Here is a 72,089-nt window from a genome sequence, read left to right on the forward strand (position 1 = left end):
GTGCTTGCCTGCCTCCCCCAGTCACCCACTCTTTCCTAGTGCTTCTACCCAGTACCTGCTTGAGCATGTCATACACTGCATAGGACCCTGTATCCATGCAATGCTTGAGAATCCTGAGAGCTGGTTTTAGTCATTTTCACTGCACTCTTGTAGAGATCAATTCCCTGCACATTGTGTCTAGACAGAGAACAAACTGCAAACCACTTGTCTTGGTCTCCCATTCCTGCATGGGGAACTTCTGGGAGGAGGATACCAAGTTCAAGGCTACTCTGACCTAGGCAAGAGATACTGTCTCAAATCCATGCAAGCCAACTATGAACAAAACAAAAAGGAAAAACAAGACCTGAGCTCTATATGGGGATGAGAATTTCACAAGTGCACACATAGATGAGGTCTTCTCTATTTGGAAGCCTACCCATGACAGAGTCCCTTGTGAAACACACACGGGGACACACATTCATCCACACAGACAGTGGCACACATCTGTATTCCTGCATATGGCTCCTCACATGCACGCATTGAAGTGAGATGCTGAATTCAGCTCTGCCTACCACAAGGTCTGTGTGCTAAAGAGAGGGTAGGTGAGAGGTGGGGTGTTTGCTCAGTGTCCTGTATCCTCAGCTCTCCACTCTTCTGGAGAATCAGAAAGGTTAGCAGCCTGGGATCCAAAAGAATTTGAGGCTAATATCTGGGCTCACTTGGTGGATTCATGGAGTGACCAGTGAGGGCATGGACAGCCAGTGATTTCTGCACCATGTTCACTGACGTAGAGGTGCAAAGGGCACAAAATTATCGGGCTACTGGAATGGAATGAACACAACTCAGCTCTTAGGGCTGAGAATTTTCTGCTGCCACTGTGCATGGGGAGAGGAGTTACAGTGAGAGCAGCCTGGACGTGGAGTTTGTTGATGTGGAGAAAAGTGGAGATGGGAGGCCTTCACTTTTCAAGGAACAGGGAAGTGGACAGGTGCCTCCACCATGGGGATCCTGGCAGGGAAAGGAGAACCTTGGCATCCTTTGCCTCTAGATTCCTAGGTGTGCCCTTCCCTGTCTGCTCCTTCCCTAGGTCCACATCTCCCTTGCTCAAGAAGTCACAGTCAGGGCTGGGAAGGTGCCTCAGTGGGAGAGTGCTTGCCTTGCATGTGTGAGGCCCTGGGTTCCATTCCTCTGCACCGCCTAATCAGAGAAAGCCAGAAATAGCATTTTGGCTCAAATGGTAGAGCACTAGCCTTTAGCTGAAGAACTGAGGAGCAGCGCCCTGGCCCTGAGTTCAGGCCCCAAGACTGATTAAAAAAAAAAAAAAGATGTCACAGTCAGTGCCCAAGACTCTGATGATGGCAACTTATACTCACTGGCATTGTTCGTGCATGTAGGGCCAAGAAGGTCTATGCATTCAGCTCGACTTGGAGCCATGGCGGGGGCTTTTTCATGGGAATCAGAGGCCAGGGTATCCTTCTCTAAAGCTACCCAACAGAAGTCCATGAGGCAACACTCTGACATGGTTTCTGCTACCAAAACCAGGACCATGTTACTGGTCCTGCTGACCATGGCGCTGATCCTGCCATCTATCCTGATGACAAAGTCCCTGACTCCTCCTGCCTGCTCTGAGGAAGTGACCACTGCATGAGGGCTGCAGGCAGAATCCAGGCCTATGACATATGATTTGATGCACCTGTTCTCATTATTTTATATCATTATAGACTTTATCTTTTTAATTTCCAAAAGCTAATATACCAATGACAACTGTCCACCTCCCTGGATGGTGGGGAAAAACCAATGGAGCCAGAGGTATGGCAAAAGCCATGGTACTTCTTTGTACCCACCTCCAGGGTCCCATTCCCAAATCTCACTCCCACGGTTGGTAGCAGCATACTCATCCTCTTTCTCCAACATGTTTAATGGTAAGAATGGAAGCAAACAGCCGAGAACATCCAACTGTGATCCGGTGCTGATGGTACCCACCGCTTCTTCTCCTACTTCTCCAAGCAGCAGCACCTCTGCACCACCTCTGCCAGCACCAGGCAGTGCAGGATGAGCTTCCTTTCTGCAGCCAGTTCCTTCTAAAGACCTGGCCCCAGAGCTTCTGCACAAACAGATTTGACTCTTTCTGGAAACTGTTCTTGGTGACACCTCCGTTTGGTACATTCTCCAGGGATCCAGATTTCAAATGGAACCTTCAATGTCTGTTTCTTTGAAGACAGGCCATTTCTCCTCAAGCCAGATTAGCAGATTGTAAAAAGACAGGAGAAGCCTCACTTTAACAGTGCATGGTGGGGAGCAGGTGGGGAGGCTTGCCCACCTTCTTCAGACATGGCCTCACTGTGCACTCAGCCTCCTTGCAGCTGTGGCTCAATGTGGCAGCTCAGTGACAGCAGATGTCCATCACGCCACAGGCCATCAGAATTCTTAGTGCTCTTCTCATCACATTCTCCTGACTCTCTCAACCTAAACATGCCAGAAAATACCAACAATTGGGTCCAAAGCAGACAGGGTCCTCTGTTTCCCTTCAGTTTCCCACTGAAGCTCCCATCAGAGCTCCTGAAAACCTACAAAGTAGGAAAAATATCACTTCTCCAGATTGTGACCCCTTTCTCTGGGTTGTTTCTTTCTGGATAGCAGGGAAGAGTTCTGGTGTCTGCCTGTGCAATAGTGAGAACATTTTCCTGGGTAAATTCTGTCCTAAAGGAAGGGTCTTGTCCATTCATGATCTGGGTGTTTATGGCAACTGAAGCCACCCAGTCCATTGGAGCCAGGCCTGGGCTCACTGAGGGGGCTCATCTTTGATATCACTCATGAATATTTACAAATGCAACTACTCACCAACCAGGGCACTGGCAATTCATTCTTCTCTTTGTAGGAAGCTGTCTAGCCATAGCCACACATGTGTCAGCATGTCAGCACCTGTCTGTAGGCATAGCTGAGAGGTGATTTTCGAGCAAGTCCTGAAGAACCAGACAGGGCACAGACCTGCGATCCTCCATCCACAACATCCCGAGGACCTGGATACAGATGTTCTATCACTACTTCTAAATTGGATATCTGCATGAGTTTGTCGAACAAACGGAATGCATACTGTTACAAAATTTAAACACAGCCAATAAATTAATAGGGACTGTGGTATGTGAGGACTGTGAGAAGATGCAGACAGTACCATGTGTGGTCTATACTTGTTTCTGTGTGCTTCCCGCATGGCTGGGGAGAATGCACACAGTGTGAGGACCGCAGAAAGGCAACTGGAGTGAGGACTGAAAATCCCTGGATCAGTTACTAGTTGAATAGGAAATGTTGCCTTGGTCCTTTGCTTGTGGACCTAGCGGGGGCAGTGCTGGAAACTCAGCAGTTGGGACCTAGTGTAATAGGTCACTGGGGTCATGTGTGTACCTGTACTGTGCAGCCTGCTTTGGCAGCATGAGGGAAGCAGCCTCTGCCATTGCTCACTGCTGATGAGATGATGTCTGCCTCACCACAAGCCTCTCACAACCAAGCCTGGACTGAAGAGGCCGGAAGCAAGCCAAAACACTCCTTTCCTCCTTGAAACAGTTTCTCTCGGCCACTTGTTGTAGACAAGGAAAGTCTAACAGCATCCTTGCAAAGTTTCTTAAACTTTTGTGCCTCAGTTGCCCCTTCAGGGAGTCAGTATACAGATTGAGTCAGAAAACATTTGTAAAAGGCCAGACCATTCTGGAGCAGGGTAATATATAAGGATTCCACTTCTGAGCATTTACCCAAACAAGGCCATACTAAAGCTACCAGCACAACTATGTCTATCGCAGCATTATTTACCATAGCTGAGATATGGAACCAACCCAGATATCCCTCAGTAGATGAATGGATCAAGAAAATGTGATGTGATATGTTTGTGTGTGTGTCTGTGTGTGTGTATATATAATGGAATTCTATGGTTCCATCGGAAAGAATGAAACCGCCCCATTAGTTAGGAAATGGCAAGACTTAGAAAAATTATATTAACTGAAATAAGCCAGACCCAAAGAAATATAGCTCCCATGGTTTCCCTCATTTGCAGTACTTAGTATATATCTAGGATAATTTCGTCAGATGAGCAGTTCTATAGCTATATACATGACCATAGAAGATGATGCTAGGTGAAATGAAGCCCAAGATATGGACCCAAGAGGTCTTTCTTTGTTGTAGTTTTTAATGTACTATGTGAATTTTTTGGTTTCCTTTGTATGTTCTTCCCTCTATGGTATAAACCCTGTTGTCATTGTACTTGATTTTGGTACCCTGCATCTTGTATATACATTTGTCTAATTTGGGGAGGGAAAGGGGAATAACAAAACTCTGAACCAAGGACACAGGATGACCTATTGCAACAATGATACCCAAAAGACAGTGTATTGGAAATGAACTTTACAACTGTGCTGCGGGAGAGGAGTGAGGGAAATGTGGGAGGGAAGGGACAGTAGGAGAACAACAAGGGAGTGGGTAACAATGCTTGACAAGAAATGTACTCATTCCTTACTCAAGTAACTGTAAGCCCTCTGTACAGCAGCTTTACAATAAAATAAAATTGAAAAAATTTGGAAAAGGCCAAGCCGTGCTACTCACAAGACATTGCTCCTACTGCATTTGTATAGCAGGGATTGGAGGGACAACCTCTTCTTTTTTAGACAATTTGTGTGTGTGTGTGTGTGTGTGTGTGATGGGGCTTGAACTTGGAGTGGGCACTATCCCTCAGTAATTTAGCTCAAGGTGAGCACTCTACCACTTGAGCCACAATGCCACTTCAGTTTTTCTGAGTCTCACAGAGTGTCCTGCCAGGGTTGCCTTTGAACCGCGATCCTCAGATCTCTGCCTCCTGGGTAGCTAGTATTGTAGGCGTGAGCCACCGATGCTCAGCTTTTTCTAGGAATTTTATGGGCAACCTTCATAATCACCCTGTGTCCTCATTCACTCAACTCTACTGTCCAAAGGTAAGCTAAGGAATTTTGTCCTAAGCAACAGTCATCAGTAGCTCTTAATGTGTGATGATACGCTCCAGACACATGCCATGTTTGAGCTGAGGTGTCTCATTCTAGCTTACAAAATGGGATAAACTGGAGGGAGAGAGAAAACAACTGGAAACATGCCAAAGCATTCCTCCAAGGCACCATCAGAAGCCAGGAGTGCAGTCACAGGTTAAGACAGCTCAAAGACATTGGATATAAATACACTTTAGGTAATATAAACAGTCTGATCTATCTCAAAATGTTTATCATGTCTTCAGATATGAGGCATTGCAGAATGGCAAGATGTTTCTCACACCTCCATTTCCTCATCAGTAAAGCTGGGCGCAGGGGTGCAGGCCTAGAGTCCTAGCTATTGGGGAGTTGAGGCATGAGGATCACTTGAGCCAAATAGATCAGCATCCTCCTGAGAAAACCAGTGAGAAGCCCATCTCTAAAATGAGTATACAGTCACAGTATCAGCTCCCGAGCCTGTGCTGTGGCCTTGTCTGGTCAGTGTAGGAACCTTCTCAATAAAGTTGCTTCTTTGAAAAAATAAATAAATAAAATAAAATGAGTAGGGGCTAGCTGGGAAGGTGGCTCAGTGGTAGAGCGCTTGCCTTGCATGCCTGAGGCCCTGGGTTCGATTCCCCAGCACCACATAAGCAAAAAGAAAAAAGCCGGAAGTAGCGCTGTGGCTCAAGTGGTAGAGCGCTAGCCTTGAGCTGAAGAACTGAGGGACAGCGCCCAGGCCCAGAGTTCAGGCCCCACAACCGGACCCAAAAAAAAAAAGAAAAAAAGTAAAATGATTATACAAATAAATAGATAGATACTAAAGATTCTATTATTTGCCTTGGGAAACATGCTTCAATTCTGTAAGCAACAATTCACTTACTGGACAATGGAGGCCACACAAGCAGGACTGATTTCTAGCTCTGCTGCAGTGGGACAACTGGCCGTGTCCCTTGGGTTTTCTCTGTTGTCACCCTTGTGAAGAATGGACAAAGCCCAAAGTCTCCTTCTGTGCAGGTTTCTCACCACTTACCATGTGTCCTTGGTCTCCAGATGCACAGTCATTTGCATATACTGCTCCTCTTCTTGCTCTTCCGAAGTGGCAGACACCAGAGAAAGCTCACCCAACAAGGATACCAGCCTGGTCAGATGAAAGATGCCACCAAAGCTAGAAAGCCATACTGCTCTTCTTCCAGTGGGCCAGCGGTGGGGAATCACAAACTCTGTGAGGACTAGGAAGAAGAGAATGCCTGACAAAGAGCAGGACCCAGGTACATGGGAGAGCGCATGGACACAGGGACCTTGCATTACCAGGCGGCCAAATGTAGCCTCAAATAAGCAAGTCTCTTGTAGGTTTGAACTTCAATTTTGCTAGTAAAATGAGGCATGCTACTGGCAATAGCACACAATTCAGCTAAACAGTATGATGAAAAGATCTAGGCTTTAAATATAGGAAGTTTACATGTACTTAGGTAGACACACACATACAAACACATACATTTCACACGTGCACACGCATATACACACACACCTCTTCAATAAATGATTTAAAGTCACCCGGCAGCCAGGCACAGTGGAGCAAACCCGTAATATAAGCTACTTGGGACATGGAGACTGGAGGAGTATGCTTCAAGACCAGCAGTCTGGGAAAAAGTCAGTGAGGTTCTATATAAAAAAATAAGGACCTGGGGTCCCAGTACTTGCAGCCAGGAGTAGGAAGGTCACTGACTGAATCTGGCACCAGGTAAATGTTCAAGACCCTTTGAAAAACTAAATTAAAAGGTGTTGAGGCATAGCTCATGTGTAGCAGGTAGAAAGTCCTGAGTTATTTTCCTCTGCCACCAAAATTGTTAAAGTCTTCTGCAAGAGGAGAACAACGTTGGTTTGCTAGCTCCTAAAACCCAGAATCTTATCAATGGCACACATGAAAACGGAAACAGAGAAACAGCAACACCTTTCAGCTAGTTCAAGAGCATCAAGTTGATGGAGTGCTAAATGTTTCCTTATATCTTCACAAAAGCACACTCTGAAGCGTGTATGAATTAGAATTTCTGCTTGATCATGAAACTGACAGCCCACTCTTGTCCTTAGCCCAAATCTTAAACAGAACTAGACTTAACACTTCATATATGTTGCATTAAATTTGTCAATCAAGTCTTATGATTCTGACATTAACACTTAAATCAATGAGCATGTTCTTGAGAAATACAAAAAGAAGTTGTAGCTGAGTGCTGGTAGCTCATGTCTAGAATCTTAGCTACTTGGGACTGAGATCTGAGAACCACAGTGTGAAGTCCTTTGGGTCAGGAAAGTCTGTGACACTCCTATCTTCAGAAACCACCATAAAGCCAGAAGTGGAACTGTGGTACATGGTGGAGTGCTAGCCCTGAGAGAAAAAGCTAAGAGAGCACCAGACCCTGAGTTCAAGCCCCAGCCTAGATACACAGAAAAATTCTAAGCAAACACACAAAAAGATTCATGGAGGCACTAGGACCTAAACGAGTATCAACCTTAGAAGCAAAATCAGCTCCCTCCAGGCTTCTCACCATCTCCTATAGTTCATCTCCTCTGAACACCTTACAGAACAGCTCCTACCACCTCCTGCCACAAACTGAATCTAACCTGGTTCTGTCACATGACTGGTGTGTGAGCTCAATGCCTGTGAGCTTCTATTGCTTTACCTGTTCTGAGGGTGGTAATTACCAATTTTACATAACCATTATGTGAGTTTCTGACACTTTCAATTGTTATCCTTCTTGTCATAAGTCTCCTACATCATTTTCAAGCATCAGGACAACGAGGCTCCATTGTTTTGAAACTCATGAGGAGATAAAGCATCTTATCACCCATTGAGGTTAAGGATCCTAAAGATCTTCTTTCTCTAATAAAAGACACTCAGGTGGTCCTGATAACCACAAGAACATCCATCCAAACACAAGAGCAGGAATTTTCTAACAGGGTCCTCTTCTACTGTTCAGGCTCAAAGAATGATTACCAAACAATAAATGATCTAATGTACAATACATGAAATACTGTGCACCCGACCAATGTTCCTCTAACTTCCGGGACAAGGAAAGGAACAGCAGACTAAAACTGACCTGTGAAGACAAGGGACCCCTTGAGCTGTTCTTTCCCCATGACTTCTTTTTTCAGGAATGCAAATTCCTCCATCAAGAGTTCTCTGTGGTCTTCCTGCAGGACTTTTCCTATCATGACAAAAAATGGGTTACATAAGCCAATTAGCAGTACTGGGTACAGCTGCACATCTTGAGAGGCTGTGTCAGCCTCAGGACAGGACAGGACTCATGTCCCTTACAAATATTTCTCTTAGTCAGGTCCCACTGTCTCACTACGGTAATCCAAGCTACTCAGTTGGCTGAGATTTGAGGCCTGTGCTCCAAAGCCAGCCTGGGCAGGAAAGTCAGTGAGACTCTCCTCTCCAATTAACTGACAAAAAGATGGAAATGGAGCTGTGGTAGAGCAGTAGACTTGAGACACAAAAGCTCAAAGACAACATTCAGGGACTGGGTTCAATCCCCAGGACCAGCACAGAAACATATACTATCCTAGTCAGGTGTCTAAGCTGACCTAGACCACACCTGAACACACCTCCTTCTACGTGCCAGCTGAAGCAGACTCCAGGTCAAAGCTGAAAACAAATAAAACTCTTAAGAAAGCAGGATGGTAGCCACCTGTCTCCACAGACACCAGGAAACTGCAGAGTTGCCTGAGAGCCCACAAGTGATTAATTTGTGTTTTAGAAAGGATTCAGTGCCTGCCACACACACACACACACACACACACACACACACACACACACACACACACACACACACACACATGACTTGAAGGAAGGCGTTAGACAGACTAGAGGAAGAGATAATGTATGACTCTATTAAAACTCAAGGAACAAATAAAATAAAATAAAATAAAATAAAACTGAAGGAACAATGATTCACCAATGATCGTGTCTTCAGGGTCACTGAGGAGAACATTATTTATAACTCAAATCTTCAGTTGTACCAGTAAGATGTTAACAGTTTTTGATGTATGGTGGCATTTTCATATCTAGGTATGATGCTTTCCTGTATGTAAAACAAACAGGCTCACAGGTTGCCTAGACTTACATGAATATCTAGAATAAAATAGAACACACAGATTTGAGGATCATGTTTCAAAAGCCAGCTGGGGCATGAAAAGCTGTGAGACTCTTATCTCCAATTAACCACCAGAAAACCAAAAGTAGAGTGCTATCCTTGAGCTCAGTGACAGCACCAAGGCCTTGAGTTCAAGCCACACGACTGACAAAAAATAATAAAATAAAAATTGTATCCAGTCGAAGAATGGCAATGCCTCTGATTTACATGCCAGGTTTCTCACAACTCCTTGGTTAAGGCATCTGGGTGGGCTTGGGGGGGATTCCCGGCCAACACACCAAATGTAAAGCTGAATTTGGAAATCCTTACCCAAAAGACCACCGGAGACCGTCACCAATGTAAAAGCAAAGGAGTCTTTATTGCAAGCTCGAGCTTGGTCCCCCCACGCACATGGCAGCAGCCCATGATGCTAAGAGGCCCCGAGCCCAGGGTTACAACACTTTTTATACATTTTTTAGGGAAGGCAGGGGCTTTGCATACATCATAACTTCTTGTAACAAATGACTACAAACCGCGGGAAAATCATAAAACAACTCTATAGTATGATTGGCGCACTACAAAGCGGGAAAGGACCAGAAACAAATTGTCGGTTAGATCCAGGGGGCTGACGTACTTTAAACTGTGTTGGCTTGCACCACAGGGGAGTCTCAAGAGGATAGGTGCTCAACTGCAGGGTGTCTGGTTTAGATAATGGTCACCAGACCCTAGGAGGAGCTGCTCTGGAGTTGCAGATATCGTAATTCCAGGCAATGGGGCTGAAGTGGGTCAAGGGTTAAGTTGCAGAACTGAGATGGGGGTCTTAGTGAAATGGAGTTGCTTAGGTTCCTCAATGCAAGAAGGCCCAGACCTGCTTTTTCACAACTTTTATAATACACAGTGAGCAAACTTGGGAATTTCATTTAGGCCTACACTTGATTGGTTGACAATACCCTCACACATGATTGTTTAACACTTGATACTGTAGACATAGCAACTGCAGACATAGCACTTTGTTGGTGCAATCTGGCTGATCTTGCTTCCAGTTTGAAATGCAAGGGATCTTTGTTCTGCTTATCCTAGGTTCTTTCCACCTATTCCCTTTTCCATGGTGATTGGCTGACTTGTCCTGTGGTTATCAGCAAGCTCTAGCCTTTTCTGAGACTCAAGGACTACCTTAAGATTAGAGTTACTGTCTGGCTCTTCAATACCAAAGGAAAATAGTAATTTCTTCCTAAAAAAAAAAATTGTATCCGGTCTATTCATAGTGAAGCTGTCTTGGGTGAAGAACACTGACTACCCATTCAACACTGCTAGCTGCAGCAGATCCCAACGTGTCATGTTCCCCTCCTTTCTTAGCTATCCTGCAACAGGGTAAAATAAAACTGCTCCAAAGCATTATGAAGGCCCGCATGTAGATGCCCAGGTCCCGTCCTTCCCAGATCATACCTGAGATGTACTTAAGGAAGCTGAACATCCAGGAGGATGTGGAGGTTCTGGAGCAGTTTGGCAACCTTAGTATGTGAGCAATCTCTAAGACATGTTCAAGCAAAGATAACCATGACCTCCACTGACACTACTATTTTTCCAATACATGCCAGGCATTCTGCTTCAGGTGAAAAGTGGCAGGGAGGGAAAAATATGGAGGGAAAATATAATGCCTGGTCAATATTTGCACAATGATGTTCATTGTGGCATTGTTCATAATCACCGAGAGATAGAAACAAACGCTCCTCACTATGTGAATGCCTAAACAAAACTATGATGTATACACAGAATGGGATAGTACTCAACAAGAAGGAAGTCTCAACATTTGCCACAACATGAGTGATTACAGAGGAGGAAAAGCTAGTCCCAAGAGACAAGCAGTGTAATGACAATAAATATGATTAAAGTAGTCAAACTCTTAGAAAGAAAAAGGTGAATGCTGGTGACCAGGGGCTGGGCAGAGTGAATGGTGGGAGTTGTTCAATGGCAAGTTTCAGTCAGGCAGAATGAAAAAAGTTCTACAGGTCTGTTGCAGAACTGTACAAAGATGGCCAATATCACCAAATACCATACTTTAAAATGTTCATCGTGATACATTTCATGTTCTTCTTTTTAGATGTCATGGTTTGAATTCAGAGCCTCATGCTCACTCAGCATGCTCAAGTCTTGCTCTTGGTGGTTCTTTTAGAAATGAAGTCTCATAGATATTTTTACCTGGGTTGACTTGGAACTATAATACTCTGTATTTTGGCTTCCTGAGTAGGCAGGATTATAGGCATGAGCCACTGGCACCCCAGCTATGTTGCTTTAAAATACATGCATGCACACACACAGACACACACAAACACATACACACGCTAAAGAATTTTAAGCTGGGCTGCTGTGGCTCATACCCGTAATGCTAGCTACTAAGGAGCTGAGATCTGTGGATCCCAGTTCGAAGCCAGCCCGGGAAGGAAAGTCAGTGAGACTTTTGTCTTCAATCAAATCACAGAAAAAGCCAGAAGTGGTGAGGTAACTCAAGTGGTAGACTGATAGGCTTGAGAAAATGGAGCTCAGGGACAGCACCTAGGCCCAGAGTTCAAGAGTTCAGGACTGGCAAAAAGAAAAAAAAAGAAAGAAAAAAGAAAGAAAACAGGGAGAAAAAAAGAATTTAAAAACCAAATAATTTTCTGACCCAGTGAAGGACATAGCCCTCAGCAGAATTCAGCAGAAAGCACCTCCAGGAAGCTCACACACAGTAGGGTTTTGCAAATAAAACATAAAGTTGCCTAAAACCTACTGGATACTATTGATCATTTCTATTAAAATTTTAATTAGTAAGTAATTTTTTAAAGCTATCATTACTGGAAAGTTACTTTTGTGCTGATTTTTGGGCCTTTTTTCATGGACTCTTCTTAGTGACTTTCTTTGATAAGCACCTCATCACAGTTATATATTGCTGCATGAAAACAATCCTAAAAGGCAGCAGTTCAAACAATACCAATAGTTTTAGTCGACTTATGAAAGGGCCAGGATTGGTCTGTGTTCAAGCAGAGTCAACTGAACAAGGGCTTACTGGATGATTCACTTGCAAGACTGTCATTCACATGGCCAGGAATGGTCCCAGGCATTTACCAAGAGCTCAGCCAGGCCTGCAGGCCCCAGGCCTCAATGACTCCCACATGAGTGTGGGCTTCCTCAAGCATGGATGCTGGATTCTAAGAGAAATACATGTAGATGCTTAGCATTTTGATCATGTAACTTTGCAAGGAATATAGTAATCAATTCCACTATAGTCTGTCAGTCAGTCAAGGCTGTCATAACATATCCCTGGAAGACCAAAGAGAAGACACATAAACCCTACACCTCGAGTGAGAGGAGTAAAATGGGAGCAGTGTGTCTATCTTTGGAAAAATTCAATATGCTACAGAATTCTTGATGTCATCTCCATTTGGAAGATGGGGAAGCTGAACCTAGACAGACACAGTTTTCTAGAGACCCTGAGTTTAGGACTGTTGAGAAAAAGATTCATATGATCGGTGAGCATATTTTTTTCCTTGTCTGGTCTGTAAAAATTTGACTTGCTTTTTGATAATTATCAAAGGCACTTCAACAAGCACCTTCACAGTCTGCACGTCTCAGCATGGAGGAGAACAAATTCTGTGCATGGCTGCAGCCGTGTAAATACTGAGGAGGGAGTTTGAGTCTTCTTCCACTGTGATCACTACCTGAGGATTCTGGCCCTGGCACCTTATCAGCTGCCTGGCAACACCTCAGTTAAGAGACAGGTGCCAGTGGCTCACACCTATAATTCTAGCTAATAAAGAGACTAAGATCTGAGGATCCCAATTTGAAGCCAGTCCACACAGGAAAATCTGAGTCTTATCTCCAGTCAGTCACAATATAGCTAGAAGTGAAGGCATGACTCGAGGGGTAGAGCAACAGCCATGAACAAAAAAGCTAAGGGACAGCATCCAGGCTCTGACTTCAAACCTCAATATTGCCACAACATCAAAATCTCAAGACAAAACTAGGTTAATGGAGAAGAGAGAAGTACTGAGTACTTACAAGCAGCACTTTCAAGTCAGGGAAGTGTTAGAAGAGTGCTGTGACTGTGCTGTGCGAGGTGTCAATAATTTCCAGGGCTTTAATTTACTGTTGGGGTGGATTGTTTTGTTTTAATTGATTTCTAATAAAAGGAAAATTGTGTTGTTGTTGTTTTTATCCATTACTAGTTGTTGCAAGGAAGAAATCTGATAGTGTGTGACCACACTGAGAAACAATTCAGCAAACTTAAGATTTCCTTGTGTATTAAAATGTAGGGGTTAGGGGCTGGGAAGTTGGCTCAGTGGTAGAGTGCTTGCCTTGCATGCATGACGCCCTGGGTTTGATTGCTCAGCACCACATAAACAGAAAAAGCTGGAAGTGGCGCTATCGCTCAAGAGGTAGAGCACTAGCCTTGAACTGAAGAGCTGAGGGACAGTGCCCAGGCCCAGAGTTCAGGCCCCACAACCGACCAAAACAATAAATATATAAAAAAAGGTAGGGGTCAGTATCATTACTTCATATCATTAATAATTGCACACTGTTGGCTAGATGCAGGAAAGACCGTCTGTCATCCACATATGAGTATGCTAAAATCTTCATATCATGTATTTCGCTCATCATTTATGGAATTTAGACCAAAGTCTCTCAAACTATGTGGCTTGTCCTTATAGGCATCTACCCTTGCACAAAATGTTTCAGTCATTGCTCTAAAACTGAATGCAGGAAGACAATCACATTTCCATTTACTTCTCACTGGAAAACTAGGCTGTTTCCATTTCCTCCCGCACAGCTAAAGCAGAGTGAACCTTTTCAAACAAAATTCTTGTGCAGAGTGCAAGATAAAACCCTTGAAACTTTTACCAAGTTCCAGGCACTACATTATGTCCTGGAACTTTCTGCACCTTGCTCCCAGTCATCTTACCAGCAGCCCTGAGGCATGCGCTCTGGTTTCATCCATTAAATAGGAGGAAGGAGAGCATTCAGGTCAGGGAGGGCAAAGCACATGGACCGGCACACTGGCTGGGTCCCCATCAGGCTAGGATCTGTCATCTAGACAGATCACAGAGGAAACCACATAGGCCAAGTTCACAGTCACAAGATGGACAAACTGCCTCCTAGAAAAGCCGGAGCGATTTTACCCAGCAGAGCTGTCCTGGCATGGCCAACAGCAGGACAGCAGTTTTATTAGGCTTTGAGCCAGGGACAAACACATTTTATATATGATCATCTAGGCACAGGGGTGCATTTGCCATCCAGCTTATAAAACCCTTCCCATGATTGAGCCCTTGCTATTCTCCTTGCAAATAAAGGTTTTTTTTTTTCCTTTTGTCACTAGTTTGGTGTTATTTTATTAATGCAAGCCCTACAACCCTACATCCATTGTCTAGCAAGACCACTGGGGGCTGTGGCAAACATAATGCTAAGTGCACTATGCCAAAGGTACTTTCCATAGCCACACATTTCCCAGGCACCTTGGCACTTGCCACTACTTCAAGGAACACAAGTAGAATGTAGGCCCCAGGTTGGCAATGCCCCTGAACTGCCCCATTCGCACTACATCAATATTTTGGGGTCACTTATATTGGATAAAACTCATAAGAGGACACTGATTGGATCAAACCAGTGATGGATTCATTCATGTTAATAAATAAGCTATTAAATCCAAGAAGGAACTCTTAGTCTGTCCTGGTAGCCCTGACTTCAGTTAATGGCAGAAGGACAGACAGTTCATTAGAATAAGGTAAAACATAACTAATTAGAAAATTGCTGTCACCAACTAGAACCTGTCAATATCTAATTTTGACTTGTGTCTAATCTGGCAGGCCCCAAGTTCTCCTAACTTGTTTGTGTCTCTGAGCTAACAATGCTGTTTTCTTTTGTTTTGTTTTGTTTTTAACTGCTCTGTAGTATACTCTGCTGAATTTGATTAGTCTAAGAGGATATTGTTTTCCTCTTAACATTTTGAAACAGCATTTATCCTTAACTAGGTAACTAAAGACAGCAATGTCTTCCAAGAATGAACCACTCAAGTCCCACTAGTCTCTTGGCATGTCTGAGTCCAAATTACCTAGCTAATTTGGCATCTTTTGTTCCTGTTTCCAACCAAGCCATCCAGTCTGCCCACTGGGCTGTGACAGTCTTAGAATTTCAGAGCTGGAATCTCCTAATATCAGGGCATAAGCAGGACCCAGAATTCCTAGCCACTGTCTTCCTTAGGCCTAAATATACACTCTGCACCAGGCTTAGCTGTCTACTGAGGAGGCAGAGTGAGAGGCTGAGTTGAACAATTCCTCCAAACAGTTTAAAATCCAGAGTTGTCTGCAAAGGAGCACAGATGTTCTGATCTCTGACAACAGCCAGAATTTGTTGCCAACAAATCAGCCCATTGGAAGAAAAAAACAAACACAAAATACCAGATCTATGTTACTCTGTTTCTGCCTGACCTAGCATCAATTTTGTGATCTCCTAGGACACACACACTTGGCGATTACCAGCTAGAAAGGCTCAATGTCACTAGCACCCTTCAGAAACCTCTGTACTCCAGCCAACAACCTTATCAAAATATCACGGTTCATTTGGGTCACCCGCCAGATACGATAAATCTTTCCCTACGAGGATTCTCTCCACATATCAAAGCAGAGAACACTTGAGCCTGGAGAGTCTCCATCAGAATCAAGACTTCTGAACTCTAGGCTGATTGGAAGCTGACCTCAATTCACCACCTGGCTTCTTCGGGATTTGAATCTGAAGCCAATGAATGAAGCAGCACCAACGGTAGGAGGAGAAAGTTTAAGTCTGTCTCAAAACCGGGCACTGTGATGGATCTTCTGAATATTCTCCCAACAGGCAGTGATGGAAATGGCCAGGTATCACAACTTCTGCAGGAGAGAGCTAGCCAGGGGATTAAGTCACTTTCATTGGCCAAAACTGACCTAGTGCTTGGAGTTTGCAAATATACTATGGGGTTTAACTACAAGGAGCAGGACCAGAAGTGATGGGTGGGTGGGTCAGTCCTGAGTGAGACCAGAAAGCCATTGTACCCTCCCCAAATACAGACAAGGAGTGCCTCTGTCCCCATCCAAGTGGTAACCTTTAAAATATGCAGTTTGCAACCCGAGTGCATTGTACAACTAAGATATGTGTGGCCTTGTCAGACTGGTAAGCTCTGATGCTTAGGACATCTGACCAATGAGGTGAAAGCCAGGTGTAGCCAGAGTAGAGCAGCCCACCTTGATGCCAGCATCAGATTCATCTTCAGCCCCAACCACCATCACCATGCAAGCAAAACAGGATTTACTGATTATTGATGACACTGGTAATGTCCAGAGAAATAAATGCAATGAAGAAACATGGCTGTCTTATTCATCAACGTCTTATTCAGCCCTGAAAGAACCTTATTTCTAAATCTCCACAGGGAATTTATTCAACACGCTGGATATTATTGGCTTAATTCATCAGGTTGGTTTTTAATTTTACATGTGCTTTACTTTGGCCTGGGGGGTCTAACACAAGTCAGAACACATGTGTGGCATCAATGTGGAAGCTCATGTGGCTCTTGGCAAGAACAGACAACACTTTTAGGGAATCTGGTTTTGTTAGGAAGCAGTTGCTTTTCACTGGCTTGCCACATTCCTGTGGCTGTTCTAACAGTTGAACAGGCACATAAGCAAAAGAGGCAAGCGACAGTCACCTTCCTACTCAGGAGAGGGTCTTAGAACATGTCAAGTAGTGTGTTCTGTACTGCAAGATGTCCCATTGAAAGAACTTGCCAAATCCAAGGATGCTTTGAGTTCCTTCGTGGGCTTGCTATGAACACTTGGAAATTTGTACACTTTTCTACTTATAATTCATAGGAAAGGGAGGCTACAGGTATGTGTTGAATGTTCCTATCTTGTGGAGGAAGAACAGGAGATTTTCAAGCACTACCTACTTTAGAGTCTCAATCCTATGACACTGAAAAAGGATCCAGGTCTGACTCTTCCTGACTCCAGGCTCTCTGCCCCACACTGATGTCTTTCGCCATGACAGGACATTTCCTAAGAATATGCAAGAGGAAAACCCTCAAGACTTCCCTTCAGTAACATATGACATGATTTCATCTGCCATTCCCTTAAGACACCAGTGGTTCATGCCAGTAATCCCAACCACTCAGGATGCTGAGATAAGAGGATCACGATTCAAAGCCAGGCTGAGACAAAAAGTTCATGAAACTCTTACCTCCACTTAGCCAGCAAAAGATCAAAAGTAGAGCTGTAGTTCAAGTGGTAGAGAACCAGTCTTGAGCGAAAAAACTAAGCAAGAGCAGGAGGCCCGGAGTTCAAACCCCAGTAATGGCACACAGACATACACACACACAAAAAGACATTCCTCTGGGGCTGGGAAGGTGGCTCAGTGGTAGAGCGTTTGCCTTGCATGTCTGAGGCCCTAGGTTTGATTCCTCAGCACCACATAAGAAAAAAGAAAAAAGCCAGAAGTGTCACTGTAGCTCAAGTGGTAGAGTGTTACCCTTGAGTTGAAGAGCTGAGGGACAACGCCCAGGCCCAGAGTTCAGGCCCCATGACCCGACCCAAGGAAAAAAAAAAAAAAAGACATTCCTCTTACAACCCATGGCAAACTGCACATATGACTAATCTATGACATACCTAACCTGTAAAGGCTCACCTTCCCCTCTGAAACTAAAGAAACTCACAGCTATTAATTTGTCAAACCTCTCTTCTTAATCTTCCTATGTATTTCATTGTAGCTCTTTCCTCAGATATAAAGGTCTGCTATTGCTACAATCCATAAAGCCATGTAGAGGGGAATCATTCTTTCCTGGAAGTGCCCTCCTTGGGATTTACCCCAAGAATCCTGCAAATGAAGCTGAAAGATGGGGATCAGATTGCCTTCCCTTCCTCTTCCTAAAGGTGTGAGGGCCTGTACCTGAGAGTGGCTGCATTCATAATCAGTGAAACTCCCTCTCTTATGTTTCTCATGCCTGTCCCCCCGCCTCCTCAGAAGCATTGGGAGATGACAGTCTGAGAGCTCTGCAAGGTGGTGATCTAGGATACTTGGGGGATACCCCTGGAGCAGGGAGTTCCCAGTGACAATGTAGACTAAGGCCCCTTGAGGAGAGACAGAGCATACTGTCAAAGGTCAGCCCTGGGGACCGTGCTGGACCAGCAGCTTCCATGTACCAGCTCCTCTGGGGATAAAAAAAGACTGAGGGTGGGCTATCATTGCTTTGTTGGCTTTCTCTACCTTTCCAGCTAGCATTGAGCATCTGGAAAGCTCAGAACCATTTGTACAAGGGGCTCAAAGCCTCTTGCATCATTTTATTTATTTATTTATTTTGCCAGTCCTGGGGCTTGAACTCAGAGCCTGGGCACTGTCCCTGAGCTTCTTTTGCTCATGGCTAGTGCTCTATCACTTGAGCCACAGTATTTTCTGTTTATGTGGTACTGAGGAATTGAACCCAAGGCTTAATACATACTAGGCAAGCACTCTACCACTAAGCCACATTCCCAGCCCTCTTCCATGGCTTTAGTACTAACCATTTTTCTTATGTCTTCATCTTCCTGTGTCAAAGTTGCTATGCATGCATCTTTTTACTAGTCCTTGGTCATTCATGGGCAAAAATGCACTAGACAGACTGGAAAACTGACAGCTGTGCAGATTGCCCAGGACCCTCTCATTCAGCCCCTGAAGCACTGACTGGTCTGTATGAGAACAAATGACACACTCTCCAAGAATAGGTTGATATAAGCATTGGGGTAAACCATTGACAATTTGGGTATTTTAGTAAGAGGGCCAAGAGTTTAGGTATCTGCCAGAGAGTTGAGGGGATTTATAAACTTGGGGCTATAGCACTGCTTACCAAGGCTGAGAAATGTACAGAGATAATTTTCAAGCAGAAGTCTCATATACAATCTCTCTTCTAATTGGTGTCTGAGGTCAAGGCTATTACTATGAGATCAAAAGAACCACTTCCATCTGGGGACCTCTCAGGACATTTGGCTTTCAACTTCCTAAAGCATAATGCATCCTAAAAGTAGTGGCTATTGTTGCTCATTGATCTTAATCGTATTCTATTATTCACTTGTCTTCGGTTACAAAATAGGAACCATTTTGGAATCTTCAACAGCTTGTTCATTTACTTAAAAAGTACTGACTAAAGCCATGTTGGTCCTACCCACTGCTAGAAATGAGGAAAATAAAGTTGAAAGGTAAAGGCAAGCCCTCCCTCTCCAGGATGCCCAGCGAAAGCACACATTTCCCACCTCCCCAGACTTGCTTTCTTTGTCAATTCAGCCTGCTCTAGCAGCTTACTGAAGCCTACATGGCTGAAACAACAGAGGATTCTTTCTCTCTACTCCTGAGTCTGGAAGTTGGAGATGGAGGGGTAGTGTGCTTGGAAGGTTGAAGACTGACAACAGCCTATATGAAGTTATGAGGGACCAGGACGAGAATTCTTGTGTCCTCTCTATAGGCACTTGCGGAGTAACTCATCACAACTTCATTTTCCACCAGTGAACACCAAGAACGGAGGGAACGTCACTTCCTTCCTGCATTCTAACAGAGATGCATCAGTTAGGAGTACTGGGTATTGGTGATGCACACCTGTAATCCTAACCACTCAGGAGGCTGAGATCTGAGACTCATGGTTCAAAGTCAGACCAGGCAGGAAAGCCTATGAGACTCTTATCTTAAAATAATAACTAAAAAGGTGGAAGTGAAACTGAAGCTCAAGAGGTAAAGTACTAGTGTTGAACAAAAAACCCAAAGACAGTACTCAACCCCACGACCAGCAGCCAAAAAAATAAAAAGAGGAGGAAAAGGGAAGTGTAAATAAAAACAAATCCATTGCAATAATTATGTGAAATTATTCCTGTGTCTTTCTGGGTTTGGGGCTTGGGGATTTGTGGCAGTACTGGGACTTGAACTCAGCACCTCACACTCTGCTGCAGAGCTTTTCCATTCAAGGCTGGCATTTTATCACTTGAGCCACAGATCCACTTCTGGCAGTTTCTTAGCTAACAGGAAATAAGGGTCTCATGAACTTTCCTTACCAGGATTGCTTGGAACTAAGATCCTCAGATCTCAGCCCTCTAAGTAGCTAGGATTACAGACAGGAGCTACAGTGAGTGCCTGTCCCAAAGCCTTTCTAATCTTCTAACAAAAGCACCTCCCTATTGAAGCACAATCCAGAGAACTGCAGGCCATCTTTCCATTCAACTCTGCCTCTGTCGGGATCTACCACCTTCTATGAGTTCACTCTCTGAACTATGAACTTTTCTTTTTTTTTTTTTTTTTTTTTTTTTGTGTACGGTCGTGGGGCCTGAACTCTGGGCCTGGGCACTGTCCCTCAACTCTTCAGCTCAAGGATAGCACTCTACCACTAAAGCCACAGCACCACTTCCAGCTTTTTTCTTTTTGCTTATGTGGTGCTGAGGAATCGAACCCAGGGCCTCAAGCATGCAAGGCAAGCGCTCTACCACTGAGCCACCTTCCCAGCCCTGAACTTTTCTTAAATGAAATAGGAGTACTAATAGTTAAAAGGCTGCAGTGAGGATTAAATGAGATAGGCTGACTCCCTCACTGAGCACCCTTCTTTGCAGTGAATGCTCCAAATGCAACTGTCACCATCACCAACACTGAGGTTTCAAGCTATGTCCTATGCTCCAAATGCAACTGTCACCATCACCAACACTGAGGTTTCAAGCTATGTCCTATCCAGCCTCTGCACCAGCTCAGGCCCCACACAGGCTCTGCAGTGCATCAGTGCTGCCCAGGCCTTTTCTTGACCCAATTATACTTCCTATATCTCTTAAAATCACTGCAACTTAGTCTCATCTGAAGCAAGAACATCAGTCCATCACAAGTCTGCTGTGCTCACTCTGCTTCATCAAATATGGGTTAAAAGAAACAAACAAACCACCATTGAAGTATTCCTTAAAAGCCAGCAGGAACATCTCACACATTTCTTCCACATTCTGCAAACTGTTCACTCAGCATCCTCATCCAGAATCCTATCCCTAAAAAGTCTGTAGCTTCCTTCTGGAAAAATCACAAGCCAACCTCTGCAAACTCTCCCCTGAGCCTCCTAAGGCTGTGGAGAGAGGTTCAGAACAACAGGGGATGTCTTTGGAAATGATCTTCAAACCACTGACTGTCTAGAGTGTAACCTCGACAGCTCCCCACCCCCAGGCCTAGGTGTTAGCTCTGATGGCAGCCTGGAAGGTTCTAGAACCTTAGCAAGAAGGGCTCAGTGGAAGGAAGTCAGGTCACTGGAGACTTGTCTAAGGGATGGTGGGACCCCACCCCTTCGTGTTCCTCTCTTTTTGCCTCCCGGCCACCATAAAGTAGGCAGCTTTGCTCCATCCTGTGCTTCCACCATGAGGACTTGCTTTGCCACAAGGCCCAAAGACAAAGGGCTGAGACACCATGACCCATCTCTCTGAAACCCAAATAAACCTTTCTTCCTTAGAGTTTGGCCGTCCTGGGTGTTCAGTCCCAGTGACAAAAGCTGACAAACAGGTATGGAGCCGACCCTATGGCTTTCCTAAGTCAGACTGACACCCAGACTGCTCCTGTCAAGAATGTTAACCTATGTACTTTGGTGAAATCAAATGGCTTGTCTCCATGGTCAACTTTTTTGCAGTTCAGTTGAGAGAAGAATAAGAACTGTCTGTAATGAGCTGTATTCCCTGAGAGAGGAGAAAAAGTTTTCTTTGGTGGTGCTAGGGTTTGAACTCAGGCCTCCCATTTGCTAAACAAGTGCTCAGGTTATTGAGTCACTTCAACAGTTGCTTGATGCAGTGGGTTTTGTGGGGGAGGGGGTTGGGGGGTTGCTGTTTTTTGGTTTCTATTTTTGTCAGTTGTGGAGCTTGAACTGTGGGCCTGGATGTTGTCTTTGTGTTTTTCAGCTCAAGGTGAGCACTCTACCACTTAAGCCATAGCTCCATTTCCAGTTTTCTGCTGGTTCATCGGAGATAAGAGTCTCATGGGCTTTCCTGCCTGGGCTGGCTTTGAACTATGATCCTCAGATCTCGGCCTCCTGTGTAAAGAGGATTACAGGCATGAGCCACCAGCACCAGGCTGCAGTGTTTATTTTCAAGGTGAGGTCTCAATTTATGCCCCAATCAATGTAGACTGTGATCCTCCTATTGGCGCTTCCATTCAGGGATGATAGGCATGGACTGCCAAGCCCAGTGATTGATTGAATGGGTCTCAAGAACTTTTATGCCCAGGCTGGCCTCAAAGTACCATCCTCCAATCTGCACCTCCCGAGTAGCTAGGATCACAGGCTGGAGCCACAACATCTGGCTGAGGAGCGCTTCATAAAGATATAAGTTGGGCTAAGATTTTTCCCAAGTTCTGGAATTGACAAAAATCATGCAATAGATATGATGGTCCTGGCCAAGAATGAGAGGCCCAGCCTCCCTCCAGGAAAAGCTCAGAGCCCAGTCACATCCATAAGAAACAGCAGCAGCCACTACACCATAGGATGGCAGCAACCTGCACAGACTATGAATCATAGCTCACACCCACAGAGACCCTCCTTTCTATGGGGCAAATGGAAAGCCACTGCTGACATGGGGGAAAGTAAGCATCATTAAAATGACCTAACATGAAATTTGAAAAATCTGCTATGGACTCCAAAAGCTCAGCCCTTTCATGGAAAAAAAAGCTGTTACTCACACATGTGTGTGAATGCATCTATGCATGAATACATCTGTGTTTGCATGTATTGGGGCATGTGTGTATAAATATATATATATGCATTTGTGAGTGTGTATATGTGTGGGCATTGTAAGCATGTGTGTATGCATGTGTCTGTGTGTGCCTGTGCATATGTATGTGTGTGAGAGCATGTACCTGTGAAGTCATGCATATGTATATGAGCATGTGTATGCATGTGTGTGCATGCATTTCAGAATGTGTATGTGCATGTGCACATGTGTGTGCGGCTGTGTGGTCATATATGCATGCATCCATGTTTGTGTGTGCATGTGTGTGCACACATATGCATATGTTTAAGGAAACAGAGCCCACAGTTCCCTTTGGAAGAGAAGAGTTCATATTCCAGATGTGATTAATCCTGTAAGCCTCTTCCTCTAAGGACACATCCCAGGGAAAAAAGAAGCAGGTCAGAGGCACAAAGCAGTCCATAAAATAATAAGATTCTAAAGCTAAAATTGCCCCTAATAAGACAGGAAAAAAAAGTGAGTGATGACTTTTGGCATCTGTCCCCAGATACTAAAATTGTGTAAATGTGAAAGTATAACTTCAGAGGAGCTGTCCATACTCAGGACAATGAGGGCTGCTCTGCAGCCACTTAGCAGCTCTGGGTAAGGGGACACCGGGTCCACACAGGGAGAGGACACCCCAGTGAACAAGCAGGGACATGCTGCAAAGCCCAGGGCTCCCACCTCCTCTGCACAACCACCAGGGCCCCTGGCCCACACGGGATGTACCCGTCCTCATACAAGTCCCCAAGTCCACATACAGCCTAAAAGATGAAATCAACGCAAAGGAAAGGCAAATTACCAACACCTCAAACCACACGCTTGCCACACTTTTACATTTTCACCAACTCAAAGACTCCACAGAAAAAAGCAGCGCAATTCACCGCGGAGGGCGGAGGTGGCCGGTGGCCGGCCTTCTCCCTGCGCCCTCGGTGCGTGAGCGCAGTCTGCGCGCGGGCTGTGGCCGTTCCCTCTGTGTGAGGTGGGGACGTGGGGAAGTCGGGCCCCGCCCTCGGCGCGGTGGGCGGCGGTTGGGGGCGCGAGCGCCGGGCGCGGGTGGCCGGCGGTTGGAGGGAGTTGGCTGGGTAGCACGCGGTGCTTTGCGCAGGTGCAGACGGAGGCTGCGGCCGGCGGGCCGGCGGGAGGAAGAGTTGGTGAGAGCCGCGGCGCCTCCCGACTCGCAGAGTGAGTGCGAGCGGAGTGGCAGCGGAGCCAGGGACCGGCGGGGAGCAGCGGTTCGCCGCCCGCCTGGCCGGGCCGCCGAGCCGCGGGGCCTCAGTGCACTGCGCGGGGGGGGGGGGGGGGGGGGGGGGGGGGGGGGGGTGGTCGGGCTCCATTTGCCGGAGATTCCCACACCCCCTTCCCCGGCCGCCGCCGCCGGGGAGGTTCGTAGTTTTCTGGCCCACACCGCGCGGGGTCGCTGACCTCCGGCCGACGAGGAGGGGAGAGGGCTCCCGGGGCCGGCGGGGAGGGGAGAGGGCTCCCGGGGCCGGCGGGGAGGGGAGAGGGCTCCCGGGGCCGGCGGGGAGGGGAGAGGGCTCCCGGGGCCGGCGGGGAGGGGCCTGGACCGGGTGTCGGCGTGGAGGGCTCCGGGGTGCGCGGGAGGGGACCGGCGTGGGGCGGTGGGGATGGCGGGCAGGGGGCTCCAGGGCGGACGGGGAGGGGGTCGGAGCGGGGCAGGGGCCGGGTGATCAGCGGAGAGGGCGCCCGGGCCGGTGCGGTATCCCGGGACGCCTCAGGACGGAGACCCCAGCGAGACGTGTGCACCGGGACCGGCTCGCGGGGCGTCGTGACGGCAGAGTCCGCAGCTGCAGCAGCTGCTCCGGGACGCGGCTGGCGGGGGCTGGGCCGCGCTCGTGGTTGTGTGTAGCCGAGAAGCGCCCCGGGAGCGCGTACGGGGCCCGCCGCGGTGGATGAGGCCGAGGAGGCGCCGGGGGCGCCGTGGACAGCTGCGATCCCCGCAAACTCCCGCTCCTGGGGATGCGTCGGGGCCCCTCTGGGGTCCGGGCTGGAGGCGTGGACCCGCCATGCACCCCGCAGGAGGAGGCAGTAGTGCCAGGGGATTCGAGCCCAAGCGGAGAGCATGGCCGGGTGGCCCTGGGACGGTTTCCAGGGCTGAGGGAGTAATGCCTCCTGTCCCGGGCTGAGCATGGGGCCGGGAAAGTCGGGGGCCTGGAAAGTCGGGAGCCGCGGGTGGGAGCGTGAGGCCAGTGCAAGTGTGGCTGAGGGCGTCTCCCCTCCCACTGATCCTGTCTGTCCAGGGGCCCCTTGAAGATGGCCAGGAGGGTCAGGAGCCTTTGATTTCAGAAGCAGCCTGGCTTATTGCCAAAGGGCCTTCCTCCAGCAGGGCAGGTTTCTAGAGGAAAACCCCTTAAAATGTTTACACACTGGATGGATTCCGCCTTTACTTATGGAGCACCCTTAGTAGGTGCTTCTTAAATGTCTGTTGACTGACTGCAGAGATGCACACTTCATGGGCCAACCTTATGTCACCTCGGTATGTCACCTGAGGGAACAAAGTGCAGCCACAGAGGTTTCCTTTCTTATAAAAATCTTTAATGAAAATAGCTATTTACAGAGCAGATAATAAAACAGATGCTTCTAGCTCCAATTCCCTTCCCCCAGCCAGGCACAGAGGTAAAGCAAATACTTCAGGTGGCTCTGGCTAATGGAAACTGAGATTCCGTTTTCAAGAGAAGATAGGGAAAAAAATCACATTTTTTATGCTGCCTCTGTAGTTGATTCTCCTCTTTTCAAAGTCATGGAGTAAGACACTTAGGTAGGTGGCAACCTGTTTTACATATCCCTATATAAAACGAATGGATTCATAGGGTAGCAAAGACATTTGTATGAAGTTGGTGGCCCCGGTGTTCAGCACCCTGACAGCTACAGGGAGACAAGGGACAGAATCCTACCCTCAGACCAGCTGATGAGGCAGAAAAAGGTGCAAGGACAAAGGATGGGAAAGGAGGCCAGGTGGTGCCTGCCACAGCTGCATATGCAGGTAGTCCTGGGAAGGGCGGTCACTGGCATCCACGATATCCTCCAGACTCCAATGAGAACACCCACTTGTCCTAATATCCCAGGAGCCTCTTGGCTTCTTCACTTTGAACCTGAAGGGTCTCCCTGGCTTATTGCTGAAGCAGTTTCATTTTCTTCCTTTGCACCAGGGCCTCTTCAGTCTCCTGCTGTGATGGCACAGAAACATGAGCAATGAACTTCAGCTCACCTGCCTTCTCCAGGCTGCCTTCCTCATCATACTCCTCCTCAGTGACAGCATAAATGTTGATCTCCTCTTCCTCCTCCTCCTCCTCCTTTTTCGCCTCTTGCCAGCCGAGCCTCTCTCTCTGCTTTCCATTTTTCCACCAGCTCAGCTCTCAGTTTCTTTTCATAGTCTTGCTCCAAAGGCACAATAACACCATCATCTTCATCTAGGTAACCATAGTGTTCATCAGCTCAGCACGTGTCTTTCTGGGAGGAGGAAGAGGTTCTTTTTCAAACAGCTCTCTAACACCAGGTAAATCCCTTGCTGCTCCAAAGTGCTTGTAACCTCGGTTTCCTGGGACTGCTTTCCCTTCATGATCCAGCATTTTAGGACCAACTTTCCCATAATCAGGGCCGTCAAGTTCTTTTATCCGCACCTCCCAGTGACCTTTTTCTCTTAACAGCTTATTGATCTCATCATTCGGGTTTCAAATTTGGAATTCACCCAAACCAGCATTCTGAATCTGAGCTACTTTTTTGGAGATCTCTCCAATAATCTGTCGTCTCCACTTCTCTGCTTTGGGCAACTCTGTACATTCTGAAGCAAGGAAAGGTCTTCGTTCCTTCACTTTTCCCTCTTCCACCTGGGCTTGGCGAAATCTTGCTAAGGCCCTCATGGCCTTTTCTGCATTTCGGGCCATGGCACCAAGGTGCAGCCGACGTCTCCTAGGCCCTTCTTTTTTTAAGTTTTCTTTAATAATCCAGGAAGTTCTAGGAATCTACACTTTCTGCCAACTTTGTAGTGACTCTGAGAATATTGAAATAAGAAAGACATAGCTGTTTCTGGTGGCTGTTGGTATAATCTGTAAAAGACACTATTTCTAAAGCTTGAAGCAAGAGCAGTAAATGTCAGTCATTGGCTTAACTTAAAAAAAAATGCCTCTTAAGGCAATTTTTGTCTTCTGTACTAGAGGTTGAATTCAGAGCTTTGTGTCGCACACTGCCATGTGACCCAGGCCCTTAGTTCTTTCTTTTCTGTAGTTATTTTTTGAGATAGGGTCTTACTTTTCATCCCTGATGGCGTGAATGGACTGGTGGTCCTGGGCTGGCAGGTGCACACTGCTGCTCCCTGCTGAATTTTCTGTTGAGGTGGAGTCTCAACATCTTTTTGGCCTGGGCTGACCTGAAACCTAGATCCTCTGATTTTTTTGTCTGCTTATGGACCACAGCAGTGTGCTAGGCCTAAACATCACCCTCCTGGAGGGATCAGAGACCCAAGACCATGCTTTTCACTGTGGTGATACAGAATTACTTAGTTACTGCACTTAGAAGTAAATCTATTTGCTAGTTTAGAACTTTGAAGATTTTTGGAAATTTACTCTGGTATGCCTTCCTTTTCCTATTTTATGCTGAGCAGTTGTCATATGTTTGATTTTAATTAAGAGATTTGCAGAGACACTGGCAGATCTCTTTTGCTAGCAGCCACAGTGCTGCAGTATCTGATTCAATTAGGCATTTCAGCCAGTTGGGACTTGAGACCCTTTATCTAAAGAAACAAGCCAAGGGTTTCTAACTTCAGCACTGTCAAAACCTAAGGATGTGAAAGCCAGCCCTACATCCACAGTTCCGGTGTGGTCCCTGGAAATTACCCGTCCCTCAGCCTTGCAGTATGTCAGCGTTGTGTTTGCAGGCTACTAAGCAAAGCCAGCTCATGTGCAGCATGCACACAGGTTGTTCTGCTCAGTTAGCTCTGAGCATAATTTAGGCTGTGTGATTATTAACTATCATGACCTACCTAACATAACCACAACTGAAGCCTGACAGACTTCAGTTTGCATGATATACAGTGAAATTAATGGTGTCTTTGCAGTACATCTTCTGATGTTTTGCAAAGTCAGTGCTCTCATAATTTGAGCACTTTTGTCACTGTCCTAAAGCCAAGGGAGGTGTGTGTGGGAGGTGATGGGAGAGTGGAGTCTGAGGAGATAGAAGTGCATGTGGGCACAGGAACGCTAGCTCACAAAATGGAATCAACTGTAGGCACAACCTGATATAGTGGTGAGTAGAGAAATTAGTCACATGTATAAATAGAAGGAGATGCTGGTCAGGTTTCTGAGGCCGTCTTCCCTCCCCCCACCCCCACTTCTCCTGTCTTCCAGAAATGGAGCAAGATTATTATTGGAACCACAATTTTAAGAATTGAGGCTACAGTTTGGGCTCTTTTAGTTGTAAGAGTTAATAATGTAGGAACAAAACTTTACCTCAGTTGAAAATGCTGGATTCTTGGTACTTGATCTGCTCCAGGGAGAACTGTATTTCTGCACAAAGAGCAGTATTTGGCAGGATGGTGGGTCGGTAAGCACTAGCACATGGGTTGGAGAACCAGTGTGGAGTTAGTTGATTCTTCCCCTGAGCAGGAACCCTTTTCCCTCATGCAATTTGGAAGCCCAAGGAGAGTCTGCACATAATCCATCTCCTGACACCTAGGGCTTGGAGGAGTGAAATGTCTCAGGGGTATTTGGAGAGCATATCTGAGCCTAAATCCAATTCTTTTGATTCTTTTTTCTGCTACCCTTTTTCATCTTCTATATCTGATGTCTGAATGTACTGGTTGATTGCTTCTCTTGTTGGTTTTCCTGGACTTGCCAGCCTCAGAGACTAGAATGCTTGAGTCAGACTTTTCCTGCAGTAGCTTCTGGGGAGGATCATCATCATGCATGCTGATAGAAATGCTCAGTGGGCACCTGTAGTTGTTAGCACCTGTAATCCCAGCTACTCAAAGGCTGCAGCTGAGGATCATGAGGATGAAATTGGTGTGGTTCAGCTGAGGGAGTTGCTCAAGTTGCATGCCACCTTGACCTCAGTCCCCAGCACCATAAAAAAAAACAAAAACAACACAAACAAACAAAAAAATGAATGCTGTTGCTTGTGAGGGATGGTTTCCGGGTTGCCATGGAAAACAGGGCTACCTGGTGCCACTGAGGCAGAACTCTGTAGAGCTGACTCCTCTTTGGATTTACCATTCTTCAGATGACCTTGGCTTTCACCTTCCCCTAGGGACAGTGTGCCCATCAACCTAGCCCAGGATAGATGTACTCTGGCATGTGAGCCAGAGTGCAATTTAAATCATCAAAAGAACTATTTGCCCTATAGAACAAATGTGTGTGTGTGTGTGTGTGTGTGTGTGTGTGTGTGTGTGTGTGTGTGTGTTTCTTGTGCCAGTACTGGGGCTTGAACTCAGGGCTAAGTTCTCTCTTAGGTTTTTACTGGTGCTCTACCAGTTGAGACACACCTTCACTTCTGGCTTTTTGGTGGTCAATTAGAGATGAAGAGTCTCATGGACTTTCCTGTCCATGTTGGCTTGGAACAGGGATCCTCAGCTCTCAGCCTCCTGAATAGCTAGGATTACAGGCCACTGAGTCACGCTGAAGACAGGAGCATAGGCCCCAGGGTGCCTCTGCTATTTTCAACCATAGATGAATCCAGAGTCTGTTAGGCAGGATGGCTTTCCTCATGGGGGATGCTCAGGTCTCTGGTAGTCTTTTTTTCTCTACTTGCAGAACTGCCCTTGAAATTGGCCGTCTATTTCACAAAGTCTGAGTCTCAATGCTATTGACATTTCAAGCTTTATAACCAAAAAGTTTCCCTCCCCACTTCTGGGGACTGGCTTGCTCATGTGTTGGGATAACCAAAAATGTGTCTACACTTTCCAGATTGTCTTCTTAGGGAGCAGCCTATTCCCTCTTCCACTCCTGCCTAGCTGAGAACCCCTGCTTTGTTCTCGCTAAGAAGTGAGAGCAGTTGTGTGATATCAGAGCTTCTAGAGCTTTCTGCAGCAGGTGGAAGCTGCGTTTTCATTCTTTGAGGCTAGAAGTAGGACTTCCGCGTAGAAGATTCCCACTTGGGGGTCTGTCCTTTGTGTTCCTTTAATTTTCCTTGGGTTCTTTGCCCTTTGTGTTGCTTTATTTTCCTTAGGTTCTCCACATTTCCTCCCCAGTTTCCTTCACTCCTAAAAGGCCATTCATTGTCTTCCTAACACTCCCTAAATGCTTTGCAATTTGGACCTTCCCGTTTCTTTCTCTTACTTACCTATATGATGGTGGAAGGGAGAAGTGGTGGCTGGTGAGTTTGAGTCTTAGTTTTCTAACAAGGTTTGGATTCTGAGTGCTTCTCACTGAGTTGACAGCTACCTTCAGAGGCTAAGAATAAGATGGATGGAGGAGGGTGGGTAACTGGGCCAGCATGGCATACTTAGTGTCTGAGTCAGAAAAGAAAGACATGTATAGGACAGGGGCAGTGAGTAAAGAGCCCCATATCTCTTTCTCTGTCTCTCAAGTCCTCTTGGCTAGCTGGGTAATAAAGGATATTGGTACTTGGTCAGTGTCCCCAGTAGAAGGCTAGAGATACTTGTTTACTTGATTAAATTAAATTATTTTGGTTTGTCACTGGGACTTGAGCTTTATTCTTTCAGGCTGGGACTCTACCACTTGAGGCATACCTTTCCTTCTTGCCCCCGGCTTTTTTTGTTTTTAATAAGTTTTTTATTGTAAAATACTGTACAGAGGGGTTACAGTTACATGAGGAAGGTAATGAGTACATTTCCTGTCAAGCATTGTTGCCTTTGTTTTTCCCTTACCATCTCTTCCCTCCCACCTCCACAACTGCACTCCCCCCCTCACCTAAATTGTAAACAACATAGTGTCTTGTATATCTAATTGTTATAATGGGTCAACCTGTATCCCTACTTAAACACTTTGTTTTTACCCTTCCCCTCCCCAAATTAGACTGACATTAAATACAGTGAAAATAAGTGTTATACCGTGGGGGAGGAACATACAAAGCAACAAAAAAAATCATATGGTACATTATAAATACATTAGGAACAATAGCAAGAAAGAAAAAACCACTTGTGTCCCTATCTTGGGGTTCATTTTGTTTAACATCATCTTTTCTGGTCATATGTACATAGCTTTTGACCTTTTCTGCTTGTCGCAGACATATACTAGTTTTTGCAAATAAAGGAAACCATGGAACCTATTTTTCTTTGGGCCTGGCTTACTTCCCTTAATATAATTTTTTCCAAGTCTTTCCATTTCCTAAGAAATGGGGCCCCAGGCTTTCTGCTGATTAATTGGAGCTAAGAGTCTCATGCACTTTTTTGTCCAGGGTGGCTTTGAACTGTGATTCTCAAACCTCACCTTCCTAAGTAGTTAGCATTACAAACATAAGCCACCAGCACCTGGTGGTCCCCCGTTTGTGTAAAATCTTTACCCAGTTTGCCTGAGGGGATTTGTGTCCTAACCCAGCCACATTCTATTCTTATATAATGACTTTCCTTTTGTTTGTCTTCTCTGTCTGGCTATTGCATCTGGTGGCTTAAGCTGCATCCCTGGGCTGTTGATTAGCTGAGCCTCCCCAAGCAGCCTTCTCAAAAGTCACAGCCACCTACCTACCTTCCTTCCTTCCTTCCTTCCTTCCTTCCTTCCTTCCTTCCTTCGTTCCTTCCTTCGTTCCATTTTCAGTTCAAAATTGCCAGGGTTTAGGATTCTGGCGTTCAGTGGCTCTGAAATCCTGTGTGAGCTATTTTTTCCATGCGGCTACACACAATTAGCCTTGATTTTGAAGTGTAATGCATTTCCAAATAATTGTGTGTGTGTATGTGTGTGCGTGTGTGCACTCGTGTGTGTGCGTGTGTGCACTCGTGTGTGTGTGTGTGTGTGTGGCTTGGAAGTACAACCAGTTGAAGGGTTTGGGGCAGATTGCACATTTTTTGGCTGAGCAAGATGTGAATTCCAATAAGCCTTGGAAGGATGGTTTCTCCATAACTCCTGCCCACCCTGATCCAAGCTGCCTCACCGTGGCCCAGACTTTTTCAGTGGATTCATGGCCTAATTCTTTCTATGGCCACTTGTGGAAGTTACCCCTTAACATCTTGAACATTTTTGACTTGGGGGAATGAGACTCTTCTATATGCTAGTTGATAAATAGGTGCTGAGTGTGTCAGATGCACACACCTACACACACTCAAGCAGTTATACTTAGAATGGAAGGTGGTCAGCAGCAGAGAAACAATTCTGTCAACGACAGAATCCCATTTTCTCTGGTGTGTGTTGCTTTTACAGTAAGTTGGCTCAAATCTCCTCAATTAAAGCTTTGGCCAAGGACTGGGTGTGTTGGTACCACATCTAGCCTTCATTTAAGACCAATGACAGACTCTTTTTTTATTTTATTTTGTTTTATTTTTTATTGTGAAAATACTGTACAGAGGGGTTACAATTACATGGGCAAGATAATGAATACATTTCTTATCAAGCATTGTAGCCTCCTCCTTTGTTTCCCCTTCCCATCCCTTGCAAGCCTCCTCCCCCCACCCAATCCTCCCCCCTAATGACAGACTCTTTAGAAGTGCTTTCTCAGTTCCATTCCTCAGCCGAACCTGTTCTAGAAACCTTCACTCCATTCTGGTGGGAGAAATATGACAATACTTTATTTCTTCTGAGTGTTGGAGTTGTAGGTGATGATAATGTGCAAACCCAGCATGCATAAGGCTTTACTATTCCAGGCCTTCCAAAGTGGGGGTAGAGAGGAAGAAAAGAAAGCAATAAAAAAGAACTGTGAAGCATATACTGCATTTTGGCAGTGCTCATGGCTTGGACCTCACTGGTAGTAGTTTGTTGCTCCACCACTTGAGTTATGCCTTTAGCCAAGCTTTTTGCTGGTTATTTTGGGAGAAGGCATCTCCTAGACTTTTCTGCCTATGCTTGCTTTGAACTGGGATCCTCTAGCTCTCAGACTCACAAGTAATAAAAATTACATGTGTAAGCTACCTCTGGGTCTGGCTGAGGGAGTTATATACTTAAAATTTATATAAATATTTTAATTGAGCTATATAATACCGTATTAATCCATCATCCATCATCTATTCATCATCCGTCTACCATCCATCCATCATGCATCATGCACCATTTATTCATCATGTATTTATCCAACCAGTCAGCCGTGTGAGAGTTGCTCTGATTACATTGTATATTCTGGGGTCAGAGGACTCATGTGGAGCATAGGATTGAGTGCTGAATTAGAGGAAGACCTATTAGAAGACAGCAATAATTAAATATACTAAATGTATGTTTACAGTCTTTGTAGAGGAAGGAGTTCACAACTGATCTGAGTATTAAGGAAGATGACATGCCCATGGAATTCTACAAGCAGTGTAAGGCAGTCTGGAAGGGCCCGTGCCAGCTCTGCTGGGAGCTGGGCATTTGAATTGAGTGGGAAACAAAGCTAATGGATCTTAGGGGAGGAAAAGAGGCAGTCAGAGTTCCCTGAGAATTCTTCTCTCCCAAAGTGGAGGATGATAGATTAGATAATATAGCTAGCAGGAAGAGGCCAGGACCAATGTGAACTGTGAATTTGTCTTCTAGGCCTACCCAGGTAAACAGCATGGTCTCTGCTAGATCAATCAATCAATCAATCAATCCAGTAGTGTGCTTAGTGTGCAAACGCGATTTGAAATCAGTTCAGCCCTCCCAGACTGCCCATCTGACACCCCATGTGCTGATGCTGGATGGGTCAGGAGAGGCAGATGTTTGCTCCTGATTTTCACAACCAAGCATGGATAAGAACACTAAAGGATTTGCTGATTGATTGGATATTGGGAATAGGAAAAGAAGGAGTCTTTGAAGTCAAAGCTAAATAAGGGTTCAAGTTTGTTTCTGAGTATACCAGCTGGATGATTGGGGTAATTCAGTTATCTCCCTCCACCTAAGCTATTACTTTTCTCAGACAGAGGTGGTCTGAGCTGTGTATCTCATGGTGCTGAGGTGGATAAATGTAATCCAATGGATTGCCCCCAATTCATCTGATTGGCCAGTTCTGTTGATGTTATTGTTAATCATTTTGTAATTTCTACTGAGGTTCTTAATTCAGATATGCTGCCAGAATCACTTAAAGATCCACATTGGCTATTTCATCACTCCTCCTAAAATCTCAACTCATTATTTTTGCTACGTAATTCCTTCAAGAATGCAGAAGTGCCCTGCTGACATATAGGCAAGGATGAATTACAGTCATTTCTAAATGAAAAGAACTGGTGTAATGCATTCTGTTACCTGATGGTTTGTATTCCCTTAAAAGCTTTGTTAAACTGAGGCCTACCTCTACTTCTACTAAAACAACCTGAGATTCTGCTGTTTTATTGTATTTTTACTTTGGAGGGAGAGAATGGATGTTGGTAAGATACTCTCCCTTGTTCTCAGGTTTTATATTCACTCTGAGTGTGCATGTGAGTGCATGCGCGTATACACACACACACACACACATACACACATACACATGTACTTGCCAATACTCAGCTTGAACTCAGAGCATTAGGCTCTTGCTTAGTTTTCACTAAGGCTGGTGCTTTGTCATTTGAGGCATACCTCATAGCCTTGAATGGAAAAAATATTTCAACTCAGTCTAGTCAGATTAGCAGTTACAGGAAATCAACATAAATAGTGGCACGGAAGGGAAACGAGGGAGGAACCATCATGCTGAATATAAACTAGTCCAACCACTATGGAATCAATAGGAAGGTTCCTCCAAAAACTGAATGCATACTCACCTATAATCCTACCACACCACCACTGGGCATATACCAGAAGGCATGTAAATACACAAGAAAGACACCTGCATACCTAAGTGGATTGTAGTGCTGTACACAATAGCAAAATGGTAGAATCAGCTCAAGTGCCCAACAACTGATGAGTAGATAAAACATAATACATACCAGGCAAGGACTATCAGTAATATGATACATATATACCATGGAATATTGCCCACTCTGTTTTTACTTACCAGAGAATGTTAGCCATCAAAAGAGGTAGTATGTAATTTGCAGCTAAGTGGATAGAGCTGATGATCATCCTTTTGACAAAGTTCTTTTTTTTTTCTTTTTGTTTATGTGGTGCTGAGGAATCAAACCCAGGGCCTCATGTACGCAAGGCAAGCGCTCTACCACTGAGCCACCTTCCCAGCCCCCCTTTTGACAAAGTTTTAAATAAGATCACATATAGTTGATGATGCCTAGAAACTCCCTCTTACTCTTTTCTGTTTAGGAGTTGTCTGCTCAGTAAAGTAGTTTTGTCTGGAGTGAAGTGTCTTCTGAAATGAGGTCTGGCTGGATATTTCTTTAACAATATTTAATAATAATAGTCTAATCACCACCATATTGTGTATAATACCGACCTACCTTGATTTTTTCCAGCAGGCTTTAAGTGGCAGGACCTTTGCAAACATAATATCACATCTCATTCCTTGCCTCTTAATTCCCTTCTCTTAAATGGTATGGCTCTCCAGGCTCCAGTTCACCCAACTCAGCAGCTCTGATGGAGATGCTGTGAGATCACACAGGTCTCTGAACCCTGCTTGCCATTGGCTCAGGCTGGACCAGACAGCACTGCTCAGCTAAGCTCCATAGTGAATAGTTCCACTTGTGTGTACACACACATACTCAGCAAAGCAGGTTAGCATTGTAGTATTCCCTAAACCTGTCCTATGCACTGTACTTACTATGTGTTGAATATCACGTGTGCAGTGTTCCTGAATCATTTATCAAACAATAATGCATCCACAAACAACCAGTTCCCCTAAAACCTGAAGACCTCTAATATGAGCAACAGTTGCGAACCCTCTGCTGGATATTTATTTTTCTGCAGTTTGTGAAACAATTGGGGTCCTTTCTGAAAAGGAGATTCAAGTACAAACCTGCACTATTGATTATCTCATAAAAGCCACACTATGCCCCATTAGGAAAGAATAGCATCAAACCATAGAGACAGCTCCAGTGGCTCCTTGCAGTCCTGGGTGGATTAAAGGCTGAATTTCCTGGTGTAAAATAAGGTAACGTTTGCAAATAGCCTGTGTCTGTGAATCATGGTAATATCTAATAAAATGCAAATGCAATGCGAATAGTTGGTACGTTGCATTTTTAAGAGAAGAATGTCAAAGAAAAACTGTACATGTTCAGAATAGGAGTAAACTGTTCTCTAGTATTTCCTATTCTTCATTGGGCTGAACATGTATATGTATGGCATAGCAAGAAGGGTATAAGAAAAAAATCAATATACAATCCTTATCACACTATTATTCAACCCCTAATGGTACACTTGTTATAATACAAACATTGTAAAGATGAAGCACAAGCCACCTGTCAAGACAATGTCTACCTCTTATACTTTGGTATTGTAAACTAGTTCCTTCCAGCCCCCCTCTTTGTTCTTTTGAAAGCATGAGAAGTTATAGTTTCAAGAAAATTTTCTAGAGCTAAGCTTAGAAAGGAGTACACCCCTGTTGCTGACCAGGGTATGAGGGAACTTTGCGTGGATTTCCTTCACCAGCCTGGGCTGCAGAAACCCTGCTTCTCAAGTCTGTCATCCTAGCCAATTAGGAGGCTGAGATCTGAGAATGGAGGTTCAGAGCCTCCCTTGGCAGCAAGGTCCCTGAAACCTTTATCTCCATTTAACAACCCAGATGCCAATAATAGAGCTGTGATTCAAGTGGTAGAGCACTAGCCTTGAGCAATCGGGCTCTGAGTTGAAGCCCCAGGACTGGCACAAAAATATTAAAGACCAAAAAAATAGAGGAGGAAGTTTGGGTTTTGTATGTCTGGGGAAAGAAGTGTAATTATTTTTCTTCTTTACACTTTTCTGTATTTTCTCCCATATTTGATGCTGCAAATGCAACTTTAAATATTCAGAGCAATGTCATAAGGACTATTATGTTTCTTCTTTAACATCTTTAGGTAGTTTTATAATGTCAGTTTATGGGTGTAATATATCTTGATCAATGTCACCCCTTTTATCATCTCTGCATCTCTCTCAACCCTACCCGTCTCTTACAGTTACCTGCTTCCATTTTCACCTATGTGCCTTGAGTATTATGACTGTGTTTTCCCATCCTTCCTTTCCCCATTCATCGGGACCCTCTCCTAACCTGTCTCCCCCTACAGCACCTGTGCCATCTTCCTGCGGTTCAGCCAGCTCATTGATGATTTCAATGCTCCACAATGGCTCCTTGTTATTGGTCATGGTTCTTAGTAGACAAAAAATTGTTTCTAGCAAGTTTCAGCAGGAAGACTATTTTCCTTCACATTTTTCCCTCATAGGAATTGGTGAAAATTACTTTCAATGAGAAATAGAAATCAGAATTTTCACTTTCATGTAATTATTTCTTGACTGGATTCTTCTCTTTGACCTTTCGATATGATTCAATGTTTTTAGTTTTAAACTACCATTCCTCTATACATCATCATAATATGCTTTTGTACACATACCAACCATTCTCTACCACCTGACAGCTACTAAATTGCTTCAGGAGTTTCAGTGTTTGTTTTCTAGTCCTTTCCATCCTATAACCCTTCAACTCCTTCAATCTGATTTTTGTCTCCTTATTCCCCACAATTTGACATTCATGTGGCCAGGTGATGATAAACAAAATGGCTATGTTTTAGTTGTTTGTCATTTTGTGCTGCTGAGATACAGGTCAGTGGTGACTGTGTCCTCAGATTTAAAGCAGGGGTGACTAAGGTGAGTCCCGTGACTGTTCCAGTAGGGTGATGACTCTCGTTGAGGTACTAGGGGATGCCACCACACCTTCTGTTGAAGGAAGACAGACACAGTGGAAGAAGAAACCAAAGAGTTGGGTTTACAAATTTTCACACCATTATCATCTTACTTTAATATCCTGATCACAGTACCCAAAAGAAGATGCATGAAAATAAGGAGCAGGCTTGGTAAATGGTCCACATTCAGTAAGAATCCTTGATTTATTCGGAAAATAAAGTCTTTCATATTTTCCTCTCTACTGTTAAATGACAAAACCATTGCAAAAGTGCAGGGTGCAAATGTGCTCCTTGTTAAGAGAAAAGTCATTAGCTTGGTCAACAGAAAGTGCGAAATAAAAAATGGTGAAATAGTTTATCCTCAGGTCATGTAATGCTGCCTATTGTTGCCTGTTCTAAGTTTTTAAAGAAATTGCATTTCTGTGATTTCACTAAACTACATCTGGAGGAAAGGTGTATTTAGGGTTGTGGCTCCAGAGGTTTCAGTGCACAAGCTCTTGACTATGGTGCTGTGGTGGGCAGAACATGATGGTGGGTGTCTTATGGTAAACTAAGTTCATCACCTCATGGGAGCTAAGAAGGGTAAAGAGTGTAGAGGTGGCGGTCACTATTGCTGCCTCCCTGCTCTCCCCCACCCCGCCCGCACACATGTCCTCCTTGCCTCCCGCCGCACATAATATTTGGACATAACTTCCTCGTGGGTTTCACCTCTTAAAAGCTTCATGAGCTCTTCTTAGCACCAGGGCTGGGCACCAAATCTCAATTTTATACATGCCTTTTGGGAACATTCATTCACACCACACCCCTTGAGAACAAAGTGGGTGTTTGAATAATATAATACTACTTCTCAGAAACATTTTGGCCTCAGACATCAAAGACATTTTGCTCCTTTACCTTGTATGGTTTTTTGAGGCATGAGTATTTACTAGAAACAAAATTTCTAAATATACTTTCATCATTATATTCATGTGCATTTATACTTTATTTGTATTTCTCTTTCACAGTATAAAAAAATTGTATCCTGCTACACATTAGGAGAGGATGATGGGGGATGAAATTAGGAATATGTTGGTAAGTATCTTTATAGTATTGGCTAAGTTTCCTGTACAGTGGTGTTCATTACTGCATGACTTGTAGCTACAAACAACTGGTTACCCCTTATTTTAGACAATGAAAGACTTCAGATTATGTTTCGTTCTTTGCATGTCTCAGCCCTGAAAGTCACTGTTTTCTGTTCCTCCATCTTGTAGCTTTGGTCTCTGGGTCTGGAGTTTTCAAAGGTTATCCCAAACCGTGAACTAATGACTCTTACAATTAACCGGAACAGTAGACTTCCAGTTCATCCATCATCCATTTCCAAAGCCATAGGAAAATCATTTCCTCTCTGATGACAGTGAACAATTTCATGCCCTGACTGGATTCCCTGTGCCTGTTTGCCTGTCTGGGTTTCTGTTTGTGTGTCTGTGGATGTGTGTTCATTCAGAAAGACATCTGAGACAAATAGCCACCCTCAGCCAGCTACTTGCCATGAAAAATATGGATAGAGAAGAAGTCACAGATGGTAACTTTGTCGTTTGAGTCTTGTAGAGGATGTGGTTGAAGTTTCTCTCCTTGATCATTCTGATCTACATGAGCCATGAATGTCCATGTGAATTCTGTCAGGATCACCTATGCTGAACTATGCACTATTTTTTTGCTCCCTTCCTAAAAACTTGGTGATGCTTCCCCTGTGGGTACATATAAGAAGCATGCTTTGTTTCTAAGTGGAAGTTTGGGGAATGGAAATACCGCAGAACACACAAAGTTATCAGTGATCAAATTTCACCACACTTTAGAAAATAGGCATTTCTAAACACCACACCTCTCATTATCATGATTTTGAGCCAAGACTGTGACATACTATTGTTTCCCCCCCTTCCGCCCCCCCCTCCCCAGGGGGGAGAAAAGTACAATGTTACTGTGATCAAACCTGATGATGTGAATAGTAGAAAAGCTCTGCAACTTAAAAACAAACAAAACAAAATCAAAAAAGGAAGTCACATTTGCTCACGATAGTTTCATTTATTTGAGAAGTTACAATAAGTGTATGGATAATTGGGAGACAAGCTTATTGTTTGTAACAAAATAAAACAAATGCAGTGATGTATAGGGTACCTCTAAATGCTTTGAACATTCTGTCTTTACAAAACCACAACTGACTGACCACTCTAGCCAGTCTTACTAAATAACATTGCTTGAAGCACCAACCTATATCACTTATAAAAACTATATACCATACAGTGGATTGTAACAAATACTATTTTCTGTTTAATAATTAGAAATTGGATCTAATTGTCAGCTCACATCAACTTGCTTGATTCTTTGTGCCTTAGGTCTGTGACTACAAAAGATGATTTTGGTGTCTTTCATTCTTTATTTCCAGCCCCTCTTCATCTTTCCTTCCTCCTTTGTTCCATCATTCCTTTCCTCTGACTTTACTTCCTTCCTCTTCTTCTTTCCTCCTTCCTTCTTTGCTTTGTTCCTGTTTCTTTTTCTTTCCCTCCTCGCTTCCTATCTTCCTTCCTTCGTTCCTTCCTTCCTTCGTTCCTTCATTCCTTCCTTCGTTCGTTCGTTTGTTCTTTCCTCCCTTCCCTCCCTCCTCCCTCCCTTTTCCTATCTTGCTTTCTTTTTCCTTTCCCTTCCCTCCCTTCCTTCGTTCCTTCTTTCGTTCCTTCCTTCCTTCCTTCCTTCCTTCCTTCCTTGCTTCATCTTTCTATCTGTCTGAACTGGAATTTGAACTGAGGAGCCTTGTGCCTATATTGCTGCTTCATCATCTTTCAACCTAAAATTCTTTAACTTGATTTTGTTATGCTGTATGTTATATTATTTTCTCTGTTATTTCACATTATCTGGATCTTCTCTATTCTCTTCTTCTCACCCTGCTTTCTATCAGCTTTATTCCTGTACATCCTCCTGTTTTTCTCCTTTGCCTAGTTTTGTTCTCAAGTAGTATTTTTTCCAACGAATTTAATTCCCATTCTTCATAACTATTATCTTATTTCATGGAATATTACCTTACGTCCTGTTTTCATCTACTCTTTTTGGAATTGGGGAATAATTACTTTTGTCTGGGGGCTGCTCTTTTTATTTCCATGGCTGCTTTGTCTGTCAGCTATGGAATGAAGACGGTTCATCACCCACTAAGAAAACACTAGACGACATAACCCTTGAAATGTTCATTTCTCACACACACACACAGATTTCATCAAGTCCAATTGGAGAAATTCCATTCCAAAGAATGATTCCAAGAATGAGGAACATATACAAATACAATGCACCTACCTCTGCCTTCCATACAGCCTGGATTATAGGTGTATCCCATATGCTTAGTTTCCCCATGGAATTGATGGGGTCCTTCCATGATGTGCATGTAAACCTGAGTGACTTAGACATGCCTGTGCATAATTAGCTTTTACTTGTGTTCCATGTGATCTCACATCACATCTATAGATAGCCCTTTGCAAGACAGCCCAATGCAAGATTTGTCATAGAAGCAGAGAAGAAAAAGATGCTCATGGAAGAGGAAGACAGATTTCTTCAGTCAAACGGCAGAGGAGGTTAGAGGCTATGAAATGAGCTATTGTGTATTCAGAAATAGCCAGGGATTCTTAGGAGCCTTCCATCTTTAAGACAGAAAAGCAAAGCAGTATGGCCAAAGAAATGAGCCTCAGGTTTTTCTGAACCTATCCATGTTCTGGTGTTGAGCAGATGGCAGGTCTGGAGAGATCTCCGTTAGAAGTAAGGACACCCTGACAAATCGGAATTTGTGGCTCTGTGTTTGTGGCAGAATTCTTGTCTTCTGCAAGTGAGGAGTCAGTCATTTCCTGTAATTTTGTGACTAAAAGCTTTCTGGTCATGGTCCCAGGAATGCTTCCACCCATTCTTTATCCAAGTCCTTACTCTCAGGAAGGGTTATGAACACTATATTTACTCAAGTCCAATAATGCTGAATATTCTCTCGATTGCTCAAGTCCCATTCCAAGTGTCCAGTAGCCACCTGTGACTATGGGGTTGCAGAGCATTCCGGGGATGTTAGTCACAACAGAAAGTCCTACTGCACAGCAGTGTGCAGATAGAGCTGGCTAGCCTCCTCAACCTATTGTTTCTACCTCCTGTTTCCACATGTAGCACACAAAAGCAGCTCACAGACTCAGGCCAAAACCACCACTTTTGGCATCTTCAGTGGCTGTGACCAAACACCTGACCAAAGCCTGTAAAAGGACAAAAGGATCCTTTTGGTCCAAGGCTTTATGGATTTCCATCCATAGTCACTTGGCCACCTTCCTTTGAGCCTGTGTGGAGGCAGAAATCATGACAAAGCTATTGAGCTGGTGATGGACAGGAAGCAGAAACGACATAATGGCAAAGCCAAGGTCCCAACAACCCTTCCCATGGGGATCCCATGACTTCACTTCCTTCTGCTTCTTAAGTAACACCAGAGGCTAGTGGCCAGCCTTGAGCACATGGGCTCTGAAGCAATTTCAGTTGCAGGTATTCATAGATATTGGATGGAGCTCAGAAAATTGTATGCTAACATTCCCTGCAGATGTAAACCTCCCAATGATAGAAAAGTGATTGACAGAATGCCTGGAGTCCCAGTGCCTGTAAACTGTGAGACTGGATCTCTCAAGGTCTTTGGAAAGCAGGACACAGTTTAAGGATAACATCCTCTTGCCCATGATGGTGAGGCAGAGATCTCACAGGCCTTTCACTGTAGCTGCCATTGTAGTCTACTAAAATTAGGAGTCTGAACTGAGCAATTTGTCCTTTCATTTTGCAGCCTGACTTTGAAGTCTCTGTCCCTGATGACCTCTGTCCACTATATTTCAGTGATTTCAATGGGAACAGAAAGTGAAAATTCCTTGGAGATTACTTCTCAGTGATGCAAGCTAAAGTAAGGAAATGAACTCTATCACTTGGGGGGTAAGGGGAGTCATGAGGACAAACACTGGGAGAACCGGAGGGAATGGGTGACACTTTTGAAAAGAAACGGACTCAGGGCCTAACTGTAATCCCTCTGTATTTCACCTTTACAATCAAAAGAATCATGTTGATCTCAGAATGAGTGTGAAGCTCAGCCCTTACCTAGAATGATAAAGAAGAAATGGGACAGATAGCTCCAAGCAGGAATTCTTGTATTGTGTACAATGAGGAAGGAGTTAATGAAGTGTGTGGCCCACACATCTCACAACTGAAGCACAAAGGTTTCTGTGTTGAAACCCCAGTATTTCTTCCAGTCCATCTGAAGCTGTGTCTTCAGAAAAGCTGGGGTTGCCCCAAGGACATTTGAAAGGGAAGAGCTTTTTCTGCTTCTCATTGTGAACATGAGACCCAGCCCTTCAGTCTCATGGCCTTGGTCCTAAGGCATGGATTGGAGCTATGCATTATCCCTCCCTAACCAATCTCTTATCCATCCCCTCACATCCTCCTTCCACCTACCCTGTGCCCGAAAAACATCACATGAGGTTGGAAACATGACTCATGCATGCAGTCCCAGCTAGTGTGGAGGCAGCCATTGGGAGGATCACAGTTCAGGGCCAGGCTGAATAAAACTGTTAGCATGACCCCATCTCAAACAGTGAGCTAGGTGTGGTGACATGCACCTGTGAGTTTATCTCTGTGGTTGACTGCAGATTCAAAGGATCCTGGTCTAACCTGAACTAGGACAAACCAGGAGGTGCTATGACAGATTTGCCTGAGAGAAGAGTAGGGAGTAAATTACTGGTGTGTTGTGTCACCAACAATGATAAAAACTGACATCATGCAGGGCACTGGTGGTTCATGCCTATAATCCTAGCTCCTCAGGAGGCTGAGATCTGAGGAGCGCAGTTCAAAGGTGATAGAGGGAGGAAAGTCTAAGAGACTCTTATCTAAAATGAACCACCAAAAAGCCAGAAGTGGTAGCCTTGAGCATAAAATTTAGGGGCAGTACCTATGCCCTGGGTTCAAGTCCCAAGATCAAAACACACACACACACACACACACACACAAAACTAACCTCATTTAAAAGTATGTAAGAATTATTAGGAAAAATACTTTACGTTAAAATAAGAACAGAAAATTCATCTACTATAGGCAGTGGATCACAGGTCATCTTTAGTAGATGCAATAGCAATACACAACTTCATTCATCTCATATACATTTTCTGTTTATCAAGAAATCTCTACCAGAAGATTTTCTGCTTATCATCCAATAAAACTGGAAATTCACGATAAGTAGCTGAACGAAAATATCCACTTGAAAAGAGGACACTCTTTTTAAATGATCTTTGAAGACAATTAGAAAGGAGAGGAAAGCTATCTGAAATCTCCTCACAGGAGAAAGGAAACATTTCTCTTTTCAAGTAAACATTGTATCTTCAGGTGTTTCCCCTCTCATCACATCCACCACTGATGCTGTTAGGTCATTCATTTGGGCAGTGATTCCATTAGGAAGTTGGGTTGACTATTCTATTCTTGCATCTGATAGAATTTACCATTTTGTGAAATGTTACGTTCCTGCAAAAGCTGAACACCACATGATTTCTGACCATGTAATCTGTCACTGTATGGCCATGGATATGAAGCTTTAAGTTTTGACCATCTTAAGTTCTGTGTTTGGTTTCAACAGTCTGCAAGGATATCTGGAAAGGCAGCGTGTATCTCAGTTGTGTGAGGTTGAAGATCTTAGGCTGTTGAGACACTGAAATTGCAGATGAGTCACAAGCATCTGGCAGGTAATTTACAGTTGCGGATTGAAGCAACATTCCCTTCCCAGATGATGAGTGTGCATTATCCTCTATTGCTCTCTTGCTGGGCTCCTTTGCTACTGCTCTGTGGAGGATTCTAGGAGCATAGTCCCCACTTTCCTTCCTGGTCAGTGTGTCTGCTTGGCTGGATGGACATTTTGTCCACTGGAACTCTGGTATTGTGAAGTAAACACAAAGGGGAAGTGCTCTTGCCATAGCTTTCTTCAACTGTGTAATGGAGAAAAGATAATATATCTTCCTACAACAGGCATAAAAGCCCAGGAGGGCAACTATTTAAGAATTATTTGAACAATGAAATGATGAGGGAAGAGGGTTTATATTCCCTTAGGAATCTGTGAGTGGCTCTGGCATTTGACTGATGTGCTTTCTGTGATCTATGTCTGCTCCTTTGCATGTTTCCCTGTGTTTTGCTTCATCTGTGTGCTTATGGATTTAGGAATGTACTTGGGTTGGAAGAATGGTGATTTTGGTTTGACTGAGTTTAGCACTTCTGGCAGTTCAGCAGTGTCTCCCTCCCTGGAGCACTGCCCTGGGTCTGGTGTGGCATCAGGTTGTTTTTCCCCCAGGGTCCTGCAGTTGTGCATGGCGACTCCAGTCCCTCCCAGCAGGTTGAGGGAGGCTTCCCTACCTGCATGGAAGTAAGCCAGCAGCTTCCCACACAGATGATGGCTGTTACAAAGGAGACTTTTCAACACTCAGATTTCAAGGCTTGTGGAACAGGTGACAAAGCGACAGATGGAAGAGGGAGGGAGAGGAGGAGTGTGAATGGATTTCCCATTTTGAGGCCGGACTTCATCCTAATGGGAACAGAGGGGTGCAAGGAGAGCCACTGTGACCCTTAGGTCACATGGTTAGGAACAAAGTCTTGAGGGGAAACCTCCAGCTCCACCCAATTTCCAGAGTGGTTTTGCTTGGAAGAGCACTGTACAGTCTGGTGTGGCTGTGATGTCTCTGAAGGAAAAAGTCTCCAAGGGCCTTGTGCAATGTGTGGCAGAAAAGGAATCCCAACCTAGCAGGCAAATCCCAGGCAAGGCCATAGAGCTGTGGTATCTGCCATGGGGCACTGCCATTGGGCTCCCAGAAAATGGACGCTAAGCTGAGGAAGCAAGGGTTGCCCAGGAGAAAGGTGCACCCACCTGCAAACCAATCTCCACGTCTTCTTCAGGCCTTGGAGCTGGCTGCTCTGCAGAGCACATACAATAGCAAAAACAGTGCAGATATTCTTACGAAGGTGGGACTTCTAGGGCTGAAGAATGGGTGAGGTGAGCTGTGGAGGGAGCTCCTGGGGTCCTGCTTTGGCCCTTGGGCTGAGCCTTTCTTACTGGGCTGAACTGGGACAGCTTGGGGGAGTGGAATGTCAGTGGAAGCAGGGCAGGAATGCACACAGCCCAAGTGAGGGCAGAGTACTAGGGGGCCTGTTGGGCTAGGCAGTGGGTGTGAGTGAGCAGGCAGCCACCTGGTAGGAATGGGAAAGGGAAGAAGGGTCCCTGGGCCCCTCCTGCTCATACCAGAGCCACCTCTATCCAGTGCTGCACCACTTGGGCTCTCTCTGCTGCCTCCATGCTGTGGTCCCCGAGGCACGTGGTGATCACACAACTGGAGACCTGCTCACAGTGCTCCAGTATGGGAAGCAGAGTAGGTGCCAGGCGCTCCAGACACTCCTTCTGGTCAGGTTTGACATATACATAATGCAAACAGTGATAAGGGACTAGGTCTTTGAACAGTTTCTGAAGAGAAGAAATAAATGGTCAGCGTGACTGTCCTGAGGCAGCTTCGGCAATAGAGGTGCAATGGAAAGCCGGCATGCCCTGCCCTGCAAGCTACTCACAACAGCCATGAGGGAGAACAGCTCCGCCTTCGCTTCCGGCAACCATATCACGGTCTGTCTCCACATCATGGTCTAACTCCATCAGGGAAATCCAGGATGGCTCCCTGGAGGAAATCTGCACATCCTCCATCTCCACACACTCCCAGGGAGCTGAGTCTATTTCTGCAGGCCTGTCTGCCTTGCTATATGGTGTGCAAGCAGACTCTGGCTGGACATCACAAGGCAGAGCACCATTGGTGTCTTCAGCCACAGGCAGCTTATGGTGTTTGTTAAAGTCATTAATTGGATCACATAAATAAGCCTGTGTCAGCATCCAGCTTCGGAGATGGGATGGGTGCTACATCACGGTTGGGCGGCAGAGGCTCCTGTGCAGGCTGCTCTGCCTCCCCGGCAGGTACTTCAAGGCAGTCAGCCTCTCCAGCAAGCGGGCAAGACTCCACTTGGTCCGCAGATGTACCGAGAGGCTCCATGTGCTCCTCAGATGGACGGAGAGACTCCACTTGCTCCCCAGAGGGACTGAGAGACTCCACTTGCTCCCCAGATGGACCGAGAGACTCTACTTGCTCTTCAGATGGACCGAGAGCCTCCACTTGCTCCCCAGAGGGACCGAGAGCCTCCACTTGCTCCCCAGAGGGACTGAGAGACTCCACTTGCTCCACAGATGTACCGAGATGCTCCATGTGCTCTTCAGATGGACCGAGAGACTCCACTTGCTCCCCAGAGGGACCCAGAGACTCCACTTGCTCCCCAGATGGACCGAGAGCAGACTCCAGGCTTTCATCTCCTGCAGCCTCTAGCTCTGGCCCTGAGCTGCTCACTACAGTGGGTTTCGGGGCCTCTGGTTGAACTGCAGATGCTTCTCCTTCTTGGGCGGGTTGCAGAATTGGGTCACCCTGGCCTTCAGGCAGCTGGGCTTCTGGAGTGGGCAGTAGCATACCCTCTTCTCTTGCATAGACTGGTGCATCGATTTCTGGCTCTAATGCCATTAGTACCACTGGGCTAAGTGCCCCTGGCACTGAGGGATTAGCCACTGTTTCTTCACCTGCTAGAGGACTTGCGTATTGCAGGTCAAGATGCAGACTTGGTGCTGGTGACAGTGGAAGGCTGTGGGCCATTTGCTGACCTGCAGGTTGCTTGATCTCTTTGGTCAAAAATGGTGCAGGTGAGTCAGAACATCTGTCTGCATGGTGTTCTCGCTGGCGCTCAGCTGCTGCTCCTGGAGCTGAGGGGGGCTCTGAGGCTGCAGCTAGTTCCAGCTCTGACTGACATGGTAGTACTGCTTCTACACAGGGTGTTAGATCCAATGGTTCAGGTGACTTTTTGTTTTTTTGGGTGCAGTCGTGGGGCCTGAACTCTGGGCCTGGGCGCTTCCCCTCAGCTCTTCAGCTCAAGGCTAGCGCTCTACCACTTGAGCCATAGCGCCACTTCCGGCTTTTTTCTTTTTGCTTATGTGGTGCTGAGGAATCAAACCCAGGGCCTCAGGCATGCAAGGCAAGCGCTCTACCACTGAGCCACCATCCCAGCCTTAGGTGACTTTTTGTACACTAATTTTCTCATCAAGCATTAGAGCTGATGGAACAGCTGCAAGAAAAGATCCCCTACAGCACTGCCCTCCTCTCAGTCATTCCTAAGGCCATGACACCCCTGCCTGCTGAGAAGCCCTAGTCCCTGGACTCCACCCCAGGAAGCCCTGCCAGGAGAGGCTTCATGCCAAGGCATCAAGGTTCCCTGGCTGTCCTGCTGATGGCCCCATGGTAGGCTTGGAGCTTCCTTCAGGTGGAGAAAGCTCAGAATCCCCAACCTGTTCTCTCCTTTGCCAGCCCATGCTACTCACCCTCCAGCTCTGGATGCTTGGGATGCATGTGCTCCAGCTGTTGGGCCTGCTGCTCCTCCACAGAGCCAGGCATATTGAGGTGTAGATATGTTACCAGGTGTTGCAGGCAGGACGTGTCCGGTGCTCCAGTAAAGTCTTAAGGGTACTCCCTCATCCAGGAGCCAAGTATGAAGGAGAAGGCTCTAGGTGCAGAGGGAGAAGCAGCAGAGTCAGAGGCTGGGCCTACCCTCCTTTCAGACCCCCTCAAACACAGGTGTATGAATTGGGCTCCTGGGCCTGCTCATGCCCATAGCCTATAACGGGCCTGGTCACCTGGCTGCACTACACACATTGTCTACACGAGCGATGGGACTAGACCTACATCACAGATGAAACCACCCCACCCACACCCACCGCCTGGTGTCCCTGGGCATGCTCCCGAGTCATCTTTGGAGTGCTTTGTCCTGTTGCTTGTTATCTCCAGAACCCAGAATCTCCTCACTTGGGCAGCCTCTAGTGGCCTCTATGTCTTGAGCCAGGTGTGAGTGATCTTGTCCTGACTCAACCCAAACAGCATATCCTGGTCCTTGAGCACTCACTGAGGCCCCTGGAATCTCAGGGGATTGTCCATGATGGAGAAGAGTGGGCCTCCCTGTTCTGTGTAGCCCTGAGGTTTCCCAGGGCAGGCATATGGGACTGGGTGTTCATGGTGACAGAAGCTTCTCCCACCCTGCTCAGGCACAGAACAAGCCAAACTGGCTCCCTGGCATGGACTCAAGCCCTCCCTCAGGAATCTCAAGCCAAGTGACTGCCATTTCCCTTGGTCCAGGCCTCCCCAAAGGCAGCTCTCCAATGCACCCACCCTCAACACATGCCCTCCTTCCTCCCCCAGGCACACTCACTGCTGCAGGTGCTCCTGCGCGCCTGCCTTCTCTCCTCATAATCATTGAAATGACTGTATCTAGGGGACACCATGAGAATGTCACACACACACTGTCTGCATGTGACATCTACAGTCCCAATGGTCTCTGAGCAGAGAATGGAGCTCAGGATGACAAGGATTTCCCTGTTCTTTCACTGAGTGGTACCAAGTGTCTGGAAATGCATCCCCCCACAAGATGAAGAGCCCACTAGCTTCCTCCCACACACACACCTCAATGGGCATGGGATCTCTCAGTGTTTCCCTTGGGCTTCCTAGTGAGGTTCAGGTAGCTCAAGATGCACAGATGGAACATAACCACCATTTTGAATTTGGAAAATGCTTTGCTTGAGGTCTTAGTCGTGTGAGGCCTCAAAGTAGAGAATTGGGTCTTCACGTTAGAGGAGGCTTCTCCCAGCTCCGCCCACATCCCTGCGCTCCCTAGTGTGTAAGGTCATGATGTGGCCAGGCCTGTTCAGGGCCCATCCCACCGCTCCAGCCTCAGGCAGTAAGGATGTTGGTCCTAGCATGCCAGCAGTCAGGATCCAAGCAGATCCTCACTGGTGCAGCACATGCCAAGGCCTAGCCAATGGGCCTATCCCTAGGATCAGAGGTGTCACTTACCTATTGAAGAGCAGGTTCAATACGTGATGGGCGGTCGTGAAAGTGCGGTGTGTCCCCAGAAATACTGGAATAAACAAGAATCTCCAAAGAGCAGGGCAGGCACTAAGTGGTCTACTAGCTTCTCCACTTTGCCTCCCTGCAGGTATCCTGCCTTGCAGGGATCAGGAAGGGTTGGGGCTAAAACCCACCCAAACTGGGTGAAATGAGACACAAACATGAAAGAGCAGCACATTGGGAAAAGGCTCAGGGCTATACAATGAAAATAACCTGGGGACACACACACACACACAAACACAATCACATATTTACACCCCACTCAATGTCAACACACATGGAGTCTGAGCCTGCCAGAAGGTAGTAGGTGAGGGGACTCTCCCTCCCTCCACACCCTTTCTCTTTCTTGATTTACCTGTGGGATGCATGTTGGAGTTCTGCTCTGCCAAAAGGGACAAGGGATGACCTAGTGACTTTGAACTATATCAAACTCTCTCTGTGGAGTTTTCTGTGCTAATCCTGCCATCTATACGGATGGCACAGTGCCTGACTCCTCCTGCTTGCTCTGAGGAAGTTACCACTGAGAGAGGGCTGCAGGCAGAATTCAGGCCTATGACATATGATTTGATGCACCTGTTCTCACTATTTTATATCATTATAGACTTTATCTTTTTAATTTCCAAAAGCTAATATACCAATGGCAACTGTCCACCTCCCAGGACGGTGGGGAAGAACTAATGGAACCAGAAGTATGGGACAATCAATTCAGCTCCACCATGGTACTTCTTTGTACCCACTTCCAGGGCCCCATTCCCAAATCTCACTCCCATGGTTGGTAGCATACTCATCCTCTTTCTCCAACATGTTTAATGGTAAGAATGGAAGCAAACAGCCAAGAACATCCAACTGTGATGTGGTGCTGGTGGTACCCACTGCTTCTCCTACTTCTCCAAGCAGCAGCACCTCTGCACCACCTCTGCCAGCACCAGGCAGTGCAGGATGAGCTTCCTTTCTGCAGCCAGTTCCTTCTAAAGACCTGGCCCCAGAGCTTCTGCACAAACAGATTTGACTCTTTCTGGAACCTGTTCTTGCTGACACCTCTATTTGGTACATTCTCCAGGGATCCAGATTTGAAATGGAACCTTCGTCTGTTTCTTTGAAGACAGGCCCTTTCTCCTCTAGCCAGGTTAGCAGATTGTAAAAAGACAGGAGAAGCCTCACTTTAGACAGCGCATGGTGGGGAGCAGGTGGGGAGGCTTGCCCACCTTCTTCAGACATGGCCTCACTGTGCACTCAGCCTCCTTGCAGCTGTGGATCAATGTGGCAGCTCAGTGACAGCAGATGTCCATCACGCCACAGGCCATCACAATTCTTAGTGCTCTTCTCATCACATTCTCCTGAGAACCTACAAACTAGGAAAAATATCACTTCTCCAAGTGGTGACCCCTTTCTCTGGGTTGTTTCTCTCCAGATAGCAGGGAAGAGCTCTGGTGTTTGCCTGTGGAATAGAACATTTGCCTGGGTAAATTCTGTCCTATAGAAAGGGTCTGGTTTGGGGCACATGGACAGCAAAGATGGCGCTGAGAGGGAGTTCAGTGGGCAGAACCTGATGGGTGTTCAGTGTGTAACTAACCCGTGGAAGCTTAGGTGCATGATAGGGTGTGACCTTTATAGTGATTGGTCCTTTTCATCCTCTCCTATGTCACCTGCTCTATTTTGCTTTTAAAAGTGCTTGGTGTGTGTTAATCAAGTTTGAGTTCCTGCTTGACTCCCTGCTGCGTCTGATTGTCTCCTGGGCTGAGGGAGGCTGGGGAACGGGCGGGAGAGTGGTGCACTTACCTTTCCTACCACCCCATCCATCTTTCGTGGGACGGACGAAGACCCAACATGTGGCTCCCAACGTGGGGCATGAAAGGAAAAGATACTGGCTGAGGCTAAGCGGTCTCTCAGGGTAAGTGAAACCCTTAGCATGGATAATGCTATCTCACAGAAGGAGGAGGAAGAGGCAACATTAGGCCTAGAGGGAGTAAAGGAGGACTTGGGAAGTGAGAAGGAAAAGGAATGGGTCAAATTTGAGAACGCACTGAAACATGCACAGTGGAAGTCAAAATGAGGGTGAAGGTTACCCCTCTGACTCAGGTGCCCCTGACGGTCATAGGCCCCCTCCCTATTACCCCTGTTGCGGGGAGGTACGGCGCCTTACACGACCTGCGAGAGGGACCTGCAAGACCCGGACCCCTACCAACCTTCCATGGAGGGGCGGAGGGCTGGGGAAGTAACCTACTCGGAGGCCTGCTCTTTAAGGGAAGTGCCACCCAGGATCCGAGGTCCTAGGTCACAGGATTGGCTTTCTCATGTGTATCCAGTCAATCTGGCACCAGGGGCTAACAGGCCTTTGGAATGGTATCCATGGGAAGCTAAGGATCTTAAAGAGTTCCACAAGGCTGGGGTGGAGGATAGCCCAAATTCTCCTTGGGCCCAGACCCTATTACAGGACATTGCTTATCACCTGTGTGTCCCTAAGGACTGGCTGGATGTGGCCAAAGCTGTCCTCACCAGTTCTGTTTATTAAATGGTGTGCTTTAAGGAGGAATGCAGAGTGCAGGCAGGGAATAACCGACAGTCTCAACCTACGATACCTATTACTTATGCCATGTTAACAGGGACAGGGGAAGGGTACTCCACTGGCGTCCAACAGGCCGCAATACCTGGCCTGTACTGTGACCAGGCGAGGCAGGCTGGACTTGCCACGTGGTACAAACTGGATGATGGGCCTTCTGAGTCCCCCATAGCAGGTGTGAGAGAAAAGCCTGGTGAGCCTCTACCTGAGTTTGTAGACCAAGTCCAACAGAGCGTTCACCACAAGCTGCCGTTAGGGAACCTCCGAGATCAGTTTGTAAAGCTGCTGGTCTGGGAAGGGATGAATGCAGACCACCGCATGGCCTGCATGGGATTGAGAGAGAGTTCCCTGGGCAGATGGGTGGTGGCCTCGCAGGATGTGGGAATGCAACAGCACCAGTCCCAATCACTAGCTTTAGCTTTACAGGCTCAGACATCTGCAATGACTGAGGCTATTACCCAGGCGCTGGCAACCCAGGGCCAAGGAACCCCCAAGACCATCAGGGAGAGGGACTTGCTTTAAATGCGGGCAAGAGGGACACTGCCAATGGGGGGGTAACCCTCCCCCTACACCCTTCCTCAGGGGCAGGAAGGGATACCATTGGAAAAAGGATTGCTGATCCAAGTTTGATTTAGATGGGAAGCCTTTAAACTATGGGAGGGGCATCCTCCAGCCCTGTTAACTTAGGAGGAACCCCCTCTGCTGTAAGGCCCAGGCAGCCTCGTGGCAGGACGACCCAGGCCCATTGGACCATCTCCCTGGTGGAAGGACTCCGCCCTAAAATGAGTATTCTCATAGGCGGAAAGAGGTTTCACTGCTTAATTGACACAGGGGGAGGGGCAGGTGGAACCATACTCAGGGAGGAGGAAGTGCCCTTGGACTGGAAGCTTGCACCCGGGCCCCCAATATTGGGGATAGGGGGCAACTCCCAGTCTAAAGAGATGGTTGCCTTTATGACATGGACTAGCCCAGATGGAGAACAGGGAAAGATATGCCCTTTAGTGGCAAAAAAACCTCACTGCCAATTTACTAGGGCAAGACATGCTAAAACAAATGGATGCCATAGTCACTACAGACCATCAAGCATCCTATGATGATATCCTGGATGGGGAAGAAGCACAAAGGCTTAAACAGGATCTAGAGGGAGTTAAGGAAAAGGATTATTTTTTAACTTTCATAATTACAGAGAAGAACATTGGGGACCTGCTCGGGTGCACCCCAAATCCTAAAGGCCACTGCCCCCGAGTACCTCCTATTAGGTGGAAACCGGGAAGCCCTATTTGGGTGGAGCAGTGGCCATGACCAAACCTAAACTTGTAGCCCTCCACCTTCTGGTGGAGGAACAAATAAACCTTGGGCACGTAGGCCCTTCTATGAGTCCTTGGAACACATCCGTATTTGTTATTCAGAAATCCTCCAGGGCTTGCCCTATGCTCCAAGATCTATATAAGGGAAATGAAAGGATGAAGCTAGTAGGAACGCCCCTAACAGGCATGCCCTGGACTCCTGATGTACCTTCAGTATATACGTTGGTTGTGATTGATATTAAAGATTTTTTTTTTCTGTCCCCCTGCGTTCAGATGACTGCCAGAAGTTTGCTTTCTCCATCCCTTCTCTTAATTTTTCCCAGCCTGAACGGAGGTTTGAATGGATGGTGCTGCCACAGGGAATGGCCAATAGCCCAGCCTTTGACCAACAATACTTGACCACATTTTTAGGGCCTGTGCTGGGTTCAGATACCTCCCTTGCCTATGCCTCCATGAATGACATAATTCTGGGGCACCAAGACCCAGGCTACCTGGAGGGCCTTCTGGCTCAGGTTCTCGCCATATTAAAAAGGGGGGGGGGTTTACCATAGCCCTCCATAAAATTCAAAAGGTACCTCCTTTTAAGGTGCTCAGAACCCACCTTACCTAGACTCAGGCCAGCCCCCTGAAGCCTTTGCTGGATATTCCAGCCTCTCTAACCTTAACCCAACTTCAGAGTCTTTTAGGGGAAATCAGTTGGCTCTTGCCATGGGTTCCCATCCCTAAAGATAGTCTTGTGCACTTATTTGCCCTACTAAAAGACAGGATGCCCCAAGAAGTTATTACAATTACAGACAGCCATCTGGCAATATTTTTGCAGTTCCACAAAGCCCTAGATGAAGTTTCCCTGAAGAGGTATTCTATTTTTGAGCCCATTTCCCTTTGGTTGTTTGCAGGTGTCACATTCCTCAAAGAACACTGGAGACCACCGGAGACTCAGACACTTGAACTGCAAAACACAAGGTTTATTCAGAATAAGCCAAGGCTGGGCCTCATCCCATACATTCTGACAAGCAGAGGGAGGGAGGAGACCAGCAAGGTTTATAAAGGCAAAAACTACAAAGTGACAAAAGGATACATTAGCAAAACCCACAAAGTGACAAAAAGATACATTATCCAGGTGTTCAAACCGAATTACATGTGAATACAAATCTGATTGGCTCAGGGCTAGGGGTAACATTCCAGGGTGGTTAGCATCAGCAGGGGATTATAGAACCAGATGGGTCATTTGTGTGTGTGGTGGGTGCCAGGTAGTTAGGGTCTGATGGTTTCAGTATAAACAACCTCTTTCCCTAATTTGTTCAGGTTCTGGTCAATTTCAACATAATACCTCTCAATACAATGGCACTTCTCAGAAACATCTTGGCCAGCAGGGCTTAGAACAAAGGCAAAAAGTTACTCATGAAATGTCGCCTCTGTGTCGCCTGAGTAAAATGGAGTTGTTTTTGCTAGAATTATTTTTGCTCTCTTACTCTCTCAATTTCTGCAGTTAAAGGGGGAGCCATTTGAGTGGGTTCACACTCCCCTGGGGGGCACACCTCAGGTGTCTCTCAGGTGACCAACTTGTAGATGCTGAAAGATAAAAAAATTAGAGTTACATTTTACAATTGCTAACTGCTGATTTTGCTTCTGTAAACTTGCTTGCACTAGCACCAACTCCCCCCCCTCCCCCACCCCCGGAAATAAGAAATTGAGTAAAAAGTTTCAGAGTCCAGATGCCGGCCCCGGGACAAGGTCTGTAGTCATAGATAAAGAACAAACGAGTATGTTCTTCTAAGTTCCTGTGTGAAAATTCCCCAAATGGGACCCATCTGGCCAGTCCAGCAAACTAGGCCAAATGTCAACCAATCACAAGCCTGTAACTATGTGAACTCCCCTAACCCTTGCCATCCAGGGTGACCACCCCCCTAGACTCGCCCGGGCCAATCGTTTTACGAAGAGTGTTACAAAGTTTCCCGCGTAGCAAAATGATTGCTGGAGGACACAGTGACTTTTAAATGAGCCAATCCCGGGACACCTGGTGTCGTATGCTAATCTTGTGGGTTTTGCCTTTAAAAATGCCTGTAACTGCTGCTCCGGGCTCTCTCCTTTCCCGAGGCAGAGAGTCCGTTTGCGCAAACGCCAAATAAACTCCTCTTGCTTGTTGCATCTGTTTTGGAGTCTGGGTTTCTGGGGCGCCCTCCCGTTGACGAAAGTATCCCAGGAGTCTGGGGTCTTTCAATGCTATTGTCAAGGGAAGGACCCAAGCTCAAAGGCATTATGGGCTCAACCCTCACTCCATTTGTTTTTCCTTTTCGAATGGCAGACGTTAAGTGGCTAACTTGAGCCAATGCTCATCTTGCTCTCTCCTTGGAGGGGTTTCTAGGCCAAATTGACTGCCATTATGGGCCATCCAAATGGACTGTCATGTTATGGCGACTTCCCCTCCAAATGCCTTCTCTATTTTCTCCTATGCCTATTCCTGGCACCCTCCATGTTTTTACTGATGGAGGTAAGGCAGGCTCGGCTTATGCAGCCTTTGAGGAGCAACAAAAGACCCCGAGCCAACAAAGATTTCAACCTTGTCAAGGGTCAGCACAATATAAAGAAATGCTGGCTGTAATTATGGCCCTTCAGTACATTCAAAAACCCTTTACTTTGTATTCTGATAGCCTATATATGATTAACTTGCTCCCTCATATTCCCCAGGCACATATTAAACTGGATGAAAACCCTATTTCCCCTCTTATGGTTACCCTTAAGGGCCTATTAGAAGAGAGGGGAGCCCCTATTCATATTCAATATTTGAGAAGGTATTCAAAACTTCCTGGGTTTTTATCCCTAGGCAATAATTAGGCTGACCAGTTAGCTACTGGCCCACAAGCATTAAAGTTACAAGAGGCTACCTGTTTGCATGATTTAACCCACATTAATTGGAGAGGTCTTCAGCATAGATTTCCTCAGATTCCTGTAAAGGACCTCAAAAGGATAGTACATACCTGTAAAACATGCCAGCCCTTCTTAAAAGTACACCATTACAACCACCAGGGGTGTAAGGTCCACTCCTGGATGGCGAGAAGACTCCACCCTCCTCGCAGCAAAGTCTCCACCCAGTACCTGTGTTACCTAGGCAACTGGCACACCTGGAAGAGGTCACATCTGCGTTCCCTGAGGTCACATCTGAATTTGATGTGGCCACACCCTTCTCCACCCACACCCTAGATAAGGCGTACCCAGGCCCAGACGCTCTTTTCTAGCTCATTCCTTCTCAGCTCATTCTCAGCTCTCTTAGCTCTTTTTCCCAGCTCTCTCTCTTTCCCTGCTCTTTCCCAGCTCTCTCTCTTTCCCACCTGTTTCCCAGCTCCAGCTCTCTCTTTCTCAGGTCTTTCCCAGGCCTTTCCAAGTCACATGGAGTGCCAACCTGGCCTGGCAAGTCTACTGAATAAACCTACCCCTTACCTGAATACTACCTGCATGGTGCTGTTCTTACTCGGCTACCTCTTTTTAAAAACTAACAAGGGGTAAATCCCAGAGGCCTTAAACCTAACGTCCTCTGGCAAACGGATGTTATTCCTTTCCTAGCCTTTGGTAAGTTTAAATATATCTTTGTCTCTATAGATACCTACTCTGGAGCATGCTGGGCCACAGCACATACAGGAGAAAGAACTAAACATTCACAAGCACATGTTCTTCAACGCTTTGCCACCTTGGGTCTACCAGCACAAGTTAAAACCGATAATGGATGCTGTTTTGTTAGTAAAACAATGTCAGAGTTTTTTTGACAAATGGCATACTAATCATACTACAGGAATTCCCTATAATCCCCAAGGCCAAGCAATTATAGAAAGAAATCACCAGTGTCTTAAGGAGCAATTATTAAAACAAAAAGGGGAGTTTGCCCCCATATACAGTTACAGATAGCTTTGTTTACCATTAACATTTTAAATTTTTCAAAAGGGGCAACTGAATCCAGATTTCAGAAGCACTGGGGACAGCTAAGCCCCAAGTGAAAGTCAGGTGGAAGGACCCCCTGACACAACAATGGAGAGGACCTGACCCCCTAGTTACCCTGGGCAGGGGATTTGGGTGCATAGGGGAGACAGCCCCCATTTGGATCCCTGCCTGGAACCTTAAGTTTTTACCCATCTCCTCTATACAGGAGGATGCCCAAGGATAAACTAACCAACAAGGAAAGAAAAAAGGCTATGGTGGCCGAGGCTTGTGTTTAAAAGAGGAAAAGCCAGAAAGATAATTACTAACCATCCCCAAGGGCAACCAGACCTTGAGAAGCTCTTGTGTTCTCTAACATGTGCAGATGTCCTGACCCTCCCAGTCCTGGCAATGGCCCTACAGAATCTGCACCAACCTCAACGGGTCACCTGGGCAGTGATCAGCACTGGCCGTGCAGAAATCATCAAATAACTTGTCTTTAGATCCTTTTCAACCCCACAGGCAAATAGCCAGATTAGAACAAGCCCCACCTCTGGACTCTGAAGTGGCAAAGACTGCTATCCCATCCCTGACTAATGTTAAAGGACTGCTAATGACATTGGTTGGCCTGCTAATGCTTTTGCTGATGGTTTTTCTATGCCTTCCTTGCATTATACATGTACTGCAAAACTCTTAGGAGCTTAGCGAGCCAGTTACATAAGATCCAGCTCCAAGTGAATGAATTTACCCTGAGAGGAATCACAGCCAGAGATGGGTAAGAGGGGGGTGTCAGTCTGACCAACCTAAGGCCTTCAGCTTCGCTATGAAGAAGTCCCCAGTGATGGGTGAGGCAGACAAGGTGATCCACCCAACCTAAGACAAGTGGGTTTGCTTCTTTAAACAAGACGGCAGAGATGTTGGGAGCTGACAGTAAAGTTCAAAGGTCATCTTGACCCTGTGCTCCATTAAAGGCACGTACAAGGAACTGGCTTACTGCCCAGGATTGCTTTGCTATGTCTGCAGTTTGTTTTAAATTTTCCTTGTTTTTCTGGACTATGGTAGAATGGCCTGAGTGTGGGGGCCCACGAGGATGCACCATGCCATGTCGCATGTGTGGAACTCCCAATACCCAGGCTGCTCCCATGTTCTGAAGACAACTACGACCTTACAACATACTGACTTTTATATATGCCCAGGAATTAATCGAACTGCTTCAGACATTTCTAACCGTAGCGGGGCTGATGTTTATTACTGTGCTAGTTGGGGATGTGAGGTAACTGGGACGGGCTCTTGGATCATGCACAAGGGCCCTCCCTATCCTTGTCTGGTGAATCTCTCCCCCCAGACTTGCCTCGAACCCCTTGCATGGCCAATGCTATTCTTACCAATGTAATCCTGTTAAAATGACCTTTATAATGGAGGAAAAAGGATAACTAACTGGGAGGTGGGTCTGCCATTAAAACAAAAAAGGGGGAATCTGTGGAGCACATGGGCAGCAAAGATGGCGCAGAGAGGGAGTCGAGTGGACAGAGCCTGATTTGCTGTAAGGCACATGGGCAGCAAAGATGGTGCTGAGAGGGAGTTGAGTGAGCAGAGCCCGATTTGCTTTATGTTCAGTGGTTCAGTGCATAACCAGCCCCTAGAAGCTTAGGTGCATGATAGGGTGTGACCTTTACAGTGATTGGTTACTTTTCCTCCCCTCCCATGCACCCGCTCCTTTTTGCTATAAAAACTGCTTGCTCTGTGTTAATAAACAAGTTCCTGCTTGACTTGACTCCCTATTGCGTCTGATTGTCTCCCAGGATCTAAGGGAGGCTGGGGAACAGGCGAGCAGCCTCACTTACCTTTCCTCGGATGGGGTCCATCTTTCATGGGACAGACAAAGACCTGCTTGTATGGCAACTGAAGCCACCCAGTCCACCAGAGCCAGGCCTGGGCTCACCGAGGGGGTTCATCTTTGACATCATTCATGAATATTTACAAATGCAAGTACTCACCGACCAGGGCACTGACAATTCGTTCTTCTCTTTGTAGGAAGCTGTCTAACCATAGCCACATCTGTGTCAGCCTGTCAGCACCTGTCTGTAGGCATAGCTGAGAGGTGATTTTCGAGCAAGTCCTGAAGAACCAGGCAGGGCACAGGCCTGCGATCCTCCATCCACAACATCCGGAGGACCTGGATACAGGTGTTTTGTCAAGACTTCTAAACTGGATATCTGCATGAGTTTGTCTTGAACAAACTGAATGCATACTGTTACAAAATTTAAACACAGCCAATAAATTAGTAGGGACTGTGGTATGTGAGGGCTGTGGGAAGATGCAGACAGTACCATGTGTGGTCTATACTTGTTTCTGTGTGCTTCCCGCATGGCTGGGGAGAATGCACACAGTGTGAGGACCGCAGAAAGGCAACTGGAGTGAGGACTGAAGATCCCTGTATCAGTTACTAGTTGAATAGGAAATGTTGCCTTGGTCCTTTGCTTGTGGACTTAGCTGGGGAGGTGCTGGGAACTTAGCAGTTGGGACCTAGTGCAATAGATCACTGGTTAAGTGTCTGTCCTGCCCCTTCCTGTACTGTGCAGCCTGCTTTGGCTGCATGAGAGAAGCAGCCTCTGCCATTGCTCACTGCTGATGAGATGATGTCTGACTTACCACAAGCCTCTCACAACCAAGCCTGGACTGAAGAGGCCGGAAGCAAGCCAAAACACTCCTTTCCTCCTTGAAACAGTTTCTCTCCGTCACTTGTATAGACAAGGAAAGTCTAACAATATCCTTGTGAAGTTTCTTGACTTCTGTGTCTCAGTTGCCCCTTCAGGGAGTCAGTATACAGACTAAGTCAGAAAACACTTGTAAAAGGCCAGACCGTTCCGGAGCAGGGTAATATATAAGGATTCCACTTCTGAGCATTTACCCAAATGATCACAAACAAAACCATACTAAGGCTACCAGCACAAATATGTTTATCGCAGCATTATTCACCATAGCTGAGATATGGAACCAACCCAGATGTCCCTCAGTAGATGAATTGATCAAGAAAATGTGATATATATATATATATATACACACACACACACACACACACACACACACACACACACACACATGTATATATATATATACACACACTCATATATAAAATGGAATTCTATACTTCCATCAGAAAGAATGACACTGCCCCATTAGTTAGGAAATGGCAAGACTTAGAAAACTTATATTAACTGAAGGAAGCCAGACCAAAAGAAATACAGCTCCCATGGTATCCCTCATTTGCAATAATTATTACACATCTAGGATAATTTTGTCAGATGAGTAGTTCAACAGCTCTATAAATATGACCATAGAAGATGATGCTAGGTGAAATGAACCCCAAGATATGGACCCAAGAGGTCTTTCTTTGTTGTAGTTTTAATGTACTATGTGATTTTTTGGCTTCCTTTGTATGTTCTTCCCTCTATGGTATAAACCCTGTTTCACTATACTTGAGTTTGATTCCCTGCATCTTGTATATACATTTGTCTAATTTGGGGAGGGAAGGGGGAATAACAAAACTCTGAACCAAGGACACAGGATGACCCATTGCAACAATGATACCCAAAAGACAGTGTATTGGAAATGAACTTTACAACTGTGCTGCGGGAGAGGAGTGAGGGAAGTGTGGGAGGGAAGGGACAGTGGGAGAACAAGGGAGCAGGTAACAATGCTTGACAAGAAATGTACTCATTCCTTACTCATGTAACTGTAAGACCTCTGTACAGCAGCTTTACAATAAAATAAAATTGAAAAAAATTGGAAAAGGCCCGGCCATGCTACTCACAAGACATTGCTCCTACTGCATTTGTACAGCAGGGATTGGAGGGATAAACTCTTCTTTTTTAGGCAATTTGTATTGTGTGTGTGTGGGGGGGGGGAGTCATGGGGCTTGAACTCAGAGTGCGCACTATCCCTTAGCAATTCAGCTCAAGGTGAGCACTCTACCACTTGAGTCACACGCCACTTCAGTTTTTCTGAGTCTCACAGAGGGTCCTGCCCGGGGTTGGCTTTGAACCGCAATCCTCAGATCTCAGCCTCCTGGGTAGCTAGGATTACAGGCGTGAGCCACCGATGCCCAGCTTTTTTTTTTAATGGGCAACATTCATAATCACCCTGTGTCCTCATTCACTCAACTATACTGTCCAAAGGTAAGCTAAGGAATTTTGTCCTAAGACAACCGTTATCAGTAGCTCTTAATGTGTGATGATAAGCTCCAGGTATATGTCATGTTTGACCTGAGGTGTCTCATTCTAGCAGAATGGGATAAGCTGGAGGGAGAGAGAAAATAACTGGAAACATGTGAAAGCATTCCTCCAAGGCACCATCAGAAGCCAGGAGTGTAGTCATAGGCTATGACAGCTAAAAGACATTGGATATAAATAAACTTTAGGTAATAAAAACAGTCTGATCTATCTCAGAATGTTTATCATGTCTTCAGATATGAGGCAGTGAAGAATGGCAAGATGTTTCTCACACCTCCATTTCCTCATCAGTAAAGCTACATGAAGGGAGCTGGGAGCAGGGGTGCAGGCCTAGAGTCCGAGCTACTGGGGAGGCTGAGGCATGAGGATCACTTAAGCCAAATAGATCATGATCCTCCTGGGAAAAGCAGTGAGAAGCCCATCTCTAAAATGAATACACAAATAAATAAAATACAAAGTATAGATTCTAGTAGTTCACTTGGGAAACATGCTTCAATTCTGTAAGCAACAATTCACTTACTGGATCATGGAGGCAACACAATCGGGACTAATTTTTAGTCTTTGGAGGGTGACAGCTTTGCTGCAGTGGGACAACTGGCCGTGTCCCTTGGGTTTTCTCTGTTGTCACCCTTGTGAAGAATGGACAAAGCCCAAAGTCTCCTTCTGTGCAGGTTTCTCACCACTTACCATGTGTCCTTGGTCTGCAGATGCACAGTCATTTGCATATACTGCTCCTCTTCTTGCTCTTCCAAAGTGGCAGACACCAGAGAAAGCTCACCCAACAAGGATACCAGCCAGGTCTGGCGAGAGATGCCACCAAAGCTGGAAAACCAAACTGCTCTTCTTCCAGTGGGCCAGCTGTGGGCAATCACAAATGCTGTGAGGACTAGGAAGAAGAGAATGCCTAACAAAGGGCAGGATCCAGACACATGGGAGAGCACATGGACACGGAGACCTTGCCTTACCAAGAGGTTAAATGTAGCCTCACAAAAGCAAGCCCTTTTAGGTTTAAACTTCAATTTTGCTAGTAAAATGAGACATGCTACTGGCAATAGCACACAATTCAGCTAAACAGAATGATGAAAATTTTCTAGGCCTTAAATATAGTTAGTCTACATAGGTAGACACACACATACATATGCACACATGCACGCCCCCACACACACATACACCTCTTCAATAAATGAAAATCACCCAGCAGCCAGGCACAGTGGAGCAAACCCGTAATACAAGCTACTTGGGACATGGAGACTGGAGGAGTGTGCTTCAAGCCCAGCAGTCTGGGAAAAAGTCAGTGGGGGTCTATATCAAAAAATAAGGACCTGTTGTCCCAATACTTGCAATCAGGAGTAGGAAGGTCACTGACTGAATCTGGCACCAGGTAAATGATCAGGACCCTTGGAAAAACAAATTAAAGCAAAAGGTGCTGAGGCATAGCTCATGTATAGCAGGTAGAAAATCCTGAGTTATTTGCCACTACCACCAAAAATGTTAAAGTCTTCTGCAAGAGGAGAACAACCATGGTCTGCTAAGCTCCTGAAACCCAGATTCTTATCAACTCCATGTGAAATGGCGCACATCATGAAAATGGAAATAGAGAAAACAGCAACACCTTTCAGCTAGTTCAAGAGCATCAAGTTGATGGAGTGCTAAGTGTTTCCTTAAGACTTCATATATGGTGCATTAAATTTGTCAATGAAGTCTCATAATTCTGACATTAACACTTAAATCAATGAGCATGTTCTTGAAAAATACAAAAAGAAGTAGCTGAGTGCTGGTAGCTCATGTCTAGAATCTTAGTTACTTGGGAGACTGAGATCTGAGAACCACAGTGTGAAGTCTTTGGGTCAGGAAAGTCTGTGACACTCCTATCTTCAGAAACCACCATAAAGCCAGAAGTGGAACTGTGGTACATGGTGGAGTGCTAGCCCTGAGAGAAAAAGCTAAGAGAGAACACACAGACCCTGAGTTCAAGCCCCAGCCTAGATACACAGAAAAATTCTAAGCAAACACACAAAAAATTCTGACAATTCAATTGTTATCCTTCTTGTCATAAGTCTCCTACATCATTTTCAAGCATCAGGATAATGAGGTTCCATTGTTTTGAAACTCATGAGGAGATAAAGCATCTTATCACTCATTGAGGTTGAGGATCCTAAAGATCTTCTTTCTCTAATAAAAGACACTCAGGTGGTCCTGATAACCACAAGAACATCCATCCAAACACAAGAGCAGGAATCTCTAACAGCATGCTTTTCTAGTGTTCATGCTCAAAGAATGATTACTAAACAATAAATGATCTAATGTACAATACATGAAATACTGTGCACCCGGCCAAAGTTCCTGTAACTTCCAGGGACAAGGAAAGGAACAGCAGACTAAAACTGACCTGTGAAGACAAGGGACCCCTTGAGCTGTTCTTTCCCCATGACTTCTTTTTTCAGGAATGCAAATTCCTCCATCAAGAGTTCTCTGTGGTCTTCCTGCAGGACTTTTCCTATCATGACAAAAATGGGTTACATAAGCCAATTAGCAGCACTGGGTACAGCTGCACATCTTGAGAGGCTGTGTCAGCCTCAGGACAGGACAGGACTCATGTCCCTTACAAATATTTCTCTTAGCCAGGTCTCAGTGTCTCACTACTGTAATCCAAGCTGCGCAGTTGGCTGAGATCTGAGGCCTGTGCTCCAAAACCAGCCTGGGCAGGAAAGTCTGTGAGACTCTCCTCTCCAATTAACCGCCAAAAAGACAGAAATGGAGTTGTGGTAGAGCAGTAGACTTGAGACACAAAAGGTCAAGGACAACATTCAGGGCCTGAGTTCAAGCCCCACGACCAGCACAGAAACAAATACCTAGTCAGGTGTCTAGGCTGACCCCACACCTCCTTCCACGTGCCAGCTGAAGCAGACTTCAGGTCAAAGCTGAAAACAAATAAAACTCTTAAGAAAGCAGGATGGTAGCCACCTGTCACCTGTCTCCACAGACACCATGAAAGTGCAGAGGTGCCTGAGAGCCCACACGGGGTTAATTTGTGTTCTAGAAAGGATTCAGTGCCTGCCACACACACACACACACACACACACACACACACACACACACACACACACACACACACACACACACACACATCAATGACTTGAACAGGAAGGAGTTAGACTAGAAGAAGAGAGATAATGTATGACTCTCTTAAAACTGAAGGAACAATGATTGATCAAATGATCGTGTCTTCAGGGTCACTGAGGAGAACATTATTTATAATTCAAATCTTCAGTTGTACCAGTAAGATGTTAACAGTTTTTGATGTATGGTGGCATTTTCATATCTAGGAATGATGCTTCCCTGTATGTAAAACAAACAGGCTCACAGGTTGCCTGGACTTAGGTGAATATCTAGAATAAAACAGAACACACACATCTGAGGATCATGGTTCAAAAGCCAGCTGGGGCATGAAAAGCTGTGAGACTCTTATCTCCAATTAACCACCAGAAAACCAAAAGTAGAGTGCTATCCTTGAGCTCAGTGACAGCACTCAGGCCTTGAGTTCAACATACAACTGACAAAAAATAAAAAAATAAAAACTGTATCCGGTCTATTCATAGTGAAGCTGTCTTGGGTGAAGAACACTGACTACCCATTCAACACTGCTAGCTGCAGCAGATCCCAACATGTCATGTTCCCCTCCTTTCTTAGCTATCCTGCAACAGGGTAAAATAAAACTGCTCCAAAGCATTATGAAGGCCAGCATGTAGAGGCCCAGCTCCAATCCTTCCTGGATCATACCTGAGATGTACTTAAGGAAGTTGAACATCCAGAAGGATGTGGAGGTTCTGGAGCAGTTTGGCAACCTTAGTATGTGAGCAATCTCTAAGACATGTTCAAGCAAAGATAACCATGACCTCCACTGACACTACTATTTTTCCAATACATGTCAGGCATTCTGCTACAGGTGAAAAGTGGCAGGGAGGGAAAAATATGGGTGGAAAATATAATACCTGTTCAATAATTTCACAATGATGTTCATTGTGGCATTGTTCACAGTCACCAAGAGATAGAAACAAATGCTCATCACTATGTGAATGCCTAAACAAACTATGATGTATACACAGAATGGGATAGTACTCAACAAGAAGGAAATCTCAACATTTGCCACAACATGAGTGATTAGAGAGGAGGAAATGCTAGTTACAAGAGACAAGCAGTGTAATGGCAATAAATATGATTAAAGTAGTCAAACTCTTAGAACATTCTAACAAAAAGGCGAATGCTGGTGGCTAGGGGCTGCGCAGAGTGAATGGTGGGAGTTGTTCAATGGCAAGTTTCAGTCAGGCAGAATGAAAAAAGTTCTACAGGTCTGTTGCAGAACTGTACAAAGATGGCCAATATTAAGAAATGACATACTTAAAAATGTTCATTGTGATACAATTCATGTTCTTTTCTGATGTCATGGTTTGAATTCAGGGCCTCATGCTCACTCAGCATGCCTCTAGTCTTGCTCTTGGCTTGTTCTTTTGGAAATGAAGTCTGATAGACATTTTTACCTGGGCTGACTTTGAACTGTAATACTCTGTATTTTGGCTTCCTGAGTAGGCAGGATTATAGGCATAAGCCACTGGCATCCAGCTATGTTGCTTTAACACACACACACACACACACACACACACACACACACACACACACACACACACACACACACGAAAGAATTATAAGCTGGGCACCTGTGGCTCATACCGGTAACCCTAGCTACTAAGGAGCTGAGATCCGAGGATCCCAGTTCGAAGCCAGCCCAGGCAGGAAACTCTGTGAGACTTTTATCTTCAATCAAATAACAGAAAAAGCCAGAAGTGGTGCTGTAATTCAAGTGGTAGAGTGCTAGTCTTGAGAAAAAGGAGCTCAGGGACAGCACCTAGGCTCAGAGTTCAAGAGTTCAGGACTGGTAACAAAAGTAAGAAAAAAGAAAGAAAAGAGGAAAAAGAATTTAAAAACCAAATAATTTTCTGACCCAGTAAAGGACATAGCCCTCAGCAGAATTCAGCAGAAAGCACCTCCAGGAAGCTCACACACAGTAGGGTTTTGCAAATAAAACATAAAGTTGCCTAAAACCTACTGGATACTATTGATCATTTCTATTAAAATTTTAATTAGTAACAGTAATTTTTTTAAAGCTATCACTACTGGAAAGCTACTTTTGTGCTGATTTTTGGGCATTATTTCATGGACTCTTCTTAGTGACTTTCTTTGACCAGCATCTCATCTCAGTTATATATTGCTGCATGAAAACAATCCTAAAAAGGAGTGGTTCAAACAGTACCAATTGTTTTAGTCAACTTAGGAAAGGGCCAGGACTGGTCTGTGTTCAAGCAGAGTCAAGGAAACCCAGGCTTACTGGATGATCCACTTGCAAGACTGTCATTCACATGGCCAGGATTGTTCCCAGGCATTTACCCAGAGCTCAGCCAGGCCTGCAGGCCCCAGGCCTCAGTGACTCCCACATGAGTGTGGGCTTCCTCAAGCATGGACACTGGATTCTAAGAGAATTACATGTAGGTGCTTAGCATTTTGATCATGTAACTTTGCAAGGACATGCCTGGGTGCAAAAGATGAGGGAACCCGATGAAATTAAGCATGGACAAAATGGGAGAGGATGAGGGCCTTGGCCTGGGAAACCCAGCCGTAGGCTCCACAGGAAAGATGAGAATCAGCTAACCATTGGGTCACTATGACACTTCCTTCTGTCTCTGGTTCCAGTTAGGGTTGACAAAGACCTCGTGGAAACTGGCTGCTATCCACCTTGGGAATATGGTTGCATCTACAGATGATGGTAATGACAGGGACTGGTCTGGTATCTTTACTGAGTAGAGGTGTCTGCCAAGGGCAGCCCTGATGAGGTTCTTCTTTCTGACTTGGCTTCTGGAGCAGGCATTGGGAGCTATGGTTAGACTCCTTGTATTGATCACTTCCATGGCCTTGTGACTTTAGTCTCATATGAATCTCCTAGCAACACAGGAGACTGGAACAGCTATATGGTCTGCCATTCTCCCTTCCTTCAGTGCTCTTGTACACACCACTGGTGGCCATTCTCTAAGGAGGTCTTTCTTATGCCCTCCTATGTAAGGGCTCTATATGTGTATCCCTTCTGAGTCATCCAATACAACATTTTTTCTGGACTAATATTGCTAATTGTTCATTTATTCCCCTAATTGAAGTTTTAAAATGACTAGTGCTTTTTCTTCCTATTCTTTTTCATTCAGGGTCCTTATAACTACTGAGAATGTATAATCTAGTGAAAATGCGTAATCATCTGTATTTTCTTGGAGGAGAGTAGGTGAAAGGAAGCAGTGATTAATATACATCTAGATAAGCTTCCCAAGAGTTTAATTTCTGAGAGTGAGTATATATAGGAGTAACTTTCCACAAGTTAGCTTTTCAAATGACTTTATTTTCTGGTACTGGGGCTTGAATTTAGAACTTCATGTTCTCACTTCACTTTTTCCCCCCAGGGTGGCACAATTCAATTTGAGCTACTTTTCTACTCTTGACATCATCTTGTTAATTAGAAATAAGGGTCCTATTAAATAGGGATACAGGTGGACCCATTGCAACAATGCGACATTCAAGTTGTTATGTCAAAAACGAACTTTACAACTTTGGTAGGGGAGGGACGAGGGTTGGGGGGAGGGAAGGATGGGATAGGAAGGGGAAACAAAGGAGGAGGCTACAATGCTTGATAAGAAATGTACTCATTATCTTGCCCATGTAATTGTAACCTCTCTGTACAGTATTTTCACAATAAAAGAAAAAGAAAAGAAAGAAATAACGGTCCTGTAGATTTGTTTGTAGATTTGTCTGACCAGGCTGGCTCTGAGACATTATTTTTCACATCTTAGCCTTAGGAATAGCTAGGATTATAAGCAAGAGCAACCAGTGAATGACTTGATGTGTCTTTAAATAAAACAAATGCTCATTGGCTCATGTTCCATTCAAGGATTATAGGGACTTAGCTATTATTTTTGTGACAAGTGGTTGTTCTAGGGCTAATTTCAATTCGCTTTTCAGGAATTCCTCTTCAGTTACTTGGTAGAATCTGGCTTTTAAAAAAATTTCCCTGGATTCTCTAAATCTTTTTCATTTACATGCTTTACAGGTTTTTCTTTTTTCCTTTTGACATAGTTTTCCATGAATAATTAATTGTGCTTACTGAAAAAAGGAAACAGAAATTAAAAGCCCAGGGTTAAGCCAGTTACTGGTGGCTCATACCTATAACCCTAGCTATTCAGGAGGCGGAGATCTGAGGATCATGGTTTGAAGCACAGACAGGAAAGATTGTGAGTCTGTTATCTACAATTAACCAACTGAAAACTGGAAGTGGAGTTGTGATTCACTGTGGTAGGGTACTAGTTGGGAGCAAGAAAGCTCAGAGACAGCACCCAGGCTCTGAGTTCACAACCCCATTCCCTACAGGAAAAAAAAAGGCAAGGGATAAACTCTAAAATCACATCAGTCACAAAACTCAGAAATGTAAGAAATGGGCCCAAGGAATGCCCCATCTTTTGAAGGAAGTAGGTATGATCAGGGGGCAGGTAACAAACGATGTTGATTTTTAATTAAATTGTCTCTCTGAGGAATCTGAGTAATTGGTATCAAGTAAATCTGCGTTCTGTACCTTCAACAAAGGCGTTTCTTCACTTGGTGCTAAAAAAAAAAATCAAATATTTAAAAGACGTAGTCTGGAGCCTTATTGAGACCCTGACTTCAAGCCCTAAGACCAGCACAAAAAATGTACTTTGATCATATTCATCAACAATCATCATCTCCATTGTCCTTCCATCTAACACTCATCTCAGCTCCAAACAGACTGTTTTACTTGTCTCTCATGCATCCTTTAGTATATATTTGTTGCACACCAAGTTTCACCATGGTATTTCACACATACAGATTTAATAATCGAGTCTGGTTAATCTCCTCTATTGCTCTCTCTTTCTTTATGTTCCCATGTATTCCTGTGGTTCAATGGCTTTCAGTGAGATTTCTTATGCCATCTTCACATAGGCATAATGCATTTTAAAACCTTTTCTCCATCCTTCTCTTTCACTCTTGTTCTGCTAACCAACCCCAATGTCACAATCATGTTTGTTTTCTTAACCAATAAACAAGAACAAATCTGTAAAATGAAAACTGGATTTAGACTGCACATTTTTATAGTGAGAAAGATAAACGAAATGAGTTGATAGCTCAAGAAAGTGGTGGTAACAGAAGCAGGGCAGCACAAGCACCTGAAGAAACTGAACACAAGTGAACTAGGAATGAGGTGGTGGACTGTGACTGAAAACAGAACTAGGTAAGAAGCTCTCCAAAATGACTTAGTTCACATGCAAGTATGCCCTATGGTAGTAACAGTTTTATTTATCTTCACCATGTTAGAAGTAAAATCCAGGTACATGAAACAAGAACCAACTATATAAACATATAGGTGACAATTATATACATTAGTTGGAGTCCCTGGTAACCTGAAAGCAGTTTAAATTAAAAAATTAACAATATACCCTTTTAAAAAATGACTTACAGGTTACCCTAGAGTACTAAGTAACCATGTTTAGATGAGTGCAGATATTAAAAGTAAAATTGGCTACAACCTTCATTAAAAACTCAGTAAATATAGTATAGTATGTACAAGCAACACATAGTGCCAATTTTGTTTGCAGCTATTATCATCGTACTCTAACTCAAGCTGACAAGTTACACCTTTGTCAGAGCTGCAGTTAAATCTTGAACTAGTGCAGAATCCAGTTGTGGCAGATTGCTGACTTGGCATGTCTAGATGTAATGTACTTGTTTTGGGAGTCATGTTCTTTGTCAGCCCCAAATTTACCATGAGTATATTCTTAGCTAGGTGGTGCATAACAGAAAGAGATTCCTCTTTTTCTTCAAGTAATGCTAAAGAGGTATTGTCCATTCTCCTTCATTAAGAATTTCTCCAGGCTAGGCACTGGTGGCTTATTCCTGTAATCCTAGCTACTCAGGAGGCTGAGATCTAGGGATCTTGCAAGGTTTGAAGCCATCCTGGGCAGGGAACTCCATGAAACTTATCTTCAATAAATTACTCAAAAAAGCCAGAAATGGCGCTGTGCTTCAAGTGGTAGAGCACTCACCTTAAGCAAAAGAAGGTCAGAGATAGAGCTCAGGTCCAGAGTTCTAATCCCATGACTGGCAAAAGAAGAAGAAGAAGGAGGAGGAGGAGGAGGACGAGGACGAGGAGGACGAGGAGGACAAGGAGGACGAGGACGAGGAGGAGGAATTATTTCCAGTGCAAAGCTGCAATTTAATGAGAAAGGTATACCATTTCATAGTCCAACATAGTCAGTTCCATCAGGTATTTGGCTAAAGTATGCTGCTCTATATCCACATCTCCAGTTTTCGATGGTCTATGAAGGAGGTACAGGGGTCAAGGGTGGCCCAGACTAAAGTTCATAGCTCTTAGAGTCTTCCACCTGTCTGATTTGGTGTTGAGTTCTATCCTGTGTAAATTCTGTTGTCTGCTAAGATCTGACTTGTAGGTGACTTTCCACATTTGTTACATTCATAAGGTTGCTCTCCTCTGTGAATGCTCTGATGCACACTCAGATTAAATTTCTGCTTGAAAGACCTTCCACAATTGTTACATTTATAAGGTTTCTTTCCTGTGTTTGTTCTCTGATGAACATTGAGGTTTGTCTTGTAGTAGAAGGACTTTGCACATTTGTTACATTCCTAAGATTTCTCTCCAGTGTGCTCTGATGCCTGTGTAGATTTGATATCCATCTGAAATACTTTCCACATGTCTTAAATTCATATGGCATCTCTGATGCTTAGTGAAAGCTGAGTTGTGCTTGAGAAACTTTCCACATTTTTTTTTACATTCATAAGGTTTCTCTCATGTGTGGATTCTCTGATCATTTCAGAGACTTGATTTCTGGCTGTGTGTGTTCTCTGATGCACACTGAGGTGGAACTTGCAGTAGACATTCCACATGTGTTACATTCATAAGATTTCTCTCTTGTATGTGTGCTCTGATGCTTACTGAGGTTTGATTGATGGCTGAAAAACTTTCCACATGTGTTACATTCATTCATAAGGTTTCTCCCCTGTGTGTGTTCTCTCCCCTGTGTGTTGACGCCTGTGGAGATATGACATCTGTCTGAAAGACTTTCACATGTGTTACATTCATAAGGTTTCTCCCGTGTGTGTGCTCTAATGCATGCAGAGATGTGATATCCATCTGTAAGACTTTCCACATGTGTTACATTCATAAGGTTTCTCCCCTGTGTGTGTGCTCTGATACATGGGGAGGATGAACACTTTCCACATGTGGTACATTCATATGGTTTCTCTCTCCTGTGTGTGTGTGTGTGTGTGTGTGTGTGTGTGTGTGTGTGTGTGTGC

The 72,089-nt window shown here is 45.3% G+C and overlaps 1 long non-coding RNA gene and 1 pseudogene across 1 annotated transcript; one reads left to right on the top strand and one right to left on the bottom strand.

Moving 5' to 3' along the window:
• Nucleotides 1–23,980: 23,980 nt before the first annotated feature.
• On the top strand, nt 23,981–46,101 carry LOC122112163. Its single transcript, XR_006148113.1, has 5 exons — nt 23,981–24,021; nt 38,644–38,710; nt 42,459–42,572; nt 44,289–44,394; nt 44,994–46,101. It is a non-coding gene; the product is annotated as an uncharacterized LOC122112163 (long non-coding RNA).
• LOC122112162 lies at nt 25,842–37,605 on the bottom strand (annotated as a pseudogene).
• Nucleotides 46,102–72,089: the final 25,988 nt, after the last annotated feature.

Source organism: Dipodomys spectabilis, unplaced genomic scaffold (genome assembly GCF_019054845.1).
Source record: "Dipodomys spectabilis isolate Male_0828 unplaced genomic scaffold, ASM1905484v1 ptg000092l, whole genome shotgun sequence".
NCBI classification, from domain to species: domain Eukaryota; kingdom Metazoa; phylum Chordata; class Mammalia; order Rodentia; family Heteromyidae; genus Dipodomys; species Dipodomys spectabilis.